Source organism: Harpia harpyja, chromosome 14 (genome assembly GCF_026419915.1).
Source record: "Harpia harpyja isolate bHarHar1 chromosome 14, bHarHar1 primary haplotype, whole genome shotgun sequence".
Lineage (NCBI taxonomy): Eukaryota > Metazoa > Chordata > Aves > Accipitriformes > Accipitridae > Harpia > Harpia harpyja.
This window is the reverse complement of record NC_068953.1, coordinates 28848785-28904226: the sequence shown is the minus strand read 5'-3', so window position 1 is coordinate 28904226 and position 55442 is coordinate 28848785. Positions and strand designations below refer to the sequence as shown.

The window sequence follows — 55442 nt, the reverse complement described above, 5'->3', positions numbered from 1 at the left end:
AACGCTGTGCTCCCTTGCATTGGCCCCTTCTTTGCAGTTATCAGCTGCATCTGGCTTACAAATACCAGAGGAGCAGGCAGATTGAGTTGTCTGCATGTGGAATTTACTGCACTACACTCCCAGTGCATTTTGCACAATGGTGTAGCTGGGAGGGCAGGACACCAAGTCAATCTCAACTCGTCTGCACATGTCCATGGCAGAGCACATCCTAGGGAAAGGTATTTGGTTAAAACTCTGAGTTCTCAGAGCTTCAGTAGGTGAGACTGCTCTTGGGAGGCAGGTATTAGACTAGGACAAGTATGGTAAGACTAGTATTTACTTATGAAAGTAGGAAAATAGTATCAGCTGTATTGACCACACACTTGGACAGAGAAATCTTGACTGCTGAATCTTTCTTGGGGAATTGTCGTCTTCTACTGATGTCTGTGTGGGATGGGGAAAGAAGAGAAATGTTTGTTTCTCTGCTGCTACAAGTGTTTGTATGAGGGAGGTGAAGAGATCATGCTTATTGTTTCTGCTGCTTCAGGAAAAAGAAATCCTAATGTGCTTCCTGAAGGGAAGGAAAAATACCATGAATTTCTGGCTTTCACCACTGCTCCACGCCAAGGACCTAGAATAGAGAGTAGGACTTCAGGACAAAGCTTGCAGTAGGGAAACTTAACACTGATATGCTTGAAGTCTCAAATTGCTTTCATTGCATGATGGACTCCCTTTACTCTTTCACTGCTTTATTTGTGAAAGATGTACAAAGAAAAGGACCTGAAAGAAACAAGATTATACAATGCGTAATACAGCGGTGCTGCATTTAACTAGTGTAACGCTTATGGCTGCCTATCAGTCTGAACAGGCTGTAATAGAAGAAGTACTTAGGATCGTAGGATAATACGGATAGGAAGGCATCTCAGGAGGTTAACCAGTCAACCCTCCTGCTCAAAGCAGAACTCTGCCAAAGGTTTGTCTTTGTAAAAGACACAGGATGTAACATTTGTCAGTGGGGCGTGTTCCCTCTTAGCTTGTTATGCACTTCTAAAATAAATAAATAATAATTTAAAAAATGAGACCAGAAATTGTAGGCAGGGGAGAATCAGATCCGTTATCTGCAAGGCAATTTTGAGTAAAAAAATGACAACCTAGCCATTACTGTAACAACTGTTTCTACCAAGCATCTTTCAGATTAAAATTACAACGTCTAGTGGATTTGAAAAGAATGCCAAGTAAAGATCCAGTCACAGGAGGGGCTGAGCATATCCCATTTTCACGCAAGCAGGTAGAAGTGGAAGCTCAGCATCTCACAGGTAGCACTGAGCCCCACAAAGGAATTGGACCCTGATAGGGGAACTGAGTGCTGGTGTGAAGGGTGCTAGTGAGGGATGATTTGATCAGCAGCATGTGGAGCAAAACCCGAAGAGGAGACAGCACTATGTGTTTCAGAATGTGAGAATCCGAGCTCTCTTTCTCTGTGTGGCTAAGAAACCCAGTTCATTACTGAGAACAAAAGTAAACCAACAGATTTCGGATAGTGTCCATGGGGTGGTTATATAACAACACTTTCATCTCTGTATGAACAGTTACAATGAGCAGCAAGCTGAGTCACTGTAGAGTGACAGTCATCATGGATATCACAAGCCCAAGGGCAGATCAACTGCTGCAGCAGGTGTTATAATGAAAGAATTTGAAGAATGATAGAAAGCCATCATAAAGTCTACAAACTGAAATGCTGCAGGAGAGCATCAGGATACTAAAGCAAGCACGCTGTTTCATTAGATAAAGAAATGAGATAAGATTCCCACCATTTTGAAGGACAATGAACTGTGACCGTACCCTATAATTAACAAGAAATCATGCACAACAAACACCAATCCAATTAATGAGACCACATCTCCCTAAACAGAGTGTTCAGAGCTTTGTTAAGGTCAGCCAGGTACCATGAAGTTCTAACAGTGTACTGAGAGTTTCAGGACAAGGATCTAAAGTAGCTAGTAGCTGATGTCATTCTGGAGATAACAATGTCTTATCTGGGGTAAAACTGAGCCTGGCAACTCATGTTTTTTACTGAAGGACAGTATTCTTTGTTCTAATGAGTTCTAGGAGTTTAAGAGTTCTAATGAGCAGTGTTTAACACTGTGAAGGAGGTATGGAGCCTGTGGTCTTGCTGTCATCTCCTCACAGCATCATACAGTAGGAATGAGGACTGATTCAAATATTCACAGCTGAGGCACCATTGCAATCAAGTTTTGATGTGAGCTACTAGAACTGTTAGGAGAGGTGATCCTTAGTTAACTGATGATGTAACTCTAAAATTTTTCCAAGTTAAGGATAGATTTAAGAGGTAGAAATGAAATATAAGAAGTACAAGGATATATACAATTAGCACTGCAGAGCATATAGTATCACACTGAACACTAGCCAAACCCTACTTTGGGATAACAGTTTTAGAAATGGACTTTTGTTTAAAGCAAGATGCTCTTGATATTGAAAAATACTCTGAAACCTTACAAAGCATTGAACAAAGCATATGTGGGTTGGATTTAAGCAGCCCATTTGTTGTCTCCCTCTCACATGCTATGATAAAATGAATCCTGAAATACCTTGTGTAATGACTCATCTGATATTAAGATGCGTCAGTGTTCATAAACAATGCTGTTCATCTTCTGTGTGTATGTGCATGTGTAAGAGGTGTAGGTGGAAGCTGAAGTTTTAGTTGTGATGACTCAGCCTTTATTCACTGTTTCTCTTATTTCGGATTCATGAAGAAATTCTCTTCTTTCCTGTGCACTTAGGTGAAGTTCCAGGGTTCAGTGAGGAATGCAATATGTTTGTTTGCTGGAACAATCCTGAGATTTTTATGTCTCAGATATTTGACTGTTAAAAATTCAACCTCCTGTTGCAGGCAGTGATCCGGGTTTTTTTGGCCCTCATTTCTTTGCTCCATTTCTTGGTAATCTACTCAAGTTAACGGGGAAGTCCTACCTACCCTCTGTCTCTGTCAGATTTTACGTGCCGTTATTACAGTGCTTTTGTAGGTAAAGCTTATTAAGGGAAACATGCCTCCTACAAATTTCATTCTCAAAGTAAGTATTCTCATTTTGTTATCTTGCCAGACTATTTGATAAGCTAGTGACCAATTGGGATAAAATGCAGAATGTTTATGCAAAAATTATAGGTAAAGGAACAAATAGTTTTGACAGTGATTTAGGTCTTGATTGGTAAATAGGTGAAATAGTCTATTCAACTTTCCAGCGTGGTTTTTTTCTTATTAGGATTTGTATCGTTATAAATTTTAGATTCTGTAATTTGTATAATCCATTAGCTGATAAAATCTTCTTGAATAAAGTATGAAAAAGGTGACTTGTCTTTTAATAGGACTAAGTTCACACCGAAAGTTCCCACTTAAATTTTGCTTTAGTAGTTACTTGCAAGCCGCATACACTAAGTGTAGCCAGCAGATGGAGGGCTCTACTAGCTGCTTAAAATTGTACTTGTCTGGCTATGCATGCAGACACATTACAAACTGCCTGAAGGCTGTCACGGTTTTGGTGCTTCATATTTCTTACAAAGTAAGAACCTATTATAATTATTTGAACTATCTTTTCTTCGCAATGATTTATAGCTCCACTGATGACTTTTAAACCTTTGTGGATGGTGATGGCACTTAGAAACCAGGTGACTATTGCAAAGCCAGGACATACACATACATAAATATATATATGTGTGGGAGTGGGGGGAGGTTGACTGTGTTTCTTTCTAACATCATAAAAACGTAAAGGTCCATAATTGAAATGTACCTGCCCGTCTAGATACACTGCAATGATACGTGGACTTTCTGTTTCCTTTTTTGGTAAATGTTTACCAGTGTAATCCACCACGCTAAATGAGTTGGGTTTTTTTTATACAGTGTATCAGGATATGGCTTGGTAACAGAGCGAAGCTGGCCTCATGTCACTTGAAAAGGACAGGCCTGCTTCTCCTCTCCTCTCCCCTCCTTCTCTGTAAATGCTGGCACTCTACTTTTACCATGATTGTCACAGTGCTGTCCAACTTACCTGCCGTCTCCTCCCAAGAGCCAGTAAAGAGAGTTAAATTGGCAGAAAAATAACTTGCCAAAATAGAAGTGAATAGGTTTCTACTGATTTAGTTCCCTGAAAAATTTAACATGAAATCACACAAGTGTCAGTGAGAAAGGGGCAGGCATTTGTGATCAGGGTAAGGAAAAAGCAAGCAGGACATCCTGATTTAGTTTTCTATATGCATAAAAGGTGCCATCAGTATAGCTCAGAATTAATGATAGTTTATAGGGTCGTAGGAGCAATATAAATACATAAATATACACCAGTAGTTGCAGTTCTTCTATAATGAAGGGTAACTGTTGACTGCAGACTTTGTTCTGGAACTTCTCAAGAACATCATTACACCTGGTCAAATGGATACAATGCTTGTTGATATGGTAATCCCTTCTTTTAAAGCATGGTCAGCCTGGGACTTTCTCTTATATCTTTGTTATCTGTGTACTCCTTGAGTGGCTAAAGCAACTTCAGCACAAAAGTTTACGGTAACTGTGGCAGCCCAAGCAGTGACAATGGCCGAGAGGAAAGAGGCAGGCAGTTGTGCCAGGTGGTGTTGGTATGCGAATCGAGCAAGGCTGCCATTTTCTTTGCCAATTTCCACTTTGTTCTGACCTTTTGCGCTTCAGAGAATAGGGGCAACAGCAACAGAAGCAAGCTGTGTGTGATCCCCCCCTCCAAGTTTTCCCCTTGTTCCCTCCACAATGGGTCTGCTGGACCATCTCCCTCTGTTTCTTTTTAGCTGGTCAGCCAACCCAGCATGACTTTTCCCTGGCTGCCTACCATCTGCCTGTAGGCTCTCTTCTCCTTTTGTTCCTCTTTAAAAGCTCACTCCTGTGAGGCACTGAGAGTCTGCAGTCCAATGCTAAGCATGCACATTTCCTACCGATGCTTAGGACAAATGATTGCTCGGAATCAATTAAGAGAGTTAGCATCTAGAGACAAGGTATCATGACTTGTAAAAAGGACACAACAGCAATGGTAGCTCAGTTTGAGCCATGTTTTTCATAGCCTTGTAATGATGTCCTAATGAATATTTATCATTATTTGTGAGACCCTATTTTCAGCAGTCGGGTATTATAGTAACAGCTGACAAAATGTTCATTTTGGTTTGTAATGAAATTGTCTCTGTTTTAGCTGTTTATTATGATGGGGATGTCACTCCCATACCATTGTGTCTGCCATTGTAACACAGCTGGATTATTGGCAGGCTAGCAAGCTTAAAGGCATATCTGATTAGTTTGTTTCTTGTCCGGCTGAGGGTCTCTGAGTGGAAATGTTAACTCTTTGCACTGTGCATTTACCTTGTAGCTGAGGTGAACAAAGTCCAGTCAGGTTTGACAGGGTTTTTTTTTAGCATAAGAGAATTTTTCCAAAACCTTCCAAGCTTTTGCTTTTAGTAGCAGTCACTAAAATAAAACTCCTTCAGTAAGAAGCAATATAAAAGAGTGTTCACTGATAAATTCAATTGATTTAGACTTTTAACAACTTCATATCAGTTGGAATAGACTATAATGTAAGTATTGCAGTAAGGAGTGCTTGTTAGGTATGTGCCACAAGCAAGCTGTGTATGCTGTTCGGCAAAGTGTGATTTAGTAGTACTTTATTTTGAACAATAACCAAGCCCTTGGCTCGTGTGTCAGACTTTTGTGCTTCACCTTTCTTGCATCCTTGCTACACTGGACTGATCAATGCAGAGATGTTTGTGATGGAGAGGATTAGCACTCATTCTGTACATACGTGGTCCAAAGTTCTCAGTTGTCTCATACAATTCTTCCTTTAGCCTCCAACCATGGTATTGATTCAGTGAACTTATGAGGCCTAGAATACATTCCCCAGTTATTTATTTGTTAAAAAATGTATTTGAATCAAATAAAAGCTTTAAATGTCTTTTGCTCCTGACATTTTAAAGCAACTTTCTATGTTCTTTTCAATCATATAAGACTTAAAAAAAAAAAAAATTAAACTAATTTTGGGTAAGTCTCTCTTACATCAAAATAAGTGTCTACAGAGAGTGTCCATTAGTAATAGGTATTGTACTTTAAAGCCATACTCGCTTTAAGCCAACATACTGCATTGGCTTTGCTGCCACATTTTTATCATATCTGACATAATACTATAAAAGTATGTTTTTATCATTTGGGGAACTGCTGATAGTGGCTTGAGGCTTTACAAAGCATAAAACAAAGCCCGACTCCTCTGCCAAAGGGTTCGCAATCTAATTCAGTGGAATATTGGCCAATTCTGCACTCAGTTTTCTGAAGAAAAAAAAAGAACCCCAAACTTTTAAATGTAATGATGTCTTTTCTCCTGCAGTTATTCATTCTTTTGGCCTGAATATAAGATAAGAGTTTACCAGAAAGTAAAAACTGAAATAATATCGCTTGCCTTATTGCTCAGAGTAACAGTCAGAGATGGCAAATGTTTTGTTGCCTGGTACCAAAGTTGTTTTAAAAAGCACTGCTACTCATTGTTTTTGGTGCCAGCCCAAAGTTCTGTTGGTGCCTAAGTTGGAATGAGCAGCAACAGTTTAGCACAACTGCTTGAAGCGTTTATCAAGTTTCCTTTAAAGAACACAATGGCTATTCTAGTAAAGATAGCAGCGGGAGCTTCTGGTGGAGCTGCTCCTGGAATTCAGGACCTGTTCAAAATACTGGTCTGGCAGAAAGGTGGGAAGACTGTGACCTGCTGTAGGTCCATAAAGCAGTTAAGAGCCTTCTAGCCCTCTCGCTAACCACTGTTGAAGTTCAGAGGCAAAGAAGAACTTGCAAAGAGCGGTGGCGTACTGTGGGAGAAGGAAGCTGTAGGGCAGCAGTGGAGGTAAGGGGTAGATGGGGTGGTTGGGCAACTTTAACTGGAGTCTTAAGATCTCTCCTGTCAGAAGACCTGATGAGAGGTGACCCTCTGATATAGCGGGTCACTGGATTTGGGCATCATGGGTACATGCAGCACTGTGCTCTGCCTGCCCCTCTGCAAGGATCCCAATTGCTCAGCAGATGACAAAAATAGGGTAACCAGCTAAATCTGGCACTAGGGATCAGGGCACTGTAGCAGTGGTATATGAGGAGCAACCAGGGGATTGAGCTGTAGCATGAGCAACCAAGGAAGTGAGTAATACAGCATGAAAGAGTCATCAAGGATGATTGTGGGAACATGCATGGTGGTGTAGTGGGGAAACAAAGATCAGGTTTGGAGCTAGAAAGAGGCTGAGGAAAGCAGGCTGGAGAGCAGGTTCCCTACAGCATGGCACATTTCATGGTTTTAATGTACAGTTTGTTAGTTTCTTTCAGGTCTAGAACATGGGATCACATTTGTATTCATGACCTCCTTATTATTAGGCCAATACAGTAATCCAGAGCCTGATTCCTATAACATGGACAATGCGGGCATAAGTATGGTTTGCATGTACATTCCTTCTTTCACTGCATAAGGAAGTTGACACAGAAGATATGTATCTAAGGAATCCAAAGAAAGATGTTTTGGAAACTAGGACCTTTATTTTCTTTCCTGCCCTGGTCCATTGACCTGATGGCTTTGGTGATGCATTGGGGATAGACCCTGAAGCTATTTAATCTGGCACACAGCCTTGGCTTTTGGCTACCCATGCAATTCTTCTAGATCTCATCAGTGAAAGATATTTGCAATCTTACACTGACATTTAGGAATCTGGTCAAAATGTTTTGTTGTTGTTTTCCCTGACTTAAATTTTAGCACAATCCATGTTAGTCAGGAAACCTTTTTACATTGTCATTTTTTTAAACTATGAAACAAGAGGGCACGGAAATGCTCATTAGAGTAGAGGCTTCAATTTAAGTTTCTGCCAACAGAGAGAACAGCTTTAAATAAACCTATCTTTTGGGATTACTGTCTCCCTTTTCTCAAATAATGCTGCTCTTCTGAGGATGCTCAGTTTAGGCAAATTACATTTTCAGGTAAAAAGATACTTTATTAGAAATTGACAGCCAGCTCTAAGTTAATGGTCTATGATGGATTAAACCATAGGGTTGTCTTTGCAGTGTTAATTCTGAAGCTTCAGACAAAAGCTGGTTTGGGTCCTGCTTCAACTATATAAACTGAAATACATTGCCATTTGAGTGGAAGAGGAATCTGGATGATTGATTTCACCTTTGGCCCATCTCCCTATCACTAAAAATTGAGAACAAATGGGGCTGATTTTGCTGTAGAAAAGTGTACTGCAGTTGCGTTTTGGCTCTTAAAAAAGAATGTGGAATGATTTGGAGCTGGATCCCATTTGTTGTTCACAAATTCCAAGGACTTACCAGGGAGAAAATATCTCTTATTTGTTCTGTATAACACTGGCTGTTAAGTACCTAAGTTTGTCGCTGTAGTGCAATATGCACTACATCTGGTTTCTTCATACATCCTCAGTTTAGAAATAGAAATTCAGCTGTTACCATAATGAAAGGAGAGCGCTATGCTGGCATTTTAATTTTTAAAAAGCACATTCTAGATACTTAAGTTAAAGCAGGAACAGTCTTTAAAAATGATTGTCTGTGTTCCTGTAAGAGTTTGTAGAAAGTGTTAATAATACAACACAGCACACAAGAACAGATGTCCCATGGCAAAGTTTAAATAAAATTGGAAGAAATTAACACCCAGTTTGCTAATGCACAGCAATGGAAACTTTGTTCTACATATGGGGGCTCAAGCTTGGACGCCTACATGCCCTCCCCTTCATTATTGAACAAAGAGGAAAATAGGAACACAATAAAAATAGAAACTGATAAAAAAAGCTCAATCGATGTGTTCATTTTTATCCTGTAGCAGAGTTTCATTTGCTGATCTGTTTTCTTTGCATAATTGCTGATGAATTGAGCTCACCTTTAATCTCTGAAGCACAACTCTTAATTGCATAAATGCAATAATAAAGGCATGCAACATAATCCCAGTTCCAGAACATTGTTACTTTGATCTTTCCCTGAACCATTATCTTATTAAATTTTTACCTCTATGAAATTGTTTGAACTCAACAAAACTTGGAAAATTAGGAAGTTTAGATAAATGACTTCAAGTTTGGCTTGTCCTGTTTCAAGTAGAGGTGAGGAAAAATCAGTGTCAGATTGAATAAAGTGCACTGTATCCAGTTTCTGAAAAATTGTGAGCAGTTTCATGAATGGTAGATTTGTAAATTTACAGTTTCTTGCCTTCCTCACCATTCAGAAATAAATTTATATACGTATTTAGTATCCAAACCTTTTCTTCCTTATTTGATATTGAACTCTCAGGTCAGCAATATTGCAGGACAGTGCTTAAGATGAGATGCCTCAAAAAGCCCTTTTTTGTGTGTAGATCTGCTAACTTGTTGGGGTTTTTGTTTTTACACTCTGTGTTATTCTGAAGAGACAATGAGCCGATGACCACTCACAGGTGAGGGCTGTCTTTGAAATGCAGGAAAACTCTCTCACACAATTGTTATTCTTTCACGTGAATGAACCAAATACATATTGCTCAATTATTCCCAACTGAGCAATTATTTTGCTGCTCAGTAAGGACTGACAGTTGAATTATTATTTTTGGCTTCTTTATCAGTGTTGAATATCAGTCCCTTTTAGGACTTGTAGAGTCAAGGAAGTGTGATTAATTTTGCTCATCAGAATAAACTTATTTACTTATAACAGTCCAGGATATCAGAATTTTACAGCTTGATCCATGCTTTATGGATTGTCTAACTATATGTTAGTCTGAGAAGCTGGCATTTCTACTATGTTTGGTAGGCGGGGAAAATACTGTGGTAACTGTTTTGTGATGACTGACCTGCAAAGAAATTCTTTTAAGTAGATTATTCTGAATGCAATTTAAAGCTTTTTCTTCTCCCCCCCCCCTTTTTTTTAATTGATTTTAGAAAGATTTTTGTTCTCTTAACAATGTTTATTGGAGTCTTACTATTCAGTCTCTCAAAAATTATGACTCTTTTTGTAAGTGCCAAGCATTAGCTATTGTTCTTTCTCATCCAGAAAACAATAGATCAATTTAATCAATCAATTTAACCCTATGCTTCTGCTCCTCCATTTCTAATAGAACTTAATTATCAAAGGACACAATACTCCTTTTTATAGCAGTTGCATTAATTAGACTTTCTCCTGGATATAATCATTCTGAGCACTTCAGTGCTTTCAGTTTGATTATTCATTACATTCAAGCAGAGATTGTGGAGCTATGTTAGCATCATTATGTATATTTTACCTTGTCACAAAGAAGTTTCAAATTTTACCCTTTCAGCACTTTTGAACATCTGCCTGCAAAAAAAAAGAATTCTTAGAAAACTTGACATGTTGAGTTTTTGGATTATCTGGTCTTTGTTTGTCCAGAGGCTATCTGAAAATTTCCATTCATGTGTCTGGTTGTAAGAAATAATTCAGGTCCCTCCTTTCATTATGTCCGAGTGTTGGGGAAGCACTGTTGAATAGGGCTTGGGAAAGGACAGATTCAGGCTACCTAAAAGATAGCTGTTGCAGCACTGACCTCTGTATCTTTCTATCCCCATGTGATTTACATCTGGAGTCTTTGGGGGACAGTGGTACTTTTGGCCGTCAGGAAGTAGTTAGTATCTGTGATATCGCTATCTTCTGTACCTTGTACCATAAGTCCAAAATAGAAGTGGCTTCATTGTGGAGCTACTGAAATAGCGGGATTCCCTCCCAACAGCGCGATTCCCTCCCAAGTCAGGACCATGGACAGAGCATGCTCACACCTGCCTTCCGAATACGTGTCGCTATTAACGTAAAGAACAGGCAGTTAAGTTTAAAGGCTTTCATCTAGTAATTTAGAGAAGTGAACCCCAAGTCTAGAACAACCCCCTACTGTATATTTTATACTTATGTTTGAAGTCCTATTCTTTATTATTTCTTACTGATTTTATTGATTAATTTATAAGAGGAGGATTTGAATGTGACTGTGTATTAGTCAAGGACCTGGACAGGGAAAATCCTCCTCTTTTTACTTCTAGAAGAACTCCTACTGAAATATTGGTCTGCTCAGTGTATCACATGCAAATGTCTTTTGCACTGCATACAGCTGCAACATTTTGCCATTTATGGAGCATTGGAAATACAGCGGGCAATTAAGTATGTATTGATCCACTGTCTAACCATTAGAGACAACCTTAATATAAACATAAAGTGGCTTGAAGCATAATACAGTTGTCGGCTTGTTTTGCTGCGGAAAAAAAAGTGCGGAAGCATTATGGAGTAGTATATATATGGAGTACTGGGAAGAAAAGAGGTGTAGTTAGTACAACCTTTAAACTGTGATAATATGTACACTTGATGTTGTTCTATAGGGGAACAATAGAAAAGAAAGATAAATTAGCCTGTAAGACTTCACAGCTGCAAGAGTTTTGGATGCTTACATTGTCCTGTTTTGCTAAAATAACTAGAATGTGCTTAAAAAATAAAAATCTTCTCTATCATTTGGTAATATAGTATAGAGTTTTGAAAGAAAAATTAAACACCCCCCCCCCCCCCAAACATCAAACTCCCAGTAAAAATTCAATACCATTTCAATGAGCCTTTGATTTCAATGAAAATGCACTGGAGTAATGGTTCAATTCCTCATGATCAGTAAAACTTGATGAATTTACTAAAGTATGTTTTAGTGTTTGTCACTTCTGAAAAAAATGCAGTGTAGTGTTTGATGACAGAAGGTTTATATTTCCCATTATGGAAAATCTCTTTGACTTTAGGGCAAAATAATTCTATATTATGACAGAAATACATTGACACGGGTGGCAGAGAGGGAACCCATTGATGGCTATATACTTGTTTCAGCAAGATTTTCTGTAGTCTAATCAGTCTTGTGTATTTTACTGGTCTTGTCTACGGGATTGTATAGAATTTTACATCTAGTTTGAGTGAACTACACCTGCGAATTATGTGAAGTATCACTTATTACTGGCTGCTGTGATGGGACAAGTGTCTGAGGTTTGATGTGAGAGAAAAGATTTTTTGAACCATCAAACAGCAGCTTTGATGAAAAGCAAGGGGAAGGAGTAGAGTGTGTGAAAACTTCTCGTCAAGAGACAGACTAGGACCAGGCAGTCAGGAGAGAAGGAATTTTTTTTTTTTTTTCCTGAGACATTGTTCCAATAGTACTTGTAAGGGATGTCTTTAAACTTTTGATGAAAGAACCTTTCACAACTTGCTGTGGTGATATAATGGCTCTGAGTGCCATCTGACTTTGAGATCTGTACAATATGTCCTATATAATACCTAGTTTTAAGAACTACAGTGTCTGAAATGTCTAAGTAGCAAAAGGGAGAACTTTGATAAGAGGGGAAAGAGAACACTCCACAAGATTTCCTAGTACTGTTGAAAGCCAGCCATTGTCTGCTGGCTGCTAGCTGACGTGACCAAAATAATACGTTATGTCTTAGCTATAGACACTCAGGTTTCTGTGTGTCAACAGTATGTGTTAAATAGGAAAAGATCCTGATTTCTGAGACTGTAGGTAGGGAAGACAGAGGCGCACATGCCTTTATGAAGAAAGGCAAGGACATCCTTATAAGACTTCTAGATAGCAAAAAATGTAAGTTACTACTGATTGATTCTTCAGCTGTCCGCTACGGTGGAACCAATCTCATTTGATTAAGATAGTATTTCTGTTCTGGTTTTTATCATTGACCAGCACGGTAAAGCTGTTTAAAAAAATTTAGAATAAACCCATGCTATTTCCAAAGCATATTATTAAAGCTTTATTGATTTGACATTGGGGTGGCTTGTGTCCTAGTGATCCAGAGAGCAATGCCTGACCACGTTATAACTCTTAATAAGGGCTACTTAGACAATTCAACAGCTAGAGAGGAGATTAAAATTAGACTGCTGGTTGTCAAAACTAACAGCCAAGCAACAGGACAGCAGCCCATTCCTGGAATGAACTACGCTATGATGTCTGCTTCTGCAAGCAAGGTGGTAGTCATAGTGGAACCTTGTTCAAGCTTTTTAAGCAGCATTTGGCAGTGCAAGAAACGTCTGCAGTCTGTTATGATGATTTTCCATTGTTCCTTCACCCTGTCGCTCATCAGTCAGCTTATTTTTATGAAACATACAGAGCTTGAGCTAGTGTTCAAAAAGAAAAGCTTCTTGTGCCTTCAGTGGGCTTCATGCAACCCCTGTTGTGAGCAGGGTTTGATTATTAAGAACAAGGATCCTTAGAGAGAGAATTTATGATATCTGGTTGTTCTCGTAAAGATATTTTCTGGTAAGCTTTTGCTTTTATTCAGGGTTATGTTTCACATAACTTTTTTTTTTCTGTTTTCAGCTAAAGAGGATAACTACTGCTCCTGTCTCTTTGCTGTGAACATACTGTGCTCATGTAGGTGCGGAGATGAAACATTAATTTGTATAACAATTGTATGAAGTGGTCACTTTTTCCATGGAAATGTTTTCCATTTTGTTTCTGTAAAATATAAAAACAATTTATTATTCCCCCCCGCCCCATTGTCAAACATTTTGGAAATCAGGAACATGACATACTGCTCTAATACTGAATGGCTTTCAGTTGTCACGCTCAGTGTGTTCTGTGCATCATAACAATGAAAGACAGGAAAACACTGATACCTGCTGATGTTACTACACCTGATCTCTAGTTTGGAAAGTTTCTCAAAAGCTTTAGTGGCTTTAGAATCCTCTGTGGATTTATGCTAGACCATAGCAGTAGAACTATCTGTATAAGTCTGGGCTCCATAAAAATGAGGATAAGAATATCCTTTTCTAATGTTGTTTTGAAGCAACTGTTGCTACTAATCAGCCTGAAATCAGGATGCAGAGCAGCTGAAAGACAGTAATTAAAAAATGTGATTCTAAATATTAGCCAAAAAAAAAAAAGTTAAATGTATTTATCCTGTAATGGCATTACCAGGATGACCAGATAAAGTAAAATAAACAAAACATGACATGTACTTCACAGTACAACACATTAATGCTGTGGGGAAATGAGCTTTGATGCAGAAAATCTTGCTGTTGTATATTGTTGCTTCCCCATTGCACAAAAAAAAAAACAAAAAGAGAGAGAGAATAATTCAGGACCATATGGGAGTTTAATAAAACTGAGTGTCAAGAATCCTCTCACATCCATTCCAGATGGTTTAGACTTTCCTTGGAACTGAATGTCTCATGTTAAATCAGCTCCCTGTTTATTCTCAGTTAATAACAGTTGCAAAGGTGAAGAGAAGATTAATCTAGCAAAAAAGACGTGAGGACAGCAAGATGTATTTCTTGTAAAATAGTTAAAATTGAAAGATACCGTTCTGGTGCATGAGCAGAAGGATATGACTGGAAATAAGCAGTTTGATTTACTACGTGTATTCAAACATATGATGGCACGCAAAGAAAAAGAATCTTTCCTCGTAAGGGAAGGCTTGGTTTCCTTTCAAAAGAAGGGGAGATATACATATTTATTTATTTATGACTAAAAGGAAAAGTTCTGACTGGATTTGGGAACTTTGTGTGATTCCCCATATTTTTTCCAGTTCTTGATCACAAATAAATCTTTGTCTTTCACTCTGAGACCTTTATGAGCAGAGTTTGACAATCATGCAGATTTTTTGTCATAACTGCTAATAACTGAGGTTTAGGATGAAATTGTTGAACTCATCATAGCAGGCAATACTAGACATTATGTACCAATAAAGAAATGCAGATTCATTTCACATTCCATCCTTACAGGCTAAAAAGGGATGTGTTTTTCTGTGCACTGTGGTAAATATTGTGGTCTAATGCTACTTTTTTTTCTTTTAATATGAGTGTGCCTTTTTTTCCTTCAAATTCTCTCTTAACACATGATTCGAAGTATATTCTACTGGTGTTAGATCTACGGGTTTGAGTTTGCATAACTGCTTTTACGGCAATAAATCTTGCCTTGTCCATCGGCTAGTTGAACTTTTGCTGCACAGATAAAAAAAACCAAAACAAACCACCATCCCCCCAACAAAAGTTCTTAATTTCATGCTGTCATTCTCTTTATCCTATTAAAAAACTAGAGGTTTTGTTTCCTGTGACAGAGCAGCAACTGGAAATGAATGAGGTACAGCATGCAATATTACCACACTGGAGCAATGCAAAATCAGCCTTGCTCTGTTTTCTCTCTCTTCCCTCTCGCAAATATTAGGCATCAAAACGTTTAAAACTTCATATGAAACACTGTTACCTGTTCTGAGTTCTCTGTATCCATCTGCCTTGTACTTCCATTACATTTTTAAGGAAGAGTAAAAACCTGGCTTTTTGAGTCAGGGGTGGGTTGTTTTGGGTTTTTTTTGTCTTTATGTAATTATTTAAACACAGCTGGCAACCTTACTTATTTACACAACTCTAGATATCAAGTGAAAATTCCAAAGTTTGAAAGCTGATGATTAATAAAAGACAGTCCTTTGATATTCTTTAATCATAATCTAACAGTATAGTTGTCATGGACAACTCCTGTTGCTTATCAGCTATATATCTTGTGCACAAGCATTAGGCTGTACAAAAATAATTATTTTTGTCAGTTATTGTCCTACGCCCAAAGATATTATGCCCACTTGGCAAAAAGATAATGCTATTCATATATGAAACCTGCTCTGAAAAATAACTTAAGCCAGTTTGCAATGATTGCTGTATTCTTGTTGTCTTTAAAAGGCATTCAATTCTAAAGAGATATTGGAGGCTGGGGATTTAAAATAGATCTGACAGAACATGTTCCCTGATTAATTTGAAAAAGTCTTGATGTAGCTTCTTTTGTACAGTTAGTTCTGAATGCACAATTGGCCCTACTTCACAGGCTAGATATATTATCTGATATTTTTACTACTGGGGGATTATTAAACTGAAGATTGTTTGGGAATTGTATTGTCTAAACATGACTCTTGATGGCTATATTTCATCCATGTGGTGCTCTGTCATCTTCTAGGGGATAACAGATGGTTTCAAGTGTCTGTCCAGTTTGTTCTCAATAGAAGCTATTCCTTTTGCTCAAGAAGTTCAGTGGTTTAGATCTAGCTATCCCATTTTAGTCTTTGCTGCTTTACAAAGGCAGTTTTTCTCCCCAGTACGTGATTGCCTAAGAGCTGGATGGAAGACACAAAAGTTCTGTTTGGTGAAACTAAATAGTTCTGTGGCAGCAGGACTATGAAAGTCTGACTTATTTCTTGAGCTTTCTTTTGTTTGATGAACTATGAGCACCAAAGTTGGACCTATGTAAGAAGGTTCCATCACATGTCCATTAGATATCTTCCAATGTCTAATAAATGAAGTGTTTTGCTTTGTGGTGGTGGGTTTTTTTTTTGGGGGGGGGGGTGGGTTTTTTTTGGGGGGGGGTTGGGGGGGGTTTGGTTTTTTTGGGGGGGGTTGGGGGGTTTTTTGGGGGGGGTTGGGTTTTTGTGTTTTTTTGTGGGTTTTTTTTTTTTCAGTTACAGCATTTCTTTCTTCTATTTTGTTGCAGATTTTAGAAAAATTGTAGGATTGAAAATATTTTAAAAATTTCCTTCCCTTTCTCTTTTAATTTTTTTAGTGCAAACGTTTTTGGGGAGAGAGTACACAAATAAAAAGAATGCGTGACTGTATATTCCTTATTTCTGGAGTAAGTGGCATTAGCAAAGTATGTGTCATTCTTTGATTTCCACACTTACCTATGCATATAGTAGGTAAAAAAAAAAAAAATCCATGTTTCTCCATTTCAATATCCTACTAGGTTACATAAAAAAGATGTGATGCATCAAATTTCTTTTAATAACCTAGCAGAATCATTGTTAGTAAGGGGAAGGCAATTATTTCTCTTCATTAAACTTCTAAGTGCTTATTTTAAAGTAATCGGGAGACCATATGCTTTATAGTCTTGCATAGCTAATGCATATCCCCTTCTGCATTTTCTGTAACACCAAAGCTCAAAATTATACTGAAGGGTTAGAATGTATCTGTGGTCATATGGTGATTTCAGAAATGGCTGTTAAGAACAGTTATTTAATTTCTTAGTTTTTCTAGACACATGTTTTAAATTTTAAACAGAGACTAATATAGATGTTTGGCTACTACAGGAACCTGTAAAAATGTGTCACTGAATGTTAACCTGAAGTTAAATCTCTGAGAGCTGAAAGGGTTTTAATACTCTTTTTTGTTTGTTTTATCCACTGGAAATGGATTTGAAGCCAGTATCAGATATGAGTGCCTTTTTCTCAAAGGGAGTTCATAATCTGAACCCATTTTACATGCTAGTCTTAAAGCTACTTTCGACATTCAACCAAAACTGAAGAAAATTAACTAGGCTTAAATAGAAAGGCTCGGGGTTTATTGGCTTTTATTTCTTCTCTCAGCAGGCCATTTAAATGTAATTCAGTATAGGGGGGGAAAAAGCTTGGTAAACTATCATGAATTCCATCAGAAATGGACTTCATTCCTAAGGGCGAAGAAATACATACTTTGAAGATTTTAAAAGGTATTGATTTCCTATCACATGTTCTTCCTGATGAATTCTATAGTTTCTTCCATTCATAATGCATTATAATGACTCTGAATGTTTAGGGATGTTCATTTGTGCATCAGTAGCTCCCCGATTTTAGGAATTGTCCGCTGCCAAATGAGAGGGCTAAGGAATGAGCTTGAGCACTAGACTTCTTGTTTGTCTGTTCTGTAGTAATGTTAGTCTGTCCCTTGGCTGTATATTGGAGAGCTTCAGCTAGCTCTCTCCAGGACAGAGGGGTAGTGCGATAGATAAATCTCCTTCAGAATCCAAGTATTGTTTTCTCCATCATGCCAAAAAGCTTTACATCTTTCACATGATCTCATCTTTATCTCAAAGCATGCGTTTAAAACCTTTAGTTTTGTGTAGTTTTATGCATAAAAACATACTGCTCTGGGAGGCTCCAGGACAGAACTTATGTTACTTCAGACATTCATAAGTGGAAAAAAGAGATCAAGGACTAAATAACTGTGTAGTATGTGGCCTAAATCTCTGCTCTGGAAAGTTTCTCCCTTGATAAATCAGTTAAGCTGTTGTAACTGTATTTTGTCATGTTACTGCAAAAGGGATGGATAAGTAAATGAAAGGGTTCAGAATGCTATAGAAAAATAATTTATTAATGTAATGAAATAGCACAATGAAACTGCAAATAGGAAATAGTTATAAAATAGTAAAATATGTATTGCAATATAATGATAACTGCAAAAAAAATAGAAAATGTTTGGACTTGGTGCACAAAACCAGATTGTGGCACAAAGTATAGCCTTAATATTTCAGAATTAAAATACTATGAAAAGTAATAATGGCAATGCTTTGCAGATGAGGTGAAGCACAGAATATCTCTTTTGACAGGCTGAAGGATGACTGTTACTCTAGGATTTATGTTGTACCTGGGTACTGCTGTTTATTGCTAATCAATTAGAAGAACATGATGTCTTTGCTATTAATTTTAAAATAAATTTAGAATTAATTTTTCCTTGCTCTCAGGAGCAGTCATAACACTTAAACTTTTAAATCCCACTGACTTTACATGACATTTCATTAGACTTGCTCAGAATACTGAAATGAACCCCTGTAAACCACACATTGTAAGTTCTAAAAAGGCTTGGTGAATAAATGTCACACTTCAGTTTATTTTTTAACTTTTCAAACTGTGGACTAATACATAAATAGTCATTGGACTTGCAAAGGCTCCACTGCAGTAATATTCATTAAGGGTTTTTAATCTAATCCAAGTCCAATCTATGGTATTTTATTTGAAAGGCTATGGTGTCACAGAAACGCCATGCTAATTAATCAGCCTCTTCAGAAGCCAAATACTGAAGCAGCGTTTTGGATTGGTTTAATCCCCTATTGCTCTATTCATGCGCTGTCCCTACACTTTGTTCTACAGAGAACTTCAATTCTGAGAGAGGAATTGGGAATTTAATCGTTTAATTAAAAAAAAAAATGCGTAAACAGATTCATGTTGGCAGACTTCAAACAGAAAATTCAATAAATGGTTTGAAATTTAAGTATGTCCAATATTAGGCTTTAAGCTGATCACAAACTGATGAACTGTACTTGACAGCTTTAAAGAACATGGCACACTTGGCCTTTCAATAGTTTATAATGTTTGGAGACTACTCCTGCACATAATATTGCATGCTGTGTCATTGCCCTTTCTTTCAAAAAATGTGGTGGGTTGTGGGTTGGTATGTATGTTTGTTTGTTTATTTATTTATTTATTTTTACAATTACCAGAACTTGGATTCTATTGTTAGTGGTAGTAGCTAAATTGCAGAGCCTTGCCCTTCTTAAACTTGAGCTCTTCCACAGGGCTCTTGAGGATGAGCACATTTTCCGGAGAGCATAGAGCGAGCCCAGGAGAGAATAGTAACATCCTGTGTGAAAACCTTTTAACCCTGCAAGATGTAGTTCTCCAAAACAATTTATCCTTTGTTGGGTCATGATACAGAAATGATTGATGGTAAATGACTCAAATTTAAGAGAATTTCAGCAGGCTTTTGCATTTGCTAGGTGACACTTTCCTATTATGGCACAGAGCTCTAGTGTGTAGCTGGAACTGAAAATGGGGAGTTGTCATTCCTTGATATAATTTTAAATAGCTGTTAAAAACCCAACCAACCAACCAAAAAACCTCTGATGTTCTTGTACTTACTCCTTTAAGCAGGATATTTGCTAGCAATGAAGGAAAACACAGTATAGACTCAATAATTTACTGGTAACCTAGTTAATAACAATAAGCAAGCAATAATAAACCACAGCTGGTACCTTTTAGCAAGCTGTATCTATTCCTCTTGAAGTGTTCTTGCATCTTGATTATGTGTGGAGTCCCAAGGTTGATGGCTATCCTTCCCCAGGTGGAACGTCACAACAAGACATTAGTGTCCCCAACTCTGACAAGGAGGTGTTATTCCTCATAGTGTTGTCATTTTCTTCACCTGTAGGTTCCCTGGAGCCACATGTACACATTTGCTATAACAGCTGGCTTACCTTCTCATTTTTCTGCAACTTTCTGCTATCCCTGAGTTTTACTGTATGTTCTAACCAAAGCATTGTCATTGATTATACATTTCCTGCTTTACTAACCTTTGGTTAAATTGTTAGATCATATGATTTACATAGTGTTAGAGAAACATTTACTGTATACATAATCTTATTTACTCACACCATGTATATATACATCCTCGTAGATGCAGACTCTGGCCATATATAGTGGCATCTAAACAACGGCATTTTAACTGGATTATGGTCCCAGTGTCTTGGGGTTTTGACCAAAGATTGTCATCTGAGTGAAGGGGCCCTCAGGCAATTAGTTCCTGAGCTACACAGTAAATTGATTTTTACTGTAATCTTTCTCTGGGACATGGGTTTAGCAAGTCAGGTCTGTTTCGAAGACTTAATTGATACTCATAACATGCTTTGAGATCCTTAAGTGAAGTAATATAATGGAGTGATAACATTTCTGTAGTATGAATTTATCTTCTTTGCATTGTTCTTCATGTAAGCAGGAAGACAAGACCAATGAATATAGTTTCATTTGTATTTATACTTCTGAGCTGGTGGAATTTCATTTGAAAACATTTCACTTCAAAGAAGAAAAGATCCATTTGCAGCTACTTTACTATTCGTCCAGTAGCTGGATCTAACCCTTTTGCAGAATTTAATTATGTGCTTTCTGAAATGGAAGTGGCAATTTTCTTAATGCAGTTAGCACCATACTTAATATTATAATAATGCTGATTTATACTCTTCTCATGTCTCTCTTGAATTATTGTTTAACACTGAAAAATATCTTCTAACATTTGCTGGAATGAAAAAAAGGTGAATATAAATACAAATATGCATATAGGCGTTAGAATGTGCAGTTTCTGAATATAGCTATTTTGATCTATAACTACTTGCCAAGAATCTTTCAATGGCTGCCAAATGAAAAATGAAATTCAACTCCATCTACATATCATTACAAGGGAAGGATAAGTTTATAAAGCATTGACTGAGATGCTAATCGGCTTTTCTAAAACTAAAGAGGAATTAAATGATTGAAATCCGATGGGAGGTATTTTCAACTCTAATCAGGCAGTTTAATGGATTTGTGCACATTGTGCCAAACGTGTCCTTTTTTGCAGCAAAGTTGACTGGTCTTGATTTTGACCAGCAATTATTTAAAGAATAAAGAGTTATTATGAAGACCTGCTCAATTCTTGGACTGATAAGTTCGTAACTACTGTAGAATTGTGGTGAGGCTGCATGAAGTATTGGGACCTGCATTACTCATTGAAGGTTCAATATGCAAAAATCAACTTCAAAGTCCTTCAAAGACTCTAATGTTTCATTAGAGATTCCTGTTCTACTGTGGACTATGGAAAAATGCCATAGAGGCACTAAATTAAATTAACCAAGCAACATGGTAAAATATCACATAAAAATATAATATTAAGAGAAAGTGAGTTAGAATCAATGCATCAAATTAATTAAGTTAAGCTGAATTATACTTAAAATACCAGCAGAGCCTTACAATTTCTCAGAAATCATTTTGAAACTCACTAAGCAGGGCTCTGTCAATCTTGATGCCAAATGATACGTACAGGTTCCACTCAAGTAGCCTGGGAGAACACTTTTAGCAAAACGTGATATTTGAAAATGATGTTCTGATGCCAGCACTAATTGTAATAATGCCAATAAATTCTGTCCACACTATTGGTGGTTACTTTTCTCTCCACCTCTATACTTTCAATGACTCTGGAATGACTCTGCATCTTCCTAAAGCAGTGTTTAATATCTGAGTAAAGACCATAGGAGCCTATTGGCTTTTGTATATCAACAGGGACTTTGATAATACATAAACTGTTGTTGTTGCATGAATAAATTTTCTGTGTGTGCCACCTGCTGGACCCTGCTTAGAGTGCAATGTTAATTCACAGGTCTTTTCAATTATATTTGTACCTAAATAAAGTTATCTGCAACTAAAGAGATGATAGCAAAAATATGAACAGCATAAAATCATCTCACTTTATGAAAGCAGTAGGTTTTTTTTAGTGACTGGAGTTCAAAATATGTAATTATAAAAAAGACAATTCTGGATTTTTTTTTTTTGATGCATTAATGCATTTGAATGGAATTATTGCTACAGTAGTGTAGATCTGTGGAATTGAGTACTTGTCTATATTGTAAAATTAAAGGTCTGTGTTTGAAAACATGGGACTTACAACAGTATGCAAACCCAGCACTTTTATAATAGATATCACAAAGTTTAAGGTTTACAATAATAGTAGATAGGTAATGTTGTTTTGAGCCCTAACAGTTGTAACATCTCAAGTCCTGGGTAACTGCCACTTTAAAATAAGTATGTTGGCAGCAAATTCCAATCTTAGATTAGAGAAGGATTTATTTCACCATAGATCAGAGCAGATTTGGCCCAACATATTAACCGTTTTCCTCTAACCAACACAAATATATTCCTTTCTGCTATAAACTTTCAACTGGGATTTTCTTTTAAAGTTAAGAACTTCATTTAATGGATATTAACTGAGGATATAACACTGGATTGTATTGGAGAATGCAGAAAGTGAACAATCTAATAAAATGACAATTGTTTATTAATGTTTTAAAATTACTAATAGAGCTTGTAAAATTCTAGGATAAATGTTTTCACTGGGAGTGTCTCGTGATCAGGTTACTGTTTGAAAAATCTATCTATTTGCAGCTATGTTAAAGTTCTTGTGAATTTTTTTTTTTTACTGTGCCATTTGCTACCTTCCAGTTTTCTGTCACTTAGCCAAATACAAGAATTATCACTCTGAAAGCTTTCATTTGAAAGTGAAATAAATTATACAGATACAAACTGAATTTGTCATGCCATCATGACATGAAAAGAAGAAGAGATGAAATTTACTTTGAACTATGCAGTTAGTTTACTTCTTTGCTTTGTTTCTTTCTTTTTTTTTTATTACTTTGGATACTCCTCTCACAGATAGCTGAGCCCTTTGTATCATCAAGCCAAGCTTTTTTGTTACATCCACAAATCCCTATTATCTTAAGAATCACCAAAACCTACCTCTTCTCCCTTCTTTTAAAGCTTCGATAAAGTGCATTCCTAGGCAAGCAGTCTTGTATGAACTGAAATTACTTAATCTACTTCCACTTTCTCACTGTTCTTAAAAATATCTCTGCAATACTATATTGTCTGAAATCAGTGGGAAATTTGAGTTTAGAACATCCCGGATTTCATCCTTGTATCTAATAGTTTAATAATCAGTTCATGCATGCATACACACTCATGCATTTAAATACATTTTGTGATTCTTAGATTGGGAAAACACTATGAAACATGATTTAAAACTTGTTTTTGTGCATACAACTTTTATTTGATGATCATCTTATTTTCTAACAACATCCACGTTTACGTGCTGTGAGCAGCCCATAATCACAGCGATGTATAAAACATATTCTTCAAGTTTGGTCTATGCTGACGAATTGAACATTAATGGAATAGTCACTTGATGACAGTAGATGTGATGTCATTTTAAAAGTCACTTAAATTTTTACAGTGCCTGATAATAAAACACCATTTAAAATCAGAGCTCTGTTTTGTACAATGGCATATATACATTGAAAAGATTTAAACTCTTTATATCCACACGGCAAGTTTTGAAACACTACTTCGCCCAACCGCAGTTCTCAAACATATGTAAGCATATGAAGAGGGGAAACGGACCTTATCGTGCAAATATTCATGCAAATTAGACCACTGCATAACACCCATAATAAAGATGTGGAGAAACAGGGCTTAGATTAGTTAACAGCTCAGATTAACAGGCCTATTGTCCAAATGTGGGCAAAACTACGTAGTGTAGAAATTTGAGGACCAGAAACACTATGTGCAAAGCATATAAGAAAGAATATACTTAAAATACAATGGGAAATAATTCTGCAGGCTTGCTTACAAAAGTAAAAAATTAAACTGCTTTATTTCTTCCATAGAATAATGATAGTAATCATGTTTCTGAAATTCCAGTCTACAAATTCAACAATATATAATACGTTAAAGAAATCAGAGCAGCATGCATTTTCCATAAATCTACATGATTTCATATAATTATTTCAAAATTTGAATGCTAAAACTAATTTATTAATTCCAACCTTGTGAAAAATTTTACTTGGGAGCGAACTATAATTATGAGGTGGAAAATCAGAGAGTAAATTATCACTATAAAAATGTTTTCACATGTGAAATAAATGAAGATACATACTGTGTATAAAATAGTAGTTTATTCCCAAGAAAAAGGAACCTTCAGTGGATTTCTTTTTAAAGTTTTCACACAAATGAGAAATGTGTGTCCACTGATGCACCCTTTTCAGTGTTTTACAATAGAGAACGAGAAAAAATAGGATTTAATCAGTGTTTTGTTTGGGTTTTTTTGTTTGGTGTGGTTTTTTGGGTTTGTTTTTTTATTTTTTTCCTTCTCCCAACAGCTCTAACAAATTCCTAGTTTAAAGGCTACAGACAATGTAGAAATAGAGGTTACATTAGATATTCCAAAGGTTCATACTACTATGTCACTTCATGACTTAAAAAACAGAGAATCATAGAATCATTTAGGTTGGAAAAGACCTTTAAGATCATCAAGTCTAACCATTAAATCCTATTTCTGTATGTCTTCAAATGCCCAATTTTGTATTTATAGGTGGTATGGGATTGCACTTCACTGTTGTAATTTTTCAGTACCATGCAAATGCTATGGAGAAAGCTTTAAAAGTAATCTAGCTACAATAAATTATTCTGCTTTCAAGTTTTGATTTTTTTTTTTTTAAATTACTCTAGCAAATTTGCATGCTGTTTTGAGAAATGACCTAAATGTGCAGCTCCTCTTCTTTGTTACCAGTCCCAGCCTCACCTAATTTGTTACCTTTGGCTGGAACACATATTTATTTGTTGGGTTAATGGAGTTTTTATATGCTACTGTATCGATCTTCCTCTGCTGGACCTGCACGTAAGACCAGTGGTCCAAGGGGACAGATTAATTAATCTAATTAAAATTAATTAGATTTTCTAAGTAAGGACATAAGCAACCTTTTTCCTTTTTTCTTTTAAGTGACTTGGAAGGAAAAGGTTAATAAGAAGCCTATTGTACATTGGTTGTTTGGCTTTTTCAAGGCATTTTATCTGGAAAACACCTTTCTTTGGGCTACACAGTATGAAAACTCAAGCTTGCTGAAAATGGAAAGTCTCTGTCAAGGAATGTTGTTATTAAGCCAGGAAGATCTTTTATTCTTGACCAAATTAACAACTCATCATTAGGCTAGTAGAGATATCGATGAATGTCAAAATTCTACAGATTTCAAGATAGGTCCATTTTCAACAGGAAATGTTGGGTAGTTATGTAGCTTCCCTGTCAAGGACTAAGTATAAAACTAAGCCTAATTTATAACAAAAATAAAAATCTGTGAGCAAAAACCCCTTAAAAATGTTTTCTAGAAATCTATTTGTTACTTCAGAACTTTTCTCCTTTGCCACTACAAAACTCTGAGCGTTTACCCAATGAAGCTTGCATCTTACCTTGAGTAGATGACCGAAGCCCACTTTACCTAAAAAAAAAAAAGAAAGTCTACGTCTTGAGCTAGCATTTCTCTTCTTGTGCTACTGAGTCTCTTTAAAATCAGTGGGCGAGGCAAGATGCTCGAGAGCAGGATACAGCCCAGTGCTCTTTCAGGAGAAGCAATAAGAGCTATGTGGATAATTAGGGAGGGACTTTCTCCCCTGCTGTGGTGTGGGAACATGGGCAACAACTCCAAGTCTTATTCTCTGAAGTAGAATTGAGCAATTAAAACCAGATTGAAACAGGATTTGGTACTGCTTAGGTAGCTTAGAGGGAATTTGAACTTCTTCACCAAACTGAGGCGAGGTGGGAAATTTCTACAGTTAACCAAGTGAGGTGGAACTGAGTGTTGCTCCACCCTTCTGTGTCATACTGGTGGTAATGTTTCGTATCATTACCTTATTCTCAGCTGGTCTTTAGTAAGATTTTTACAGATCCTCTGTGGCATACTCTGTAGCAGGACTCTGGGTTTTAAAAACATAGAACAGTTATCTCAACTGTCATGTTACCTAGTACTCTGGAAATTACTACCATCAGCAAAATTTAGGTGACACTGTAAGTGTTTGGTATCTGTTTAATATGACAGCAAAACACAGTAAAGAAAAGTGTTTGAATGACTCCTTGTACAAACATTTTTTGTAGCTTATATATGTCCTAAATATTTTAAATTGTTTCATAGTCTTAAAATCAACTTTAACATTATTCATTCAGATGTTTTCAAAACCAGATAATTTGAGCTTTTGCAGTAGTTAAATATTGCTGGGTGCAACTTTGGGGAGGTTCGGGGAAGGGGGACACGCGTAGTCCTGGAATTAAACACACGTTGGGCATGTTCTTTTGTTGATCCCCAAACCTCTGAACTTGCACTGTTTGAAAAGCAAGGCATAGCTTTGTCTGGACTTGATGATTTTAAAAAGTAGCTAGGAATCCTGCATATAGTGTGGCATCACCTAGCAACAGGACTGTTTGTAATTTTAGTCTTTCTTTATTACATTGAAGCTGTGGCCAGAACGTGGTTCTGCTGTGCAGGCAGAACAAGTTGTCATCTGAAACTGTAGTTGTTTAGGGGCAACAAAATGCCTTAGTCTGTATCTTTACCTAGGAATGATGGGTATTTCTTAGTGGCTGTGGCTGAGAAAGCCCTGTAACTTTAATGCTGATGCCGATTCATTTTAGTCACCCTGATTCTTGTTTGTGTTTCTTCTTGGTGTGAAAACCATCTCCAGCAGAGGCTGCCTTTCTATTGGGTGCATGGATAAGTCATTGTTTTTCTGGATGTTGTTAAGGCCTCTTCCTTTCATTGTCTGTACTCTGCACCGTCTCAGAAGAGTCACCAGAATTGCTTTCATCATTACCATGGCAATAAACTTTCCTACGCAGCCCCGAGGGCCGAATCCAAATGGTTGGAAATAGCGTGAAGGAACCTGCACAGAAGAACACGAGGAATAAGCTTTAAGACAAATTTTTCATCATAAAAGTAGCCAAAATTATGATGGAAATTGGGAGTGAATATATTCTGAAAAACTTGTGGAAAGAATCTCTTAGGAGCAGTTACTTCTTTCCTTTACACTGAGCAGCCCTCCCACCCAAGCCAGGCCAAAATACAGAGACACCTACGGAAGGTATGCCTCTTTAAATGCTAAGGTAGCAGGGAATGTGAAGTTAAGTGGTTGAATTTTGCCCGTGCATTTCATCTGTTCATCCTGTGAACTACAGGCATTGTACCACAAGCTGTGAAAAGGAGGGAAGCTTTTGCTCTTCAATATGCATTAAAGTTCATTAAAAACTTTTTCAGAAAATGTTCATTACAAAGCTCATAAACGCCTGAGATACAGGCTCATGCCTTGTCTAAAGATAATCGTAAAGCCATACACCTACTACAATTGTCCTTAAAAAGCTAGTGTTCCTGAGAATTAATTTGTCATAAGATGCAATGTTGAAAATTTTATTTGGTATCTAATAGAGAGATAAAGTTTATAAAATGATTGTCTCCTGTCCTATCAACTAAAATGTGAAATGCAGCATTCCCAGAGCTGTTGCAGAATGCACAGCCAGTTTCTGCTACTTTTATTGACATTGTATAGATCAGTTATCCAAAACAGTCCCAACAGCATGAATAGTACTGCTAATGAGGTACAAAGGTACTTGTTATGAGTAAGAAAAAGCAAGTCTGTCTATAAAAAAATACATTCTTTTTCTTCATCTGTGTAACTTTCTTTTAAAAAAAATAAGGTATTAGCTGTGTTCTGACTTCCTATTTAACCAAGGAATACGGTAGAAAAGGTTGCTTTATTTTAAATTATCTAGAAAAAAGTGTCTTTTTTTTCTCATTTTCAGACTGAGAAAAATGTTTTCTGGTTAAATTTTTTCAAATAAACTGAGCTGTACTTTTTGAAAAATGATAAGTAAATACAAGTGTCTATAATACAGAGCAAGTACAGCAGCTGGCAGTACAGCACAATGGCAAATGCACAGCCTGGGAAAATGGAAATATGTTTAGATTCTAACAATGCCATCTTCTCATAAATAATGGTGTGGATTGATATTCACTTAGAGAACTGTGTGAAAATTGTGCCTGCTAGAATAATTATGTGGCAAACAGAATGTATCAAGTCAGATAGAAAATGTGTGGTTAAATATTTGGTCAAGGGGAAATATTTTTAGTAGTAAAGGGTACTTATAAAATAAGCAAGAAATCCGTTTTGACAGAAATACTTAGAATGAAAATAACAGGTGGAAAAATGGAAACTATTCACAGTGAACAGTTATTTCAATAAACTTAGTCACTCTCTTCTTGAATTTTCTACAGTGACTTTTTCCTTGATCTGTTGTTTTTAATACTGTGGACAGAGTTTGCTATGGATAGTCAAACAGCAGTTTAGAAATGTTAACCAGGTGATTTGGTGCTCATTTGTGTGTGTGGCATACATGGTACTGCTAGGTTTCTGATAGGAAAAATGTAAAACTCGGAGGCGGGTTTCTGGCTTGAACATTCAAATCTTTTGTTTCTTTATTTTCTTAATTATTTCTTCAGGTGTTTTTACTAGTAAGCCCATTTTTGGTGTATCAAAGTGCGTCATCTATTTATTTCTTTAAAACTGAAATTACTGTCTGTGGACGCTTAATATGTGCATCTGCTGACATCTCCAAAGAAAACAATTTTGCCAGGTAACAGAATTACTTCCTAACTTTTTTAGTTAGACAAAATGAGAACTACGACAGCTGTAGAAAACATTAACCCTTTAGCTTCAACCCCGTTCAACCTTAATATTTGACAAGCTACAAGAAAATGTAAGAGAAAGCTTGCATACCAGGCAAATGTGTGCATCTATGATAGTAATGCTAAGGTTCTGCAGTTGAGATTCCCTTCATAGGACTAAGTTGATTATGCCCTCCACTCTTGCATGGCTATTTATTCCAGAGATCTTTCTAATTCTCTCACAGGAGTGCTAACCAAACCTTAATATTTCATATTTTTGTGCTCTCTGTCACATGGGTAGCACTGTCTTCCGCTTCCATCTGCACTGGTTAACAGTCAAAAACCAGGAGTCAAACATGCCATAGAATCAGTCTATTTTCTTTCAATACAGTTTTAATCTCTCTGGATGATTATTGCTGAAAAAATACAGTTTTGCAAAACAATTTGTTTAACAAATAATCAGAAGAGCAGAGGTCTAAATGAAATTAAATAATCTGAAGGATGATTTATGATAGTAGGAGATTACAAGCAGGAAAAAAGTTCACATATTGCTTTTGATACAGGACAGTAATGTAGACTAAAAAAAATTCTAGTTCTTTTGGGAGTTAGAATATAACTTAAATTGAAATGCTGTGCTGAACTGGGACTGAATTACGCAACATCTGCAATACTGAGTTGGTTAAAACTTAGGACTTCCATTTTGGTCTATAAAATGTGTTTATTTTTATTTAGGAATTAAAAAAAAAAGAGAGAGAGAGAATGAGATGGATGCTATATTCTCAGTCTCTCAGGAGTTACTATACTTCTTCACCTCTCCAGAGAATCCTCACGCAGCTTCAGCTCTGTGTTGTATGGCTTGCATGGCTCTAGCTCCCTAAAGCCTCTTTATTTTGTCCAGTGTCAGGGGATATAATGGAAACTATGTTTGTGTGGACAAATCCAATCAGAAATTTTAAATCAAAATTAAGATGCCTGGAAAAACTTTGTTTTCAATATCATAATTATTTTTTTAATTAAAAGGTACTTTGATAGGAAAATATCTGCCCAGTTTTAATAATAATAATAATAATAGTAATAAGCAGGATGTATAGCTAACTAGGCACTTAAATGGAAAACAGTCTTGTGGTCACAAAGTTCTTGATCAAAATAAGAGGAAGAGACATTGTCAAAAAATAATACTCAATTTCCTGTAAGAAATAAGATAGAAAACTTACGTTTTTCTCAAAATTTTCGAGAGAAAACTCATTCGGCTTTGGGAAGAATTCAAGCTTATGCATACGTCCGATATTGAGAATAATGTTTGTCCCCTTTTTCACAGGATAGCCATCAATTACATCATCTTGTAAAGCTTTTCGCATGATCAAGTCCACAACTGGCTGGTATCTCATACTCTCATAAATAAAATTCTCCACAATTTTTAAGTTTGGCATGTCATCACTCTGTATGTCTCTGTCACCTTGTGGAATAAAACAGATGGTGAAGAAGTTGGTTATGAATTTAATAGCTTCATTGTACAAATACCAAAACATTTTTGGAAGCTTCTCAGTTCCTGAAATGGTAGGATGGATCCAACAGCTTCTGAGGAGCTTTATGTAGCCTTACATATTCAGGAAATCTGGTATATTGTTCACCAGCATAAACCCTAGTTTATTAATTTATCATCTTCTCGCCTTCTTCTTAATACATTATGAGTCTTTGTTCTGCTTTCTTGTCAGTGGCAAAACTCTGAAAGTCCTTCCCTGACTTTTGCATGACTGAGAGCAACAAGACTCAACAAAGAAATCTTTTGAGAGCTGACAGCAAGCGGAATCTGGCAATAGTCTGCAGACGGGAGAGAACTTTGTAGAGACCTTGAGTTTTCACCATGTGATTGGGTTTGGCTGGATGTACAGTTAGGTCCTACTGTGGCCTATTTCAGTTACCGTAACTTCCTCCTGGCTTGACTCCATCAGCAGCAGTATCAGAGCCACGACGTGCTGCCAGTGGGAGCCTTACTTTAACTTCCATGCAGCAAGCGGTTCAAGAACTACAGGCTGACCACTACAGGGGTAGGTTTTCGAGACGAAAGGCAGCTTTGCTACCCCAGTTGGTCATTTGCTGAAGGCAACAACATTCTACTGCCTTAGAAATCAAGGCTATCAAAAAGAAATAGGAAAGATGAATAAGTGAGTACTCGACTCTCATGAGAACAATAAAATAAAGTTTATTAAAAGTACCTTAGAAAAAGACTAAAGGACTTGTTATACACTTTCCAGTGTTTAATGGACCAGAAGGAAATCTTGAATAAGAGTGGATGAAATTAGTTTCTATATTATTCAGTGTCAGGCTTTGAATGAAGTCTAGAGAAAGGGCAGAATACAAATTTGGAATATCTTGATTGTGTTTTGAATAGTTAGTAATTAGTACTTAGAGGAGACCAGTTTCATATTAAAATGGATGATGGCAGAATACAATTTTCATTTGCTCTAACCTTTCCCTTCTGCAGTCATAGTGAAACTTAGGTTTTATGTATACGGAGAGAAATATTGGTGATTAGAAGTATTTTAAAAGAGTGTCCCCTTTTGCTGTTTCAAGGTAAATGGAAAATAATTTCGGTGGAACTTATGAGGTGAGTGCTAATTTGCACTGCTGTTGCTGAGGAGGGAATGTAATGCAATCTTTCTAATAGATTATCAATTCTGATGATTCCTATTTGAATTTATCATACAAACTACTCATCTTCTTTCATTTGATCTTGAGTAAAATCTTTTACATAGAATGATAGTTCATATATTTTACAGCAAATGCTTCTGTAAGAAGAAAACACTTAGATTTTTCAACCTTTGAATAATCAAAATTAGATCACTGCTGAAGCAAAATTATACTCCCACATCACTGACTTTGCAGCTCCTGCTTACCCATAACAGTTTCAATTTCTCTCATCATCTCCTCTTCCACTGTGGGGTGCTCCGCAATCAGTATTAGCATAAAGAAGAGAGTCACAGATAGAGTATCAGGAGCAGCAATCATCATCTCCAGCACACACTGGTTCACATTCTCAGCAGTCAGGTCCCCTCTGTTCTGAAAATAAATTGGAAATTTGGGGGGAAATTGTTGATTGCTCACCTCTGATGCCAACAAATATCCTATAGCAGTAGAATGGGAAGGACCTAGAATATCTGCTTTAAACAAAAGTAAAAATCTTGGCAGTCTTTCTATCTCATATGCTAAATAACATTTATTTTTTGTCTTTTAGAGGAAAATAGAAAACTCATATTTTGATGGGTGTGTATTATCTTACCGAAAAGCAAGAGTTTGTTCTTAGCTCAGATCTTATTGATTCATTGCCTTTCCTCACAGAGTTTGTGAGCTGTCAGAGATTATACAAGGTAGGATTTACATAGCATTCGAAGCCTTTGCAAACAAAAGGCAATACATCAAGATAAAATACAAAGGTTAGGGAAAGACTGGAGGACATTCAGGAATAGATGCAAGAGTTTTAAGGATGTCATTTAAGCCATGAAAAAAATCAGACAAGTACCTGTTCCCCAAAATGCAACTATTCAATGTTTGAATCACTGTTAGGGACTCCACAGAACCGACTAATTTGTATCCCTTTATGATGACATGACCTTCAGATAGATACATGAAGTTTAAGTTGCAAAGCCTGTGCTGTTAATGATGGGAAAATGTCAGAAAAATCAAAGTTAGTCATATTTTGAGTACATTGCCAATACCTGTGCAAAAATCAACTGGGATGCAAAATCCATGTGTTCATCCAACTTCTCAACAGTGGAAAGCTTTTGTCGTTTTTGTTCTATTAAGATTTCCATTGCTCCTTTCAGATCCTTGCTGAAAACAGATGAAATCCAACACATTGATAAATATCTGCAGACTTCTAGTACACAGTAGGATATGATTAGAAACATAGAGATTATACCAATAAAACCATCTAAGAATGGCAGAAATTAAGTACTCCTAAGAGGGGTTCTATGGTTCTCTGCAAAAGCAGTAATACTAAGGGAAGGTGTATTTTCTTCTTATTTTTTTATTAAATAATTGCTTGTTAGTTTGGACTGAAATCTTACTCTCTTTTTATAGGATAGACTGAAAAGGATGAATATATGTCTGTATATCCTATTAATGAATAGAGTTTTAAGAGACTTATTAACATTTCCAAAGAATTTGTTTATTTCCTTCTATTTTATGCTGTATTTTATCAGTGAGTAAAATGAACTTAGAGAACATGAGGGACGATTATTAGAAAAATGTAGATAAATGTTAGAAAAATTGTACTGTATTGAAGGTAGAGTTGATATAAATTTTTCATATTTAAATAGTTAGTAATACTGTGTCAACAGTTTGTATTTCAGTGGTGGAAAAAAGCAACGTCCAACAGTTTATAATTTTATTTGGGATTTTCAGTTAGCTATAGATTTAAAGGAAATTATTTTTAAAAAGTACTTTGGAAAGTTTTTGAATGAAATCCTCAGGCTTTCCATTTGTGTTTGCTATTGTCAGGATAGAAAATTTGACCAGTTTTGTAGGGGGAAATGAATGTAAAACCTGGTAAAGTTCTCATTATTTATAACATGTTTTATGTATTAGAAATAGCAAATGGTCCTTTTTGCTGACTTTATTAGAATAATATCAGAAGTCATCATATCCTGTGGTGGTTCTTTGCATTGCTTTAAGTCCAGCAAACTTTATTGGGTTTTTTTGCAGTAGAAATTTATGAATAAGTCCATTTTAATGGAATTGCTTTTGAAACATCAGTATTTGCAAGGGCCCTGCAAGGGCTTTCTAGTAATAACTGGGCTACCACAGTTACCTGTTATTAGAATCACAGGATAAAGCATTAATCAGCGCCATAATAAAACTGGCGAGCATATGTTAGAGAAGTTAAATCTTGTGTCTAGTTTATAAGAGTTGTCCAACTACTTTAGAGGAGCCTCTATCTTTCCTTTAAAACCTTTATGTTATATAGCACCATCAAAAGAATTTATTACACATGCTTCATAAGCAGTAGTTTCTCTCACTAGCTGGAATCCAAATCCAAAATGAACAAACTGATTGCCAGTTCTTTTTATAACCAGTCCTCTTTTGGCAGAAGACAGCAAATGAGATCATAAAAATAGAAGAGGCATTTTGTATTTTTGCAAAGAGGAAGATGGCAAAATGTATTTGTTCCTTATTTAGGAAAAAAACGCCTTGAAAAGGATTATCATGCTGAGCACCAAGTTTTAACTCAAAAATGAGTTGTTAACTCAAAAATGCACGTCAAAGGAACCAATAAATAGAATTATGCTCAGGGGTTAACTCTACTCGGACAGTGCCATAAATGTAGATGGGTTATCCTGTTTTGATGAACTGTAGCCTACTATTTGACTGTCCTTGACTAGAGAGCAAATGTAACTTGAACCCATATGATGGCTTTTCCATGTCTGTTTGAACTGAACCAGTGATTTAAATTTAGTTTCACATTTGAGCTGGCATTAACTAATATTTTGGTGAGTTATCTAGGACTGAATAGGCAAGGGCTTTAAATCATCCCCTGAGAATCAGCCACTTCTAGCATCAGTGGCAAACCTTGTTCTGTTGCTATCTTAGCAGATAGAGGACTTCAGCCAGCCACCTTTTGCAAGTTTCACAATTTATTTTCTAAAAGGCAGAGGAAAACATCAGGGAAGATCTCCTTCATAGAAAGAAAGAAAGGATCTTATGCAAATGATCTGTAAAACTGTTGATACTTACACTGCCTCTTCGTATTTCTTGCACAGCCAAGAAATCTTAAAAAAGATGTCAGGCTTTAATAGAAGTGCTTGCCAAGCGTCAAAGTAGTTTTGAATCTTAAGTACAATGGCATGTTCTGAAAATAAACGTTAACAAAAAGCATTATAAAGTATAAACCTCAATAGCCAAAGAGCAGAAATGCTTCAGAAAAATTAATAATAAGGCCCCGTTCCCTACTCTGACTAAGTTCACGGGAATTTGATAAACATTTGGTTTTAATGGTGGTAGATAGCATTAGGAAACACTTGTGGCCCACTGTAGAAAAGGTATAGATCTTTGCAAAAACTCTTGGTAGCTAGCTAAAAGGAGATAGTGGTGTGTCAACCAGAGCCAAATAGTCTCCCACAGGAGAGCAGAAGCAGAACTCTTGCAGCATGTTGAAATGGGATAATTTGGACGTCACCATAATGTTATTTCTGTCATATGGTTTTGAGGATGAAGAAATCACAGAAGACATAAATTGTCAGGTGAACGTTTCAAGGCCATCATTTAGTTTGGTAGAAAGATTTCAGATTCTTACACGCATATAATATTGGGATCATACCAACTCAGTGCATAAAAATCCCTTTAGATGCTACTATTTATTAAGGTGAGTGTGACAAGCTAATGTATATTTTTAATCATATAAAATTCTCTTTTATAACTTAAGTCACTCATAAATCAATTTCAATTAATTATATGGTGATATGAGTCTGTTCTTGCTCTGTTTCTGAAACAAAACTGCTGAGTGATGTCAATGAGTTTTCCTTGGACATTCAGTTTAGATCCATCACAAGGTATAAAAATAAAGCTGTTAGTACCATCCAAAGGGATCCCGAGAAAAAGCTTGTTAGATGTGTCAAGCATGATCCGTCTCATAAGATTCAACACATTGATGTTTCCTACTTCAGTGGTTACTTCCTCTAGTTTGTCCAGGTGAGCAATTGTTGATTCGACACAAATTGCTATCATACGCACAAGACCAGGACCAGATAGAGCTGAAATATATGTGCAAAATGACCAAAAGACTGGTTAACTTTCATACCTTATTTATAACTTATCAGTTGGCGATAATGGTGTAAATCAAATGTAAAACTTTATCACGTGAGCAACTGGTATAAAACTGTTCTGAAGCTTACTGGTTTACCATCTTTTGAAAGAAAAATGGAAGCATTTTGAGTTAAAATGGCAATGAACTCAAAGCCCAAACGTCCCTTGCATCCAGCCACTTTGTATCTCAGACACACATTTTCTGCTAGGTTCATGCCGTGTTAAGGAAAGATATTTGGCATCATTTCTGCTACTTTTCTGTGAGGGAGGGTATCCGTATCCTCACCTGCATTACAGGCACTGTGGATGTCCTGTCTCGTTTGCTTGCAATGACACTGAGCAGGGAAGATAGCTTAGGGATTTGTGGGGAGGATGACGGGAATTTCTGAAAACGTAACTCCTGGGTGCTCTTAAACAGCATGGTAGCTTTGCAGTGAGCTACTGGCAACCTGTAACGTCACTGTGGACATAGCGAAGCCTAGCCTGGCAGTCATCTGTCCACCCATGAACAGTGGAAATAGAGTCATGACGGATTTATTGCATTTTAAGAATTCAAAAGCAACCAAAAGCAGTGGCCAGTTCTATTGCCATGTAATTCAGTGGGATTGTCATAGGCTCCAGCTGGAACGGATTCAAATAATTTTTTAATTACTTTGGAAATCTTGCCCTAAGTACTCTATTTAAATTACTTTTCCATACAAGAATTGCTGTAATTGCCTCAAGGACGTTATTTTATCAAATACATGTTGAGAGGGGACTGTATGTTTGCAATTGAGAAGAGAGGAGGTCTGTTTTGTAAAGAGAGAGAACTGGTAGTTCTAGGAATAAGTAGGAAAATAAAAAAATTTTTCCTGCCATCTTCAACCAGTACAAAGTTGCTGATATTTTTCAATAGCAAAATCATGTAGGGAAGGTCAAGTGTCATAGGAGCACAGATATATCAACAAAATAACATAGAAAATTTCAACCAACAGATAATTAATTTCTTTTAGGTTTTACTTCGCTTTACTTTCTTTTTGGTTTTACTTCGCTTTACTTTCTTTTTCAGGTTTTCGAATCACTGTCGTAAACTACTGCAGTATCAGCTGGTGAAAATCTTTTCTGAACTTGTAGAACAAGTGTGGCAGTTTTGTTAGGAAGGCTGTAGGATCACTGGAAGTAGCTAATTCTAATGATATGCAAATACTGAAAATTTTCAATTTGTGGAAAGAAGGTGAATCAAGAAATTGCAGACTCCTAAAACAGTAACACTGGAGTTTGTTTATGTAAATTTCCTATTTGATTTCAACCTAGCGATATTAATTACTTCAATCTTTTTCTCTGTTACTACACTGATTCCTAGTATATTAAAGGGATTAATAAACAGTTCTGTTGTTCAGGTCTTATAAATTAATTCCGAAACTAAAACACCTCCCCCCCCCCCCCAATTAGAACAAGACAGAAAAGCCTTTGAACTCAGTGAAGACTGAGATAGGAATGGCCAACTACATTTATGGAAGTGCCAGTTGAGCTAATGTAAACGCTGGACTTGAAATTTAAAACATTTAAAAACATGGCATGTGGGCATCATTTGATTTCGGTTTAATTGGATGAGATTAAGAATCTGCAAAACTATTTCAGGACCATTTCAAATAGCATGCCAAGCAGGATAAGCATGAAAGAACATGTGCAATAAAATAAATCTATGGGATATATAAAGAAAAATGATTTCTGTAATTTAAGTATGGTAAGGACAAACAGCATTTCAGAAAAGACAGACTCTGTGCTACAGTGATGCAGTGTATTAATGCACACTGATTTACCTTTGGTGAAAAAGGGTCGAATTTCTTTCCAGTGCGCGGGGTTGTTATTAAATATGATTCCATTTTCATACATGCCAATGCACTGTAACCCAAGCTTGCTCCCAAATCGAGAAACGTAATGCCAGTGTTTCATTACATGGAACACACTTGAGGATCTGGGAAAGAAATGGGGAGAAAAAAGCCCAAACCAAAAATACTGTTTCATAGATTGTACACAGAATTTTTATTCTGACATTTTATAGTTTCTCTGAAGTGCTGACTCACATTCTCAATGTAACAGGAAGTAAAATGCTGACATTAAATGTTGTTCCTTTTACATAATTAAACATCTTGATGATAAATGCCTTCAGAATGTATATTAAAGTAATGTATTCTGTTCAGATTTAAAATTATTTTCCAGTTAAAATGCAAATGGTTACCAAACCATTTTAATCTGAACAGTGTGTATACATAGAAACGTGTAGATATATAAGAAACGCTCAGGTAATGACCAATGTCAGATGTTTCAGAAGATGAGGTGTAAAATATTTGACAGTTGATAATTTCTTCATGACGTGTATTAAATTACAGCAATATTTTTGTAGCTATTTGGTCATTCCCAGACACGTACAGAAAGTATAAATATACATGCATCGTTTAAATCTGCAGCATCATAATATGATATGTGTGGGATAAATATTCCTAAAAAGACATGTTAGGGAAATCCATGGTTTCCTAATAACATGTAATATAAGGTATAATTTTTTTTACAGTTGACATGGTTTGTTTATGCATGCTGGCAAACAGGTTTTGACCAGCATTATTGCTTTAAGATATAATTTCCTTTAGAGGGAGCTAGCATTTTAGAAATGTTGATGTGATGAAAACCTGATCAAATGAAATCCAACAAAAAGAAAGAAAATCAGAACAGAGATTGAAATGAAACAATACGCTGCTTTCTTTATCATGTAGCATACTCTGTGGACCAAATCCCAGACTTCTTACATGGGTTTAGTTTATTTTTTTCAGGCAGGCAAAGTAAATGGGACTTTTGCTATTGACTTTCGGCAGTACTGGGTTTTCACCATAGTTTTGCACGACCAGAAGTAACGTTAGCAGTGGCATGCTATATGGTACAAACAGGCAAACATGGGTTGAGGATTGGAGTAAGAACAGGGAGGAGTGTATCTTCAGGTCCAACCTTCCAAGGAACTTGGCATATTCTCTCTTCCTACACTTCCCCACATCTGCTCTCTTTTCTAATTTCCTTAAAGGTTTTTTGCATGTCAAGGAACAACATCATCAGTATTTTCATGAATGTGAAAAGGTGGTGTCGAATTATGACAGCTGTCCCTAGGAGTGGAAAGGTGCAGGAGGCTTATTTTGCTTCCTTCCATTCCACACATCTACACAGGCGACACATAATAATGTTTCAAGGAATTTGACATATGACCTTGTATAAGCAGATTTTCCTTGTGAAACTATTTAGTGAAGTCCTCTAAAAGACAGCATCTGTTGTAACCAAGACTGCAAGTCATTCTGTCTGAGCATTGCCATCTCGCTATGATTAGATTTGATGGTAAAAATTCAGATGACATTGGTGCAAATAGTATACTTTTACAGAATTCAGGTTATGTTTAGTTTTGCCGTGAATTTATGATCCACTGAAAACTTTATTCCACATTATTGTTTAAAAAAAAAGTTAAATACTCATTCTCTATGTACAGTCAATGGTTTTAAGCAAAAAATGTCTGATGAAAGGTGATGTATTGACTGTCAAGTCTGATGCAGCTGTGGCATTGTTTATCAGCACTCCTGATTTGTTTCTGATTAATTGGTAGTACAGAAAGTGGAAGACAACAATAAGAGTTCATGGCATTTTACATTATCAAAATCTTATAGTGCATTAGTTGATATTTGCAACACCTATGTAGGATAGGAATGTAAATAGTTTTCCTGTCATGATTACCTCTTTTTACAGAGGTAAAACCAGACAGAGATGAAGTTGACTTGTTTTACATGGCAAATCCTGTGATAGTCCCCTATACTATGTTGTCTTTCAAAAGCTTTTACGTAATAAAAGCTGAGTGTGGGTTGATGGATATTGCTAATAAAAAGGTTGTGGTTCTTTATCAATTGCACATGGTAAACATTTTACTACTATTTTTTTTTTTCATGGCATAACTCATAAGCAACCGGGAGATCCAATGTAAGAAGAAAGCAGCCATTCACTGGAGCTAATAAAATGATAGACTGCGGTTTAGCATTATGCTTAATACTCTGTATAATCCAAGCCTAAGAGTAATCGCACTAAATGGAGTGGAATTACTCATAATCCTACAATGCTGCATTTGCTTAATTAACTTGCTGAATTGGAGCCATAATCTTCAAGCATTAGTCCCGTTTTAAGGACAAACTTAAGAACACGGGGAACTAAAATTTGGCTTAATTGTGCATTGCAGTTAGTCTAGGTTCCTGTATAGTATGTAATCCTAATCTCAAATAGAATAGTAAAAGAGACAGTAAACATTTTTTTGGATTGAGCCACAGTGCTTAATCTTCATTTCCATGAAGAAAACAAGAGAATTCACATTGACTTCAATAGCAGAGTCTTTAAAGAAACAAAAGATTAGAAAAAGGTCTGTGAACACCAGGAAGTAAAAGGTTTAAGTTAGGATAATTTTTGTAAAGAATAACTTCAGTTCTACTTTAGGAAAAAAGTAGCAAAGAGGTTGTAAAAATATGAAAAAGCTCTTGATATTATTAAGGATAGAAAAGAAGGATTTACTTGCTAATTATAAATGTTTCTTCACCGCTGATCCAAACTCTCACAAATTCTCCATATGTCTTATTGTAGTAGTTGCAGGCATTACCGACTCCCATCCAGAGAAATCTCCCATGTGAAATGAGGGGACCGATTCCCATACAGTATCCTGGCCCTAAGAAATACAGTAAGAAAAGGTTGGTCTCAGCAGTGCTCACTGACAAGAATATACCTCTGAGCATCAGCCTTTTGAAAGGAGCTTTTTAACATGACAGTCAAGGTCTGCATTTGGCAGGTCACATATACAATCCTGTTCTGAAGCTCTGTCTTAAAGAAACTTGATCTACATTGTTGAAGCCTCACTTAGTATCTATGGAAGCCTATAGTCCTTTCCATATACGTACAACGAATGACATTCATTACTTTGTACAACTTCAAACTGCTGCTCTGAGATTGCTTACATTTGGGGAGACAGTGGCTAGATATTAGAAAGAAGAAATGATCTAGAAAAAAATGCATATGGTTTATTAATTTGTGATTTTAACAAATCCTGAGTGATCTTGGCTGAATTTGTGTCGAAGTGTCATAGTAAAACCTACAAAAGTCAATATCCTTTTGATGAAATTAAATGTCATTAATTACATTTCTTTTAAAGTCTTAATACTAGAGTGAGAAAAACAGATATTTAAAGGAAAAAGTACTTTACTGCTGTGAACTTAGGAAAACATGCTTAAGTAGGAGCTAAGAATGGATTGATAAGCATTTCGTCAACAAAGTTTTCAACTAAATCCTTCCACTGTAACTCAGCACCAAATTTCCCTCTTACAACAAAAAGGAGAAAGTGGAGACAGCAGGAGAGAATTTGCCTTGAATTACTTTTAAAAGGGAGTTTCCTTCTTAGGGAAAGCTAAATTTGCTCCTTTTGTCTGTAAAACATAAATCTAACTCCATAAAACAAAGCAAATTAAGTACTTAAAAAAGCTTTGTATACTGTTTAAAAATTTTAAAGTTGCTTATGGCTCCACCGTTTACAATAGGAATTGCAAGACCCCAGATTATTTAAATACCTGTAAACTTAAAACATATTAATTTAGTTCTATTTTCTTGTTGATCCAATCAAGCATTCAAATAGAATGCATAACCTTCTGTGAACACTTTCCCCGGTTTTCTCACGCTCAAAGAGTTTTGGCATATTGAAGGTGTTTGGCAAGGATCTCTTCTCCGAATTTCATTCAGGTGCCACGGCATTGGTTTAGGATTATTCCTGTCAAACACCTTTGTGAGATGTGTGCATTGTTGTCATTCATGCAGGAGGTCATTGCGCTGCATCTAATGAAAAATAGGCTGAATCAGTAATGTCTACCATCAGCCCCCAAAACATTACAGAAGGGACCCTCTGAAAGGGAAACCATTTGTTGTGTTCTGGAGGGTCTTCAGTGCCAAACATGGAGATAAAAATTGATAATCTACTAAAATCTGAATAATTTCCTAGAGGATAGTTTGTTTCTACTAAAGACAATTTAGAAGGCTTTAAACTTAAAACATGTAAAAAGTAGTTTATAATGCACATGAAAACACGAACATCTAAAGTTTGTAAAATGGTATTATATCTTTCTAGCTTACACATAATAAAGCAGAAAACTAAATGTCATGTATTTAGATAGTGCCAAGCCAGGTTTATTATGGAAGCTCTGAGGTTAGAGTGAGCCTAATTTCTTTTATCAGTTCTTGTAAAAAGCTGTATTATTTAAACTGACTCTTAGTAAATTTTGTTGGCGTACAATCATTATTCAGCATTGCTTTCTCACTTAAATTTGAGAACCAAACACACACAAATACTCTGTCAGCTTTTAGGTGATACTATAGCTAAAATTAATTTACCTGGTATTGATGAAGTTTCTTCATGATTCCACATTAGAAACAGAAAGCACATGAGAATGAGTATGGGCACTGTGGCCACTGGCATCGCGTCCGGTACTAAACTGGTGACGTTGTAGTGCATTGGATTCAGAGTTTCCAGTACCATCTTTTCCAAGAGATTCTGCTTTGCTTGAGAGAGAGGGGAAAGAGGCAGAGGTTTTTCAAAGCTCAAAGATATATTCAGCTTTACTCGGTACCTCCCACCTCCTTTGTGGGTCTTGTAAGTGAGCAAATTAGCTCTTGAGGTAGCTTTATTTTATAATGAGAGTGACTGCCCTGACTGCTTGCCAGGCCAAGCTACATCACAAGTCGAAACAGCCATGCAGCAGACACTTTTTGCTTGGAAATAACAAAGCTTTTCTGACCTTGATGTTGACGCATAGTTTTGGATACTTTGGCTGACAGACCTCTTATCTCCTATATTGACTTGGCTGGCTGACACTGAGGTTTACTCCTTGCAAATTTCTAACCAAAACACAAGAAATTAAACTTTCAGCACATGTGGAAGCATTGAATAAGTTCACTCACAAGCTTTTATCTCTGTTAGTTAGCCTTTCTCCTTCCTGCATACCTGTAGCACCAGAGTCCTTGAATTTTCAGAATAATTACGGTAGTTTTTAATGATGCAGATAGAGTGTACCACAGGTTTTTGTTTCAAACAATATATTATGGGGTTTTTTTTATTGTCAACCTGACAATAATTAAGAATACATTTGCTTTGTTCCTTCCTGCGACGATATTTCAGAACTAAAGGATGTATTTACTTAATAGGAAGCTTTTTGTTACAGTTTACTTTCAGCAAGTGCTTTCTTGTTTATCTTGTGCTTTGGTCTTACATTGCAGAAGAAAGTACAGCTTGCTTTGTAGTAACTATCGGTGCTATAATTACATTACACTAAGCCAAGAATGCGATGGATGCCTTCTAGATAGTAAGAAGATTGGTATTTATGGTCAAAGTAGAAAACGTACAGAGTACAGGCAAAACCCTGGGGAAGGGAGCAAGCAGTGGCTTGAAACCTTGCAGGTGCATGCAATGCTCCAGTATTTTGGATGATTGCTATGCAAGTTGCCTGGTTTTGTTGTGATTGAAAGTGACCAAGACACAATATGCCAGGTGACCTTTTAGAAACATGCATGCTGTTCCAGTAGCCAGCAGTACACCTCTTATGAGAGTGTCCATGTACATATCACATCTTGTATGTGTTCAACTGTTGTACTGTCTTGCACGTTGTGAAAAATGTTTTTGTAATCACAAGCGTTTTTTTGTCATGTAATGGTATTTATTAGTTTCACTAATGTACACTAATGGTGTTCAGTACAAGTAAAAATGCTAGCTTGAAATTTCCTTGAGTACTATTTGTTACCACAATAAAAGCATGCCTGCATGTATATATAGTTACTTTTATTAGTTTCACTGTATGAGCTTACAGCATTATAGAAGGAAATAACTAGACTTAGGGCATATAGTTTCACTTTTTTGTTGCTTGCTTTCTGGATCTGGATGAACTTCATCTTTGTACTCCATTGCCACAGATAGGCTCTGATGTTCATTGCAATTTGTTGGGTTTTTCACTTCCAAGACATTCTGGTGTGTCTGTACAGTAGTTTCTCTGCCTCATATTCCCTATGAAGAGAAGTATGTAGGTGGTTATGCATTTGGGCGGTATGAAATACACACAGCTAAATGTACAGATGTTTATCTATGGATATTATATCTGTAGGCTAAGCCCTGCTAGAGTTAAAGGTGCTGGTATGTTTGCATGCTGTACTTTGCAAGCATGAGTCTCCCCCTTTTATTTTCTAAAAATCGACCCTGAGTTTTGATCTTGCTCAGTTCTTAGTTATTCACGGCTAAAGCTTATCTTTGTTTTGACAGAGAAATGGAGGCAGGTTTCTATCTTTTCAAAATATAGAGATTGTAATGGATTGAGTTTTAGGTTCTAGATTCCCCCAACTCCGTAATTTTATAATTTTTTTATCAAAGAGTAAAATCTTTTTTTGCTGCAATGTGATATCCAATATATCAGTGTGCATCTTGCTGTTAGATTTATAATTTTTATATCATCAATCATGCTCTCATGTAGATAAAAGGTATTAAATGCACTGTATTAAATTTGAATCCTTTTTATACTCTGAAACTGATCTGAAGCAGTCTTATATTTAGTCAGCGTGGCTCCCCAAGCTCTTAAAACAATTGACATTTCTTGTATTGAGAAGTTCTTTGCCTCATTTCAATGAGTGTGATCCACGCAGACTTTTAGGGTTTGCATTTCTTTTTTTTTTTTTTTTTTTACTGCAAAAGCCAACTGGACCATGAAAAATTCAGCTTTAAAAATATTTCACCTGAACTGCTTGTCCTGCTTGTACCCATTGTATTTTTTAAGAACTGTCCATGAGGTAAATCGCTCCTAATAAAAACTCAGCCAAGTAAATTTTTATAGTAAGTAGTCACTGAATAGACTGAAGGAGTTTAGAAATGGAATAAAGCTGGAGTGCCCATTGTGCATGAAAGAAGCTTTCACTGTTCTTGCTCATTTTGTCTTGAAATCTATACGTAATTTTCCTTTCCTTGCAGCTGGTTGAGGTATGTGTCTGATCAGAGGGATTTGTTGGGGCTGATTGTTACTTATACGGCGGAGTGGGGACGGGGATGGGGCAAAAAAGCTTTTAAAATCAAATAGTGGGAGGAAAGAGACTTATCATAAGGGAAGTGCTTTTGTGACACAATAGGTTGACGTGCACAGGCTGCCTGAGCTGACAGTAATTGTGGCTCTTAACAGCTGGGACAGCATCTGCCGGCAGAGGGCCCTTTAGATTGCTGGCCTTTAAGTCTTGACTATAAAGTGCTGTGAGAAAATTCTGGGTGTTAAACGTTTTCTTGCAAAAGGTGATATGATAAATGACGATAGGGCCCGTGGTAAAGAAAAGAGTTCATATTTCTAAATGACAACTGTGTTGACTCCTTTTATCCCAGTTAGAGCTTAGTACTTGACTGTGTCAGTAAGAGAGCAAATTATGTATTATATTATGGAATGGGAGCTGAAAATTTTTGATAATTTTGAGAAGGATCTCATAAAACTGCCTTGAAAACTCTTGAAGAACCATTCTTGAGTGCTGGAATTCTTTCCTCTGTAGTGGTTCATCTGTCAGGAGAGATAGGGGGGAAAAAAATCTGCTACTTGTTATAAATCCCCAAACGTTAGTGACCAATATTAGCAGCACCTGAAGCATCTGACCTAGGTTTAACTACATGGTCTGGAAAAATAAAATTTTAAATAGACTGATTTCACACAAAAATAAATCTATTGCCTTATATAAGCCCAGTAAGTCTTTACTCTTCCAGATAAAATGTTGTAGCCGCCTTCTTTTTCTGGAAGCTGATTCTACATATTGCCTGTTTTCACTCAGTTAAGATGGACGGTTTCATGCAGACTGTAAAGGTTCAGCCTTCTACATGTAAGTATGTAGACAGCTTTTGTTGTGCATTTCACAACTGGAAAGCTAATGTCTAGCTAGGCAAGTAGTGGTTTTCTTGCATTTCTTCTGTGGATCCTGCCTGAATGTGCAGTAGTCCAGGAGGACAGCGGCTCATGGTGTCTGCACTGGTGTTTTAGTTTGTATCAGGGGCATGCTTTGATAGCCAACCTTCAGATGATTCCCATGCCCATGCTTCAGTACGTATCACAGAGCAATCTCAGAGCATGCAAACTGGGGTCTTTTGGGATGAAAAAAAATCAGGTAATGTACTGCAAAGCTGTGTCTCATGCACACCAGCTTTTAATGGGGATTCAAATGACAAAACCAGTTTAGATCTATATTGAAGTGGACTCCCATGAAATGTGTATAGTGTAGGGAGTAGGTCATCACCAACTGTTTTGTTTTACAGATCTGCTCCTGTTGTACCACAGTGTTTGCCAGTGTTGATATAGCCTAAAAGGAACACAGTACCTTTTGACAAACGAAATAGTTGGGTTTAATTAGTTTTAGGTATGTAACTATCTTGCTTATTGGGATTATAGCACTTAACATAGGATGAGAACTGTTTCCGACTCTTAACTGTGTCAGATCTCTTTAATACAGCTCTTGCTGAAGGAGTTCTATACGACTATTTTAACATTGCCTTCAAATTGTGGATTTTATTGCGAAGTCAGAAATTCTTTTCACAGCTGTTGAATAAGTCATATGTGGAACTACTGTCAAATTAGTTGCATTTGCGTGGAACCTTTTGTAAGAACCACTAAAAAGAATCTACCTTCTTGTTACATGGTTACATTCCTTTCAAAGAATTAATTAATTTGAAGTGGGTAATTATCACCAGGTGTACAGCATATATCACATGAGCCTTGATACAGGCATTGTCTTGTTCCCTTGAAAGTCTGTGGGATTTAAAGTTGAGAACAGATCAAAAAGCTTTTTTAAACTTGAGAGTGCTTACCATTCCTTGTAAACTGAGCTGTACAGTTATTCTGTAAGCATCAGATTGCACGTTCCTTTAGCGTCACCCTGGAAATTGCTCCCTGATATTCTGTGGTCTCTTCTAATGCTGTAATTCTCTCAGGATGCAAGGGGGATATCACCGAGAGATTTCCATCACAATTTATTGGTCATCTGTTATTGTGTTACTCTTGTTGTGACGTTCTTTGTGATATTTTTCCTTAATTTTTCACTTTTTCTGAACCTGTGCTTTATAATATTCTTATTCCTTTTTCACTTGCTCTGAATCTGTGCTTTAGTGATCTGATCCTTTGCTCCAAATGACATCTGTCTTCTAGATGGTTTCATCTGCAATTACAGTGTGCAGAGCAGCCTTTTTAAAGTTAGATGTTTATATTGCTCTGCTTTTGAAAACACTCTGGCTCGTTTAGGTCTGTTTCCTACTTTTAATTCAATCACCTGCAACTCAAAAGAGAGAGGTAATTGTGGTAAAATATGAATGTTATGAAATGAATACACTGCATATGGTTACCTTTTTCAGCCATTTCTAGAGTTCAAGTCAGTGGGCTAGAATTTGTGTAGTCGTAGAGGTCTATCACATCTAATTACTATGGAAATATATTCTAGCAATGTTGAATGATTATTATAGCCTTGTAGAATAAACCCGTACCACTTGCTTACTATGAAATCTAGTCTAAACAGCACTTATAAATTTGTCTGTTGTTTAGATTAGAGGAGGAGGAAGAGGGAAAGAAAAGGTGATAGCTTTCAGCAGAAGCTTGGAAGTGGGAATTTAATAATGATCATCCTGGCAATCTAAAGGGGCTCTTGACAAGTAAAGGAGGAGGTTGCAGCCTAATGTTGTGTCAGAGGGCGAGACAGAAATGCACAACATATCCATGATTTTGTGGTGCTGAAAGAGTATGTCTGTACTGTGAGATAAGACAGATGGTTACATTTGATGCCTTTGCTGTTACTTGGAATTGTGGTTTTCTTAATTTTAGTGAGCCTTCTTACGGCAGTGTTACCTTGTTTCACAGCCAAATAGGAGCTATCCCTAGAGCATGTCTCTCTGAGGTTTTTAAGTTCTCTCAGGTGCTTTCAGTATCACTTCTAAAATGCTACTGCATATTTGTTATATGTTAGTGGTGGCCGCCCGTGGCTCATACGCAATTGTAAACAACACTTGGCTTTTCTTATCTGCCTCGGTGGCCACAGAACTCGATTTCTTGTCACCCCTCCTACTCAAAGTGTACCGTAAATTTACAAGGTGCAGAGAAGGTTGTTGTTGCAGTACTGTCGTCAATGCTGACGCTCCTGTTGTTTGGAGTCTGTTTGGTCAATTAGTTTCCTGAGCACCAGCTAGTACTAGCATGTGTCTGGGACTTAAATGGTCAATGCAGATTGAACCCATTGGCAGGGAAACAAATACATTAAAGATATCTCCTATTAATGCAGGACTCTGTGTGAATATTACTATTTGTTTGGATAACTAGAAAAGGCAATGCCTCTTTTCTGTGCCTTTACATGGTGGTTGCAACCTTCATTTTGTGAACTTACCATCTTTGTGCCTGTCATTCCAGGTCATCTACGGAGATATCTTTTGGGTTAAATCAGAAGCTGTCGCATATCAAACAGTGAGTCATTTACACACACATTGTGTGTGTGTAAATCATGGAGGAGCTATTTGAAGCCACTGTAACAAGCTTGGAGCTGTAATTTCTGCAAGGTGATAATCAAATAAGTATCCTATGGGCTGCTCTTCTCCTTGTGATTTATGTAAACGATTTTTCTGGTACAATGGAGCTGTAAGTCCTGCCTTTAAACCTTTCAAAGAAGTTACTGGATCCTTTTAGTCATTCTTAATGCCAAAGATTTGATGTTGCTGACATATAACCAAGTACTGACCAAGATGATAAATTATTGCTGAAATGGCTAAATGAGCTTTTTATGTTGCTATTGATCATGGAGCTTAGTGAGCTTCCAAAAATAAAGTATTTATAATATACTGTCAGCTTGGTTTGGATGTAGTCTTTGGGACTAGACAGTGAAAGTTCTGATGTTCTGAAAGTCTTGATTCAAATATATCCTTCTAGAAATCGCTAGTTACTTTAGATGTCTCAATTGATCTTCAGAGGATAAATATTCACATCCTGAAAAATCACTTTCCACTAGTGTTAAGCCTTCAAAATAACTAGCCAGTCATAAAACCATGATTGCCTGTAGTGAGCAAGACTTGGAGTGACAACCTGCTCTGTGTAACTAAAAATTTGGTAGTCATCTCTCTCCTTTCTGGCCAGCGTCCATACTATTTCCTTGTAGCTATTTATACAACATGGATGCGTGAGGCAAGGTACGCTGTGTGCTTCCCAAATGACTGTACAATAAGCGTTTCTGCCTTCTGAACAATCTCTAATTATATGGTGATTTGTCTTTCAGAAGAACAGTGATCTGAAATTAGAATTTGGACTATGTCCTCTTCTGAGGTTTTAACTGCAGTCCGATGTATGATTTGGAAAAATAACTTGCCAGTTCTAGTACCTTTCACAAAAGGTCTCACTGTTGCTTAGGAACCAACATAATGTCCATGAAAAGTACTAACCACATTATATGGTAAAAGGGTTTCATCTGAATTGTACATCTCCTGAAGCAGAATAGGTATGTCAGTGCTTGTAAGTCATCAAAAAGAGCTATGGAGATATGCAAACTTCTGCAGTATTGGTAAGAATATATTTTACTGCCTGTCTACTTCAAAGTTTCCTTAAAAAACCATAAGCTCTAATGAACTCAAAACTAACCAGAAAATGAGTTGTGGATAGACAACTGAAATTTCTCTCTAATACGCTTTTCATCAGACTTCCTCATTACGACGATGGTGAAGCAGACCTATGTGAGGAGGGTTTTCTGTATGTAGCTACTCTCAGTTTGCTATTACTACTGGGTGGGTGGTTTTGTTTCTGACTTGGCAGGTAGAAGGCAGCTCTCTCTGCCATAGTTATGTCTCTGCTGTAGTACTTTTATTGCTAGCAAATACTTTGACCAACTGAAGCAAAAAGTTAGTTGAGACAGAAGGGACCACTCTGTAAGAAATGCAAATTAAATGTTTTACTTTATTTCTGGCTCTAAATACCAAGTATCCTATCAAAGTATGTAAATTAATCCTGAAGAGAATTTACCTGGGTATTTGAAAAAACAAGACTAAAGAAGAATGTATGACTATTCTCAAACCATCGTTCCTGCAAATGACTTTATTAATTAGAAATAATTATTAACTGAGATGTAGTAACTTCAAGAAAGATAGCACTCTTCCCCAGCAAGCACCAACTGAGAGAAATCAAGCTATGATAGAATGAACAAATTCTCTGGATCAGTTCCAGACTCGTTCTACCTGATGACCTTTTTTTAACCTCACTCAATGCATTTCTAACCTGCTGTGACAGTGATGCTTGGAAATGTTGGTTTGTCCAAATTCACTCACTTTCCAACTAATTCTACATTGCTATACATCATCAACAGTTGGCAGTGTCTATTCCATGCTATGTATTCTACATTAACTTTGTTATGGTACACATCTTTGCATGAAATGTAATGAAGGGCACAAAATCCACTTTGTAGATGTAGAGTAGTTAGAATGAAATCAGAGACCACAGAAACACTGAACAGGTTGGGGTTTTTAGTCAGTGGAGCCTGTATCTATAAAACCTAAAAAGTTTAAGTATGTCTTGGTGTAATATAAACACTTTGAAAGGTTGAATGAAGTGAATGCTTTCTAAGGATGACTATTCTGCAAGAACATTGTGCCATTTTTTTAAAAAGAAATTTTGTAGCATAGTTACAAAATATATAAAACGTTATTGTTCTCTTAACACCAAGAATTTGGTTTAAGACCTGCAGATTTTCTACTTAAAAAAAAAAAAAAATCTCTATTTAGATAGTGACAACATATAATTTACACAAAGTTAATTACAGTAACTCAGATCAAAGCAGCTCCAGAAGGCTTAGTTCCCACTGAAAAAAAAAATAAACATTTCTGTAATGTCCTACTGGCATTGTTTGGAGAAAAATGCTAGAATATGAATTAAAAATTTACCTGTGTCCTCTTGTTACTTCTTGATTTTTGCCGGTGAAGAGCGCTATCTTTGTTACTGATGTGCTCCTTTTAAAGATCTGAATAGGTTTTCTGGTGATCACTCTCTGTGGCATCTTTTATGCAGGTGCTTCTTGTTGCTAAGAGATCAGTTGCTTAGAGATGGAAGTTTGGTTTTTGTAATAGATCAGGGGCCATTGCTATTGAAAAGAAAATTTTGTAATTTTACCCCTACAGCTCAATGTATCTGCTGCAAAATAGCCAATGATAGAGATACACATGCCTAATGCTGATTAGAACTGTAACTGGAGAGTAAAACAGAAAAGTAAACAAAGCTTATAATTTTGTTTGATGGCTCTGAATATCAAGGAAAGAGATTTGTCATTTAACTGGAGGTGCAACTAGCAGAAATGATATTAATTATTTGCCTCGCATATCTAAATGTATTTTTAATTTCCAACAGAAAGGAAGAAAGATCTAAAAGTTTTGCTCTAAAATTGGGATGCACAAAGCTGTCAATAACCTTTTGTAAGGTACAATCCTGCACTGACATTGGAAAGGTCTTACTGACTATCCTATATATTTTTGTATATACTGTTTCTTTTATATTCCCAGTTGGTTTGATAACACTTCAGAATTACTATACAAACTAAATGCTGGTTTCTCTGCTTTGTGATGCTTCTCGTTTTTGCTGTAGCCTTGGGAAACTTGAACAAACTTATGAAAATCCAAATGTTTTCAAGAACTGCATTAAGCAGTTACAGGAAATGTTGAAATAATGACCAAAGATCTGTAGGAAAAGGTGATGATGTTATTAAAAGATGTAACTAACAGAGAAGTATGAATAAGGTGCTTGTGCCTGTTACTCACTGTTTTGAAACACCAACAAAAGTCTGAACTTTCTCAATTTCTGTTATGGGAAATCCTTAGCTGACTCAGCTGCCTCCTCTCTAAATTTACCCCTATGAGTCCAAATAGACTGGTTTGTGAAATAGGCCAATATAATCCTTTTTTTGCTTAGTGCTCTCAAGTTTAGAAAATCCAGTCACTCAAGTCTGTTTTCAGCAAGTCCGTGTTATGTCCTCTGGCAGTAAGACACTATGCATCCTTGTCTTTCACTGTCAGGCCACCAATGTAAAAGATTCCCGTAAAATGTTTTTATTCTTCTTTTTCTGAATTCAGTCAAGGCTTTAGCATTAGCATTTAAAAGGAATAAATAAAACAAATTAGAGCACTTTTAATATGAAAACCCATCCAATGGGTAAAAGGGCCTTATATCTAAAGGGCTATGATCTCACTTGGAACAAAAGGTATTTGAGTTACGTACAATAGTTCTAGTGATGGAATATTTTTAACTCGGGGGAAGGATGGAAGAGGCCTAGAATTTTACTGAATGCGAAATCTCTTTTGAGAAGCCTTTCTTTAAGTAAGTAAGTAAATAAATAAATAATGCAGACAATTTGGGGAGAATAAGGACTGAATTCATGCAGAAATGCTTCTAGTAATACTGCAACCTCATTGAAGATACACAGCTTATACAACCAGAAGCCAAGACAATTTCAATCTGAGAACTGAACTCTTGTTCTTTTTCCATGTGCACACACTCTTCCATATCTATTTATGATGCAGAGACTTCTTTACGGTACAAGCAGAAATGGGCAGAACTTTAGTGAACAATTCTATGGTGTCCTGTATTTAGAGCTGGTCACAATAATGGTTAAAACCTGTTTCATAGTATCTGATGTTCTGCAAGTGTTAAAATGACTTTGTTTTATTTCAAAAAGAGATGATAGTGGGTTTTAATTTTTAAGCCTACCTAAAAATTTTGGGGGAAGTCATGCATTAACATTTTTTGTTTTAACAAGCCAGCTGTATGTTTTTACTGCTTGTAAACTGGGGATATTTATATTCTGGAGGAGCTAGATTTTGAGGCTGGTTTTTGTCCGTTTCATGGTATATTTCTTATAGATTGTTAATGTGGACAAACAAATACAAAAGATCAGTTCTGAAGTAGATGGATAACTGTTTCATGGATACCAAATTAAGAAAGCTTTATGTAGCAGTGTAAGAAAGTTACCATTCAAAGATTCCAGAGATTCCAGCTCTTTCCCATGATTTGAAACTGGTTTGCTGCATTTAGTGTTGCTTTGGTTTCAGCTGCTGAGAAGAATAACAGCCTGTCTTGAACTTTGCTTGCTTGTTTTCTCATTGTGTTTTTCTTCGAGTTCCCCACATATTTTTATCAAAAGTCAAACTCAGTATTTGTTACCACTGCAAACACATCATTGCTTTTGTGTTCTGCCTAGGATACAAAGGGAAGTTATGATACCTCAAACACTTGTGCAGTTGCAGCTGCCGCTCACTGACTTTGGAGATGGTATATTGTTTTACAGGTGTTGGGTCAGGCTGTAGTATATTGGAAAAAGAGCTCTAGGAGGCATTACTTTTATTATTGCTAAATTGCAATTAAAACAAATATTAGCTTAATTTGGAAGCACCTATATCCTTAGATATTCTTTATTATACATGCAAATGGTAAGAATAAACTACTTAACTACTCATTATATTTAAAAGCTTCAGAATGAGGAGTTTGGTAAAATAAGAAGTTAACATAAAGAATGTGAAACCAATACAATTTCTTTCTTTGTCAACACATGTTGCTTGAGGTTTAGGGGAGTCCTAGAATGATGGCCAGTTTCCCACACAAGCACGTTTTGATTCCTTGCTCCATGATCATTTATTTAACCAAAAGTACTGATTTCTAAAAATGAAAAATCTGGTAACGTTTTTGTTAGGCCTGCTTCTTCTGTCAGTGCTATGTATCTCCTTACTGATATAAAGAATTTGTGCATGACTCGTAATTCCGGAGCAAGAAGCCAGTAGAATTGGTCATGAAGAGGTCACAAAAGGGGTTAAATAACGTGAAAATACTTGTTTATAGTTAAACTAGGTTTTGTCAAGAGTGACTTCTGTGGGATATATCTTTAAATCAAATATTATTTCCATATACCAGAGAAAATGTATTTAAGTTCTTTCATGCCAAAGAATTCCTGGAACTTTGTATAATGCAACCAGAATGATTGGACTTGTTGTTCACTACAAAGATCTATGGTTGAATACTACAAATTCTTCAGAGCCTGAGTAGGCATTCACTGAATTAACAAAGATCTTTTTTATATCATTAAAAATAAGGCAGGTTTTTTTCCCTATTTTACAATAGACTTTTGAGGAAAAAGGATGCAAAATGCTCTTCAAAGTTGAGCAGAAGGGTAGGCAACCCCATAGGCACCCTGTGGCTCATATGATAAAATTGATTAGAGTTCTGTTTTAGTAATAAAGGCTTGATCTGATCTAATAACTTTGTAGAAAGAAAATAACTTCACTTAAATTGGTGGAAATGAAATCACTAATATAAGAAACAGTATTGTGAAACTAGTAGGATGGGATCAGGCTCAGATCTTAATTCTTTTTATGTCCTGATGGTTTCACTGTAGTCAGTAGGGTATAGATAAATGCTCACCTTACCCCAAGGATGGATAGCCATGGGTAAATCTGTCCCTAACATACTCCATGTTGTTTTAGGATAAAAGGAAACAAAGGCATCTGTATGAACATAAACAGTCAGCATAAAGTTACGCTAAAGATCCATCTAGCTCGGTGCTCCATCGTGGATATTGGCCAAAACCAGATGCCAAGTGGAGAGTATAAGCATTGGGCAAATATATATACTTTCCTCTCCCTGCCTTCCCTCCACTGTTTAAGGATAAAGGAATTTAAAGCGACAGTCTTAGCCATCCCAATGTTTGCAACAATGGCTACCTGTCTTTTCTAGGAACTTCCAGGAAGACATTGTAGTAATTTAACCAGGCATTTTAATCCTACCTTTTCTCCTAACTTCCCATATGTACTATTTTCCTGTTATCCTAAACAAGTCAGTTGTCAAGTACTAAGAAACCTGAGAGTACTGCAAGAACCTGTATTCATATACTTCCTGTGCTACTTTATAATTTAGAAGTGTGTATCAGCCATGGGAATAGTTAATGTTAAAACTGTCAGGTTCTCTCACTGGCAAGCAAAATTGTTCAGCAAAACATACACTGAGTAAGTCAAAGCTTGTAATTCCCTTAAAATTGTATTGGGTGAACCGCTTCCGATTTTCGATCATTTTGATTCTGTTTCAGTCCTCTGTTGAAGTAATAAGTACTAGTAAAGTGCAAAGTACAGCAGAATGTTTGCAGGCAATCTGCTTTTAGCCATTGTCTTCCATTTCCAGCCAAGACTTGCAGTGCTGCCTTGATAGGTGCCTGAGTGCTGCTTCTAAGCAGCTCCTTCATTTGGCCGGCATCCACTGCGCTCCGAAACCTGTTCATATCTTGTCCATCGGCGTTTCTGTAAGTTACTTTTTCATCCTTTTACAATAACATATCTATTCATTGTCATGAATTCACCCTTTCAAAGAACAGTGTGTACGTATGCTGGTGTATTTTGAGGGAGTTAATGGCACACAATACTGAAAATCACTCATTTCACATTTTCTGCATGAATTTCTCTTATGCGGTGTCTTAGAAGGAGCTGGCCTCTTGGGCTGTTCTAACATTATACTCAGTGCAGAGATGATCTCCTTTTTTGGCTCCCCAGCAAAGTTTTCTTAATGCAAATTAGAGTTTGGCTTCTCTAGCTAATGCCATTTTATTAAAAAGATCACCTAAGGACTCATATCATGGGATTGGCTGAAATCCATTTATACTGTCCACAGTTTTTCTTTTATGCCTAGCTTTAGAAGATCTATATTGCTTGCAGTACTAACACCAGGCTGATTTGGCAATTTTGTTTCTCAGATCTTCACA

At 36.5% G+C, this 55442-nt stretch overlaps 1 protein-coding gene across 1 annotated transcript; it reads right to left on the bottom strand.

Annotated features, from left to right (window-relative positions):
• Nucleotides 1-26681: 26681 nt before the first annotated feature.
• LOC128151168 (aromatase) lies at nt 26682-42195 on the bottom strand. The gene is made up of 9 exons (XM_052808312.1): nt 42036-42195; nt 40179-40329; nt 37412-37566; nt 35381-35557; nt 34542-34656; nt 32525-32639; nt 31706-31868; nt 30023-30264; nt 26682-27033 (listed from the first exon to the last, which is right to left on the bottom strand). Exons 1-9 carry the CDS (start codon nt 42178-42180, stop codon nt 26782-26784), a joined length of 1515 nt encoding a protein of 504 aa, XP_052664272.1. The 5' UTR covers nt 42181-42195; the 3' UTR covers nt 26682-26781.
• Nucleotides 42196-55442: the final 13247 nt, after the last annotated feature.

What these genes read in the sequence shown, in the direction of transcription:
- LOC128151168 (XM_052808312.1), bottom strand. Translation starts at nt 42,180, where the DNA reads ATGGTACTGGAAACTCTGAATCCAATGCACTACAACGTCACCAGTTTA. An exon ending in AGAAACTTCATCAATACCAG is followed by an intron (nt 40,330 to 42,035) that starts GTAAATTAATTT and finishes TGTATTTCTTAG; the next exon opens with GGCCAGGATACTGTATGGGA. An exon ending in TCGACCCTTTTTCACCAAAG is followed by an intron (nt 35,558 to 37,411) that starts GTAAATCAGTGT and finishes CATATATTTCAG; the next exon opens with CTCTATCTGGTCCTGGTCTT.